General features: G+C 38.5%; 1 protein-coding gene across 1 annotated transcript; it reads right to left on the minus strand.

Moving 5' to 3' along the window:
- Positions 33618–45599, minus strand: LOC109230958 (villin-3-like). The gene is made up of 23 exons (XM_019396461.1): positions 45228–45599; positions 43247–43397; positions 42963–43062; positions 42767–42835; positions 42453–42689; positions 42196–42373; positions 41420–41552; positions 41036–41192; positions 40815–40962; positions 40635–40735; positions 40389–40547; positions 39569–39637; positions 39425–39493; positions 39190–39327; positions 37457–37585; positions 36946–37093; positions 36827–36837; positions 36599–36739; positions 36389–36514; positions 35726–35788; positions 34883–35174; positions 34240–34454; positions 33618–34157 (listed from the first exon to the last, which is right to left on the minus strand). Exons 2-23 carry the CDS (start codon positions 43300–43302, stop codon positions 34044–34046), a joined length of 2853 nt encoding a protein of 950 aa, XP_019252006.1. The 5' UTR covers positions 43303–43397; positions 45228–45599; the 3' UTR covers positions 33618–34043.

Consider the following 72089-nt stretch of genomic DNA (forward strand, 5'->3'; position numbering starts at 1 on the left):
CCCCCGAGGAGGACATCACTACATATAAATCGGGGTACTTAAGCGTGTATACCTACCCATTCACGCTGGGCCCCAAAATCCAACCCTGGGTCCCATAGACCCAATTATCCTTGATTTTTGCCAACAATACCAAGTGACGCTTGGCGAGATCTACCCTTCATTCTAGCGAATCGTTCATTTTATCAGATTCTTCTCGAGTCAGGTTGAGGGGATGCCTTTCACCCTCGACCATCTGATCAGGCTGTACAGCCCTTGCCTTTATCGAGGTGTCTTGATAAAACTGCGAACGCCGATCCTCGAAATCTCTCTTCTCCAGCATTGATGAGGACGAAGACCGAGGATGGATGAGCCGGTTTGTCCGAGTCAGGACCCCTGACCTGATTCCTGCTGAGAGGATGCCATTCCCCGAGGAATGGAACATGAAACGTAAGTACATAGTAACTTTATACCCTGCTTCCTCTTCACTCTCTCGACTTCATCTTTTTCTCAATCTAACCCCTTTCCGATGGCGCAGCTATTGCTTGGTTTCCCTCTGCCGTCCTAGACCTCGAAGGTTGGGTCCGAAAACTGGCCTCTACCTCCTCATACGCGGAGCGCTGCTGGCGCGATCTGGCCAAGGGCCGATGGGAGACAAAAAACCACGGCGAGTTCTCTTGTTACTTTACTTGTATTTCTCAATGAAATACTTACTTTTTCTTTATGCAGGCCTCGGAGATGCCGTTGCTATGCGGCCGCCCCCGCCCGGTGAAAAAGAGATCCCAAAGCCTTCCAAAGAAAAGAAAAGAAAGAGCGGGTCGCCTGCAAATCCCACAAAGCCTAAGAAAAATCACGGCTTGAAAGCATAAGGCCGATACTGTGGCCCTTTCTCCAGAAACGGCCTAACGCCTTCGGGTCCAGGAAGAAGAAGAAGATGACGACTGCCTGTTGGTAGTTCGTAAAAGAGGAAGCACCAGTGCTTCGAAGCCTGCCGAACCGGTGGTGGCAGATGCGGTTCATTCTAGAACCGAAGAAATCTCTGAGGGGAGTTCGAGCAAAGTCCCCGAGCCATCGGGCAGCAATAGAGCACCTCATCTTGGAGGTCATTTGGAGGGTGAGACCGAAGGGGCCGGTCCCGAGGTCCTTCAAAGAGAAGAGAATGCCCCAAGTGGATCACTTGGGGTAATTAATATAGATGAGTCACCGCGTGGTCCCGAGTTCTCAGAGGGGCAATTTTGGGATGCTCGAAAAATGAGAACTCCTGATCTGGGGACGAGCAACGAGGGGCACGATATCTTTTGAGAATGCCTTGCAGGGATCGAAGATGGTCCCTATCCAGATGCTTCTTTCATTTTCGATGAGGCTCATCGGCTCTTCAAACAAGTAAGCCTCTGTTCTTCAGAATTATGCCTGCGTTTTATCCTTGTTGCTCCAAGTCTAACTTTTTCCTTTTTTGTGAAGGCTGCGATGCTCCATAAAGAAGCATTTTCCAAGTCTCGAACTGAGCTTGCTCGATGTGAGGTCGAGCTTAGGAGAATCTCGAAAGAGAGGGACGGTCTTAAGACCCTATATGTCAAGAAAGAGGAGGAGATCAGTGACCTTCGAGCTGAACTGGCGGAGGCTCGTCAAGAACGGACCGAGCTTGTCGAAAAGGTAACATACCCTTCGGAGTTTTGTTATGTATTTGCCCGACTGGTCGGCTAATGTTTCAACTTTACAAGTTCAACAAAAGGGTGAGCTGGTGGAGCAGCTCCGAGAGAAGTTCAAGATGAAGGAAGCCGAGACCCTAGGGTGGAGGCAAGGCATGGATCGTCTCGCTTCGGAGAAGGATACTCTTCGCGAGCAGCTGGCTTCAATCGAATGCCAGCTTAAAAGTGTGAAGGAGGAAAGCTTGGCTCGAAGCCGCAAGATCGAGGAGCTTGAAGCTAAATCCGCTGCTGAGCTTGCCAAGGCCAAATCCGATGCAGAGGAATTTATATCTTCGTACCGAGCTGACGCTGAGGCAGCTAACACCCGGGCAAAGAAGATCTCCGGTGTTTGCCGAAGTAAGCTATCATGTGCACTTGATCATGCCAGGCGACAGTCTCGAAGAGAAACCCTCAAGGAGGTGCATGCTCGTGGCTTCGATCTCTCGGCCGATATGGAAAAAGCAAAGACTTTGGAAGAAGAGGCTGCCGCTTTGTTTTCTGATGACGAGGATTCAGCCAGTGGCTCCGAGAGTGGAGGAGATGAAGATGAAGTCCCCGAGGGGGAGGTTCCCGTGGACGAAGCTCCCGAAGGTGCAGCTGCCAAAGATGTAGCTGCCGAAGCTGTGGCCCCAGAGTAGATTTAAGTTTCTTTATTTTGTGTTTTTGTGCAAGTACCCTTGTGTAAATACCTTTTGTAATCATCCCTTGGAAATACAAAAAGGACCTCTTTGTTTCAATTTTGACTTGTGTTGGATTTCATTTTGTTCTTATTTGTGGAAGATTTCGATTGTACAACTCAAATGATTGGTCCGAGTATTGGTTTTGGACTTGGAACATAATAAACCCTTAGGTTTGATGCGAGCTCGGGATATCGAGGCTCTTGAGTCCGATTTGAGTGAGAGCAAGATCTCGAACTCTATGTATTTCGCCCCTTAGGCTCTTTTATATCGGCCCTTAGGCTCTTATAGTTTGGCCCTTATGCTCTTATAGTTTGGCCCTTTGGCCCTTAGGCTCCTATAGTTTGGACCTTAGGCTCTTTGAGTTGGGCCAATTCGGCCTCTGAAGTGGCTATAATTTTTTCCTCTTTTCGGCTAAAAGACTTAGTGAAAATTTAACTATGCCTTAGCATGTGTTTTTTGTACCCATTGGGTTTTTTGAAGGTTTGACGGATCGGAACCTTATTAGTTTGTGTAAATATGATCGAATACCTCTTGAGGTTTTTCCGAAGACTGATGTTATCGAAGCCTTTAAATTATTCGAGGGCTGATTTTATCGAAGCCCTTTAAATTTTGCTTTTGCCGAGGGTAGCCTGATTCAATCAGTTTTTTCAAAGTGTTTGAAGGCCTTTAATTTATGGCGGAAGTCGGACGTCTCCGAGCCGCAGTATTTCGGTCCGTAGCTTTTTTATATGACCGTAGTCTTTAATATGGCCGTAGCCTTCGGGTATGTCTCTTGGACTTGTTTCCCGATAACCTTTCGATCTTGTTCGAAAAGTCAATCCCCGAGTATATTGGCCTTGGCCTTTGTTTCGAGGGGATGCCTCTTTGAGGTCTTATGAGTCCGAGTTTTCGACGACTCGGATGTGCCGAATGTTGATGACAGTCCCCGAGTATCTCGGGGTTGCATTCGTGCTTTGGCTCTTGAGCCGTTTCCCGTAAGATTATAAGGGTAGAGCTCGTATAATAGTAGACTTCTTTGAGACACAAAGTGTTTTTGATATAAACAGAATGCTTCTTCAAATAATTGATACATGCGTACATGTTTTGCCGTCGGGGTTCGACTATTCTATACGGACACGGTTCATCTGACCGTTTGGCCCTTTACAAAGTTATCCTATCGAGGCTCTTTTAGGCGTGAAGTATTTTCCTCGAAAATATGACCTTCGAGGGTGATTCTCCCCAATATTCGAGGTTGATTGAAAAGAAGCCTTGAATACTGTTGAGTTCTCCATAGGTAGCACATAGTTGTTGCCTCGTTAAAAACCTTGTCGGTAAAATCCATTTGGGACAAAATTCGGTCTAACGGAAAAAGAGTGCAACGCATGCTTTAACACCTAAGGCCTTCGTGTAGAAAGGGTGTCTTCGATAGCTTTGATCGAAAATTTGCAATGAGCTAGCTTTAAACTCAAATGGAGAAAATGATAAAGTCATACCTTAGCAGTAGTATCGATTGAGTAATGATACGTTCTAATTGTTTGGCAGTTGTTCACCTTCCATCATGCTAAGTTTGTAAGATCCTTTACCGACAACTCCGAGGACTCGGTACGGTCCTTCCCAATTCGAGCCCGGTTTCCCTTCATTCGGGTCTCGAGTATTGAGAGTGACCTTCCATAAAACTAAGTCCCCGATTCTGAATTGTTGAAGGTTGGTCCTTCTATTGTAGTACCTTTCGATCCTTTGCTTCTGCAGGGGCCATCCGAACAAGTGCTGCTTCTCATTTTTCGTCTAATAGCTCGAGGCTAGTATTCATAGCCTCGTGATTTGACTCCTCCGTTACATATCGAAACCTGGAGCTGGGTTCCCGGACCTCGACAAGGATGAGGGCCTCGGAGCCATACACTAAAGAGAATGGAGCAGCCCCCGTGCTAGACTTGGATATTGTTCGATATGCCCAAAAGACCTCGGGTAGATTTTCTCTCCATTTCCCCTTTGCATCGTCCAACCTCTTCTTCAGGTTTTGAATGATAGTTTTGTTTGTTGATTCGGCCTGTCCATTTTCAGTTGGATGGTATGGTGTTGATAGGATCCTCTTTATTTTGTGTGCTTAGAGGATCTCCGTCACCTTGCTGCCGATGAACTGTTTTCCATTGTCACATACAATCTCGGCAGGTATCCCGAACCGGCATATGGTATGGTCCCAGATGAAGTCAATAACTTCTTTTTCTCTGACCTTCTCGAAGGCCTGTGCTTCCACCCATTTAGAAAAATAGTCAGTCATAAACAAAATAAATCTAGCTTTAACTGGGGCCGTTGGTAGAGGGCCGACTATGTCCATTCCCCATTTCATGAAAGGCCACGGGGATAAGACCGAATGGAGTTGTTCTCCGGGCTGGTGGATCATCGATGCAAATCGTTGGCATTTATCGCATTTTTTGACGAATTCCTTAGCATCTTTTTCCATTCTATCCCAATAATAACCTACTCTGATAATTTTATGAACCAAAGATTTGGCACCGGAGTGATTTCCACAAGTACCTTCGTGATTTCCATGCAATTGCGACATCTGCACCTGAACAAAACATCATTTGGACGGGATTTCAACTTCATTCTTCAAAATTTCGAACCCTAAGCATCCCTAGGCGATTTTTCAAAGACTCAAGCTCCTCCAAATCATAAGTAAGTGATTTCTAACTCATCTTATTCAATTTAATTCATCTTTTTACATGATTTTACTTCAAAGTCTAGGGTTTTTCATGGGAAATTGGGTGTTCTTGGGTAAAAATTAGGATTTTCGAATTTTGGGATTTGGACCTCAAATTGAGGTCGGATTTCAAAACCAATTGCATATTTGAGTTCGTGGGTGAATGGGTAATCGGGTTTTGGTTCGAACTTCGAGTTTTGACCAAGCAGGCCCGGGGTCGATTTTTGACTTTTTGGGGAAAACATTGGCAAATCTTTATTCATGCATTAGAATTGGTTTATTTAGCATTTATTAATGTTACTAAGTAAATTATGACTAGATACAAGCGGATTGGAAGTGGAACCGGGAGGCAAAGCAGTAATTGAGGCTTAATTTTGTCCGTGGAATTGAGGTAAGTGTTTGGCCTAACCTTAGCTTGAGGGAATAGGTGTTGTGGTCTTGTTTGCTATGTGTTAGTATTGAGTACGACGTATAGGTGTGGTGACGAGTATCTATACGTTGGTGTCGAGCATGCAAGTGAATCTTATATTATAATCGTTATGTCTCTTATCATGTACTGTTCATGCTTAAAATGATGTTTCTCTATGTTGAGCAAGTTTTATGATATTGTTGAGTATTTGATCATTGATGAGTATTGACTCAAGTTGAGACTTATTTCATAGAATTAACTGTTGAAACGAGATTAGTTATAGCTGATTCCCTTGTTGGGATATTATTGTTTCTATTGTTGATTCCCTTGCCGGGATGTTATTGTTTTTATTGTTGATTCCCTTTCCGGGATGTATTATTTCTATTGTTTGGGTGAGGAAGAGTGTAAATCACGAAGGGTGATGTCGTGCATGATATTTTGAGTGAGTGTTAATGCACGAAGGGTGATGCCGTGCTGATATTGTAAGTGTTTATGCACGAGGGTGATGCCGTGCCGATATTATGAGAGTTAATGCACGAAGGGTGATGCCATGCCATGATTATGAGAGTTAATGCACGAAGGGTGATGCCGTGCCGTTTCTGTTGTTTTCTTATGGTGAGGACGAGAGTAAAAGCACGAATACCGCTTTGTTCCTTCGCAGATGGTAAGGACACATACCGCTTCATCAGCTAACCAACAGCCCGAGCCCCAGTGGCAGCTCCTACGAGGGGCAGAGGCTGAGGCCGTGCTAGAGGCCGAGGCAGAGGCAGGGCTCAGCCTAGAGCTCAAGCAGCAGCACCAGTGGCGGAGCCTCAGGTTGAGTTTGAGGATGAGGTTGCGTCCCGGACAGTTCCAGCAGGGCCAGCTCAGGTCCTAGAGGGGTTCATCGCCACCCCGGTACTCTAGGATCTCTGGTCCATCTAGTCGGCCTTATGGAGAGTGTCACCCAGGCAGGCTATTCCTTGTAGCACCAGCCGTCTCTCAGGATGGAGGAGGAGCCCAGACCCCTGCTACTCACACTCCGGAGCAGATGGCTCCCCAGTTTCAGACTCTAGCAGCTCAGCCAGTTGGGGTGGTCCCGCCGGGTGTTGTGGCTCAGACCGGCGATGGAGCAGCTATGTCCACAGATGCTTTATGGAGGTTGGACAGGTTCACCAAGCTTTTCACTGCTACCTATGGCGGTACATCTTCAGAGGATCCCCATGACTATTTGGACAGTTTCCATGAGGTTCTACGGAACATGGGGATAGTGGAGACCAATGGGGTCGACTTTGCTGCTTTTCGCTTATCAGGTTCCGCCAAGAAATGGTGGAGGGATTTTGTTTGGCTAGACCAGCTGGGTCGCCTGCTTTGACTTGGGATTAGTTTTCTCGGCTATTTTTGGAGAAATTTCTCCCTATCATCCGGAGAGAGGATTATCAGAGGCAGTTTGAGCGCCTCCAGTAGGGTACTATGACTATCACCCAGTATGAGACTAGATTTGTTGATTTGGCTCATCATGCTCTTCTTATACTCCCCACCGAGAGAGAGAGAGAGTGAGGAGGTTCATTGATGGACTCGCTCAGCCTATTAGATTGCAGATGGCCAAGGAGATAGGGAGCGAGATTTCTTTTCAGGATGCGGCTAATGTGGCCAGGCGGGTTGAAATGGTTCTAGCTCAGGGGAGTGGTCAGGGGTCTGACAAAGGCCTCGTCATTCTGGTAGATTCAGTGGTGCCTCGTCCGGAGGCAGGGAATCTTTTGGTAAGGGCCATCCTCCCAGGTTGTTTCATTCAGCACTACAGGCTTCTCACGGTGCTCCAGGTGGTCGTGGCTCTCATATGCAGTATTCAGATCAGCTACCCTACAGTGCATCACCAGCTCCTATCAGTGCACCTCCGCTCCAGAGTTTTCAGGGTGGTTACTCAGGCCGCTGATAACTAGGGATTCTAGTCTATTTTATGCTCCTTTTTGCTTAAGTTTTGGATTAAAAGTGTATACAAGTAATACAGAAAGCTAACATGTTGTGCTTGTTTGTAGTGTTTGGAGAAAAAGAGACATGAAAGTCAAAACCAGCTCAAAAAGTAGTGAAACCTGCACAAGTCAAAGCTGAGTCAACTGAGCGCTGACAGCAGAAAATCAACCGTGGACGCGGAGGGTCCACCGCTGAGGCGGTTTTGATCTCGCGGTCCGCGGTGGAAAAGTTCAGAGAAGTGTGTTTTGGGGCTTGCAAGTTACCGCTGCCCGCGGTGCTTTTGTCGGCAGCGGTGTCTCTACCGCGGCAGCGGTCCTTTTATCGCGGTTCGTGGTGGCAAGGTTCAGAGAGCTGTTATTTTGGGTTTAAAAAGTCACCGCCGCCCGCGGTGAAATTGCACGGCAGCGGTGGCTTTAACGCGACCGCGGTCATTTTATCGCTCTCAGCGGAAGCTAGATTCAGAGAACCAAAAGTGAAGTTACAAGTTGAAGACTGCGGTTCGTGATTGATTCTACGCGGCCGCGGTAGTCATACTGCTGCAGCGGTCCATTTTCCGCTGTCAGTGGTACCTCCGTTGGGGCATTTTTGTCCGAAAAGTTCAACTGTGTATAAATACTTCTTTTTCAGATTTTTAGGTCATCTTATCTTTGGTAGAGCACGTGAACATCTATTTTTAACCTTTTTGAGTAATTTTATAGCTTGTTTGACAATTAATCTTAGATTCTTATCTTGTAATTAATTTTTATGGGTTATTCTTCATCTAAATCTTTGATTTCTTCAGTTATTATGAGTATCTAGACCCATTAGCTAGGGTTGTAGTTCAACCTTAGTGTGGGTACTTAATGGGTCTCCTATTTTAGGGCTTAGATGTTTATGGGTGATTGATATTTGGCCTGATTTGTGCTTTAAATGTTGAATTGGTGGTTGCAAACACTAATTTGTGCCTTTTTGACTTAGGCTCTTCTTGAGAAAGAGAGCCCAAGTTTAGGAAATTTAGGCCAACAAGGAATTAGGGTGCATTCTATCTTATTCAAGAGATTGATAGCCCCAATTAAAGGGTTAAACCTAGAGATAGTAATACCCGACTTGAGCCAACTTTTCTTGCACAATTCGAACACCCAATTGGGCTTGAGAAAGCCAATTAGGGCAAAGTCACTCAAACTACCGAGAGGTATAGAGTGAGTAGTTTCGTGCATTGGCTATATCACGATCCCAACTATAACAATTTTACCCTAAGTTCTAGATCCCGTTAGATACTCGCCTAGGAGTAAGTCACTTCCCTAGTGCCTTTCCATCAATTAAGAAAACCCTACAAAAATATCATACTTAGTCTAATTTCCTGCATAATTAGTATTAATTTAGAATAGTGAACAAACAAAGAATGATTGGAAGTGCAACTAAGAACATCGCACATAGCTAGATTAGATAGGAGTCCAATTCCAAACATTTCTTAGCTCTCTGTGGATTCGATCCCGACTTATCGGGTAAAAGCTACATCGACCGCTCTTGCCACTCTATTGTGGTGTAGGGCTGGCTCCGATCAACTTTTTGGCACCGTTGCCGGGGAGCTAAATGGTTTTGGCTATCTATCTAACTAGTTTTGTGTCTTGTTTTTCTTTCCTTCTGTTTTACTAATTTGTGTGAGTTAATCAATTCAGGTACAACATGGCAAACAATGATCCTATTTAAAATGTTCCGGGGGAGGAAGTTGATGATAATGGAGAAGATGAGGTGCCTCTAGTACCTCAAGGTCAAAGAAGAGGCCGCCAGGCTAATGACAACATTTTAGAACCTCCCCCGCCTCCTCCAAGAGTCGCTCCTCGGGTGCTTCCAAATGAGGGCTATGCAAGTGCAACTGTCCCACCCCGGATCCGGGCAGGAAATTTTCTAATTACAAATGTGATGTTGACTTTATTGGAGCAGCAAGGGTATTTCACAGGCGCTCCCCATCAAAATGAATATAAACATCTTAAAGGCATCGTGAATACCTGTTGGGGAAGCAAGCAGACGAATGTGTCAGAGGATTCTTTACGATTGAGACTGTTCCCTTTCTCACTTCGAGGGAAGGCTTTGGACTGGCTCGAACGACTTCCCAACCATTCCATCCATACATGGGATGAGTTGGCGGACAAGTTTATAGCTAAGTTTTTCTCGCCGGGTCATATGGCGACCTTGAGAGATGAGATTTTGGCCTTCAAACAGGAACCTAATGAACCACTTCATGAAATCTGGGAAAGGTATCGAACAATGGTGAAAGAATGTCCAAACAATGACATGACCGAAGCAATGATCCAGCAGACTTTCTACTATGGCATTAACACGACCAATCAGTGTGTGGTGAACCAGCTAGCAGGGGGAAATTTTATGAACACACGTTATGCTGAGGTGTGTGAGATTTTGGATGAGATGGCAGATATTTCCTCAGCTTGGCAAAGTCGAGCTAATGTGCCACAAGGTGATCCCACAGTTATTCACCTGCACAAAGAGCTCCGCGACCATGGTCAAGCAATAGCAGAGTTAACTACAACATTGAACCAGTTGGCAAAAGCTCAATTGCAGCAAGTTCAAGCGCCACGACAAGTAAATGCTATGGAAGGTGTCAATATGTTGGTCAACAAAAGGCGACAAAGAGGTCAACAAAGTCAAGGTAGCCCGGTTAATTATGAGCAAGGTAATGGTGGTTTCAACCAAGATGATGGGTATGATGAGCAAAGTGAAGAAGTGCAGTACGCGAACAATTATCAAGGATAAAGGGGCAATGCTCCTAACCAACAACAACAATGGAGATCCCAAGGCAATTGGGGGAATCAAAACCAACAAGGAAATAGCAACTGGGGGAACAACAATCAGAATTGGGGCAACCAAAACAACCAGGCCAACTGGAGTGGCAACAACAACAATTGGGGAGGAAACAACAATCAGGGTGGTTAGAATAATAGCAATCAAGGAAATCGGGGGCAAGGCTTTCAAAGGCCTCCGATGTATCAACAACCAAACAACCCACCCCCATTTCCACCCCAAGGTCCTAGCTCGTCGAACAATGAGATGGGGAGGATCGAGATGATGTTTGAACAAATGATGAAAAAGAACGCCAACTCTGATGCTCAGTTGGCATCCCACAATACTTCAATCCGAAACTTGGAGGTTCAACTTGGCCAGATTTCGCAATCTTTGAATACTTTCCCTAAGGGGGCTCTTCCTAGTGATACGGTAGTAAATCCGAAGGGTGGGAACAATACCGGGCATGCAATGGTGGTGATTACAAGAAGCGGTAGAGGTGGTGATGTGAATGCCTCCAAGAAAAAGGAAATTGTGAGTGATGAAGTTGAGGTGCAAGATGATGTTATCCCTATAGTTGATGAGCAAGTGAGTGAAGAGAACTTCAATGCGGAAGTGAGAATTGATATTCATGATAATGAGGTGGAGACTCAAAATGACGTGAACCCGTCTAGGGAACACGTAATAGACATGCCGGAAACGGTTGTGCCCAAGGCTAAGGCTCCTTTCCAAGGCCTCCTCCACCTTACCCTCAAAGACTTGCGAAGCAAAAGAATGAAAATTAGTTTAAGAAGTTTATTGAGATGATGAAAAGCTTATCGATCAATGTTCCTTTGGTAGAAGCTCTTGAGCAAATGCCGGGTTGCGCCAAGTTCATGAAAGACTTGGTGACTAAAAAGAGATCCATGGATTGTGAGACCATCAAATTGACTCACCAAGTAAGTGCAATTGTGCACTCGATGGCTCCAAAGCTTGAAGATCCCGGCGCTTTCACCATTCCATGTACCATTGGGAGTGCGAATTTTGCAAAGGCATTGTGTGATTTGGGAGCAAGTATCAATTTGATGCCTTACTCCGTGTTCAAAACTTTGGGTATTGGTCAACCGAGAGCTACTTCAATTAGATTGCAAATGGCGGATAGAACTATGAAAAGGCCGCTTGGTATTATTGATGATGTTCTTGTCCGGGTGGACAAATTTATCTTGCCTGCTAATTTTGTGATTCTCGACTGCGAAGTCGACTATGAGGTGCCTATTATTCTGGGAAGACCTTTCCTTGCAACTGGGAAGGCATTGGTTGATGTGGAAGCAGGGGAACTCACCTTCCGGGTGGGTGATAAAAAAGTGGTCTTTCGTGTGTGTAAATCAATGAGGCGGCCGAATAGTACTGAAGTTTGCTCTTTTGTGGACCTTGTCACGGAGGAGATAGTTGATGATACTAGTACCATGATCAATGTGGAGGATCCTTTAAAAGCGGTATTGTTGAACCTTGATGTGAATGAGGATGAAGGAAGGGTGGAGTGTGTCAATGCTTTGCATGGTATGGGCTTTTATTCTTATGAGCCCCGTAAGCTCTCTTTGGATCTTGAGAACAGAAAAAATCCCCCAACAAAGCCCTCAATTGAGGAACCTCCCGTTTTGGAGTTGAAGCCTTTGCCTTCACACCTCATGTATGAATTCTTGGGCCCTAGTTCAACTTTGCCTGTTATTCTTTCCTCTTGTCTTACTAGCATGCAGGTAGATGCCACATTGGCGGTGCTCCAAAGACGGAAGAAGGCAATTGGATGGACTCTAGCTGATATTCGGGGAATAAGTCCTGCCTTTTGCATGCACAAGATTATACTTGAAGATGATGCCAAGCCCTCCGTGGAACATCAACGGAGGTTGAATGAGGCTATGCAAGAGGTTGTCAAAAAGGAGGTGATCAAGTGGCTTGATGCAGGGCTTGTGTACCCCATCTCGGATAGTTCTTGGACTTCACCGGTGCAGTGTGTGTTGAAGAAGGGTGGTATGACTGTGGTTACCAATGAGAAAAACGAGTTGATTCCCACCAGGACTGTCACTGGATGGAGGGTGTGCATGGACTACTGAAAGCTGAATAAAGTGACTCGCAATGATCATTTTTCATTGCCCTTTCTTGACCAAATGCTAGATAGACTTGCTGGGCATGCCTTCTACTGTTTTCTGGATGGGTACTCAGCTTACAACCAGATATTGATTGCTCCGGAAGATTAGGAGAAAACCACCTTCACATGCCCGTACGGGACCTTTGCATTTTCCAGGATGCCCTTTGATTTGTGTAACGCACCGGCTACCTTCCAGCGGTGTATGATGGCTATATTTACCGATATGGTAGAGGATTTCTTGGAAGTGTTCATGGATGATTTCAGTGTTATGGGTGACTCCTTTGATGAGTGTTTGAAGAATCTTGACATAGTGTTGGCTCGGTGTGAAGAGACAAATCTTGTTCTCAACTGGGAAAAATGCCACTTCATGGTCGAGGAGGGCATTGTCCTCGGCCATAAGATCTCAAAGAACGGAATAGAGGTGGAAAAGNTGCCATACCAAATCCTGCCTCCGGACCATCTACTTCCATGCCTTCAGTAGTTCCATCCTCCTCAGCATACCCATTGACTGCTCACAGGTTGAGCCAAACATTCTCCAGTATCAACAAATGGATGCAGGCAGCAACTTCTAAGCTGTCTGTGCTATCGAGTTTTGTGGCAGCCCAGTCAGTTCCCGCACAGCCCCAGGTGCCAGCTTCAGTGGAGGAGTCCCTTAAGGAGCTTCTGCCTAACCAGAAGAAGCTCCTGGACAACCAAAAGCTTATCATGGATGCTCTTGCAGTTCAAGGAAAATCAATTCAGAAGCTGAGCGAACAGACAAAGAAGATGAAAAAGACTCGGGCCTCGAATAGCATAGCTTTTCGTTATTTTCCAATTTTGGTATGGATATAAAGTTAGTTTTTCATGTATATATTCATCCCTCGTATGTATATTCGTCTAAATCCCCTATTGTACATATTTAGTTTACTTTTCGCATTTTACTTCATAACTTCTTTTGCAACTTTCCTTAATAGCATAGCTTCTTATTTCATTTAGTAGCTTTTTCTTCGGTTCGTAGCTTCTTATTTTACAAGTTTTTGAGTGATATTGAGTTGAGTGAGCTTACATTAGTGGTGACTCACATGAGGGGCAAGCTTATGGTACTCAGTGCCGGACTTATGACCTTCCTTTGAGAGAGGTGAGTGTGTTTCCAAAAATCCTCATTCTGAGTGCTACAATCTAAAAGTGAGGTTTGCTTATGGGGAGTTGAGGAGTAAGAGTTTGGGTTCCACAATGACCAAAGTAGTAGAAAGAGTTTTCTTGATGAGTTGAGTCAACTCTTGATGCTTTTGTGTCGCACTAAAACCATGGTGCTTAAAAGGTTGAGTGTTGTTAATGACGCATTGGAGTTGAGGGCAATTGTTAGTCCCAATTGATGCTAGATGAGGTCACTTTAGGACAACTGAATTTTCTTTTCTTTTATCTTAAGGAGGTGGGAATTACTTTGTTTGCTTGAGGACAAGCAAAAACTTAAGTTTGGGGGAGTTGATAACTAGGGATTCTAGTCTATTTTATGCTCTTTTTTGCTTAAGTTTTGGATTAAAAGTGTATACAAGTAATCCCAAAGCGAACATGTTGTGCTTGTTTGCAGTGTTTGGTCAAAAAGAGACAAGAAAGTCAAAACCAGCTCAAAAAGGAGTGAAACCTGCACAAGTCAAAGCTGAGTCAACTGAGCGCTGACAGTAGAAAATCAACCGCGGAGGCGGAGGGTCCACCGCTGAGGCGTTCTTGATCTCGCGGTCCGCAGTGGAAAAGTTCAGAGAAGTGTGTTTTGGGGCTTGCAAGTTACTGCTGCCCGCGGTGCTTTTGTGCGGCAGCGGTCCTTCTATCGCGGTCCGCGGTGGCAAGGTTCAGAGAGCTGTTATTTTGGGTTTAAAAAGTCACCGCAGCCCGCGGTGAAATTGCGCGGCAGCGGTGGCTTTAACGCGTCCGCGGTCATTTTATCGCTCTCAGCGGAAGCCAGATTCACAGAACCAAAAGTGAAGTTACAAGTTGAAGACTGCGGTTCGCGATTGATTCTACGCGGCCGCGGTAGTCATACCGCTGCAGCGGTCCATTTTTCGCTGTCAGCGGTACCTCCGTTGGGCATTTTTGTCCGGAAAATTCAGCTGTGTATAAATACTTCTTTTTCAGATTTTTAGGTCATCTTATCTTTGGTAGAGCACGTGAACATCTATTTTTAGCCTTTTTGAGTAATTTTATAGCTTGTTTAACAATTAATCTTAGATTCTTATCTTGTAATTACTTTTTATGGGTTATTCTTTATCTAAATCTTTGACTTCTTCAGTTATTATGAGTATCTAGACCCATTAGCTAGGGTTGTGGCTCAACCCTAGTGTGGGTACTTAATGGTTCTCCTATTTTAGGACTTAGATGTTTATGGGTGATTGATATTTGGCATGATTTGTGCTTTAAATGTTGAATTGGTTGTTGAAAACACTAATTTGTGCCTTTTTGACTTAGGCTCTTCTTGAGAAAGAGAGCCCAAGTTTAGGAAATTTAGGCCAACAAGGAATTAGGGTGCATTCTATCTCATTCAAGAGATTGATAGCCCCAATTAAAGGGTTAAACCTAGAGATAGTAATACCCGACTTGAGCCAACTTTGCTTGCACAATTTGAACACCCAATTGGGCTTGAGAAAGCCAATTAGGGCAAAGTCACTCAAACTACCGAGAGGTATAGAGTGAGTTGTGTCGTGCATTGGCTATATCACGATCCCAACTATAACAATTTTGCCCTAAGTTCTAGATCCCGTTAGATACTCGCCTAGGAGTAAGTCACTTCCCTAGTGCCTTTTCATCAATTAAGAAAACCCTACAAAAATATCATACTTAGTCTAATTTCCTGCATAATTAGTATTAAATTAGAATAGTGAACAAACAAAGAATGATTGGAAGTGCAACTAAGAACATCGCACATTGCTAGATTAGATAGGAACCCAATTCCAAACCTTTCTTAGCTCTCTGTGGATTCGATCCCGACTTATCAGGTAAAAGCTACATCGACTACTCTTGCCACTCTATAGTGGTGTAGGGTTGGCTCCGATCAGCCGCTAGGGTCATTTTCAGGGTCAACAGTCCCAGCAGCCGAGGACTTGTTATACTTGTGGTGATCCGAGGCACATTGCTTGATTTTGCCCTCAAGCGTCGAGCAGTTCTCAACTCAGGGTTCTCGTGCCATAGTTCAGGCACCGGGTGTTCCACCGCCCACCCAGCCAGCTATGGGCATGGGTCAGACAGTTGGAGGTGGAGGTAGAGGTGTTAGAGGTGGAGGTTAGGCCACTAGAGGTGGAGATCAGGCCACTAGAGGTGGAGGCCAACCAGCAGGAGACCGTCCCAGGGATGTGGTTCAGAGTGGTGGGGCCCAGCCCTGATGTTATGCTTTCCCAGCCAGACCTGAGGCTGAGGCATCCGATGCCGTCATCACAGGTACGGTTTCAGTTTGCGGTAGAGATGCTTCAGTTCTATTTGATCCAGGGTCTACATATTCCTAGGTGTCATCTTATTTTGTTACGTATTTGGTTGAGCCTCGTGATTCTTTTAGTGCTCCTGTATATGTGTCCACACCGGTGGGTGATTCTATTTTTGTAGATCATGTAGACCTCGTACTCCTTGATATGGTTGATTTCGATGTTATTTTGGGGATGGATTGGTTGTCACCTTGACACGCTATTTTGGACTATCATGCCAAGCTTAGCTTTGTCGGGGTTGCCTCGATTGGAGTGGAGAGGGATCCTGGTCATTCTGTCTGTAGGGTTGTTTCTTATATGAAGGCTCGGCGTATGGTTGAAAAGGGGTGTTTGGCTTATTTGGCTTATGTTCGTGACTCTAGTGTTGAGGTTCCTTCTATGGATTCCGTGCCAGTTGTTCGGGAGTTTCCATAGGTATTTCCTGCAGACCTGTCGGGGATGCCACCCGACAGGGATATCGACTTTTGCATTGATTTGGCTCTGGGCACTCAGCCCATTTCTATTCCGCCATATCGTATGGCCCCGCCAGAGTTGAAGGAGTTAGAAGAACAGTTAAAAGACTTTTTTAATAAGGGCTTTATTAGACCTAGTGTCTCGCCCTGGGGTGCGCTGGTGTTGTTTGTCAAGAAGAAGTATGGGTCGATGAGGATGTGTATTGATTATCGGCAGTTGTACAAGGTCACCATCAAGAACAAGTATTCATTGCCGAGGATTGATGATTTGTTTGATCAGCTTCAGGGTGCCAGGTATTTTCGAAGATTGATCTGAGATCTGGCTACCATCAGTTGAGGATTAGGGCATCTGATGTCCCTAAGACATCTTTTCGCACCCGGTACGGGCATTATGAGTTTCTGGTGATGTCATTTGGGTTGACAAATGCCCCAGCAGCATTCATGGATTTGATGAACCGAGTGTTCAAGCCGTATTTGGATTCCTTCATGATTGTCTTCATTGATGATATTTTGATCTACTCCCGCAGCCGAGAGGAGCATGAGCAGCATCTTCGAGTCGTTCTTCAGACTCTGAGGGACAGTCAGTTGTATGCTAAGTTTTCAAAATGCGAGTTCTGGTTGAGTTCAGTTGCCTTCTTGGATCACGTTGTATCAGCAGAGGGTATTCAGGTGGATCCGAAGAAGATAGAGGTAGTCAAGGACTGGCCTCGACCCACATCAGCCATAAAGATTCGGAGTTTCTTGGGTTTGGCGGGTTATTACCGTCGGTTTATGGAGGGGTTTTCATCTATAGCATCCCCGATGAACAGGTTGACCCAGAAGGGTGCCCAGTTCAGGTGGTTGGATGAGTGTGAGGCGAGCTTCCAGAAGCTCAAGACAGCTTTGACTACGGCGCCGGTGTTGGTTTTGCCTACAGGTTCAGGACCATATACAGTATATTGTGACGTATCTCATATTGGACTTGGTGCGGTGTTGATACTGAATGGCAAGGTCATTGCATATGCTTCGCGGCAGTTGAAGATTCACGAGAAGAACTATCCAGTTCATGATTTGGAGCTAGCAGCCATTGTTCACGCGCTGAAGATTTGGAGGCATTATTTATATGGCGTATCGTGTGAGGTGTTCACAGATCACAAGAGCCTACAGTATTTGTTCAAGCAGAAGGAGCTCAATTTGAGGCAGAGGAGGTGGTTGGAGCTACTGAAAGACTATGATATCACCATCTTGTATCATCCGAGGAAGGCCAATGTAGTGGCCAATGCTTTGAGTAGGAAGTCAGCCATTATGGGCAGCATTGCGTATATTCCAGTCGGTGAGAGGCCGCTTGCTTTGGATGTTCAGGCGTTAGCCAATTTGTTCGTGTGGTTGGATGTTTCTGAGCCCAGCCGTGTTTTAGCTTGTACGGTCGCTCGGTCTTCATTATTTGAGTGTATCAGGGATCGGCAGTATGATGATCCTCATTTGCTAGCCCTTAGGGACACAGTGCGGCATGGTGGTGCTTGATCGAAGCCAACCCTACACCACTATAGAGTGGCAAGAGCGGTCGATGCAGCTTTTACCCGAAAGGTCGGGATCGAATCCACAGAGAGCTAAGAAAGGTTTGGAATTGGGTTCCTATCTAATCTAGCAATGTGCGATGTTCTTGATTGCACTTCCAATCATTCTTTGTTTGTTCACTATTCTATTTTAATACTAATGATGCAGGAAAATAAGCTAAGTATAATATTTTTGAATAGGGTTTTCTTATTTGGTAGAAAGGCACTAGGGATGTGACTTACTCCTAGGTAAGTATCTAACGGGATCTAAAACTTAGGGCAAATTTGTTATAATCGAGATCATGATATAGACATTGCACGTAACTACTCACTCTATACCTCTCAGTAGTTTGAGTGACTTTGCCCTAATTGGCTTTCTCAAGCCCAATTGGGTGTTCAAACAGTGCAAACAAAATTGGCTCAAGTCGGGTATTACTATCTCTAGGTTTAACCCTTTAATTGGGGCTAACAATCTCTTGAATGAGATTGAATGCACCCCAATTCCTTGTTGGCCTGAATCTCCTAAATTTGGACTATCTTTCTCAAGAAGAGCCTAAGTCAAAAAGGCACAAATTAGTGTTTGCAACCACCAATTTAACATTTATGGCCTAAATCAGACCAAATATCATTCACCCATAAACATTTAAGCCCTAAAATAGAAGACCCATTAAATACCCACACTAGGGTTGAGCCACAACCCTAGCTAATGGGTCTAGCTGCTCATAATCAAAGAGGAAATCAAAGATTTAGATGAAATATAACCCATAAAAAGTAAATACAAGATTAAAATCTAAGATTAATTGTTAAAGATATTCTAAAATTACTCAAAAATTCTAAAAACGACTGTTCACGTGCTCTACCAAATAACATATGACCTAAAAATCTAAAAAAGAAGTATTTATACACAGCTAAATTTTCCGGACAAAATTGCCCTTATGGAGGTTCCGCTGATAGCAGAAATGGACCGCTGCAGCGCGAAGACTACCGCGACTGCGCAAAATCAACCGCGGACCGTGGTCTTCAACTTTTAGCTCCACTTCTGGCTCTGTGATTCTGACTACTGCTGAGGGCGGTAAATCGACCGATGTCGCGCTAAAGTTACCGCTGCCGCGCTAAATCACCGCGTGCAGCGGTGACTTGTTAAGCCCAAAACACACTCTCTGAACTTTTCCACCACTGAGAGAGAAATCAAGACCGCCTCAACGATGGACTCTCCGTGTCCGCGTTTGTTTCTTCGCTGTCAGCGCTCTTTTGACTTAGCTTTGAACTTGTGCAAGTTTCACTCCTTTTTTGAGCTGGTTATGACTTCCTTTTCTCTTTTTGACCAAACACTGCAATCAAACACAATAAGTTAGCTTTCAGGAATACTTGTACACATTTTTAATCCAAAACCTAAGCAAAAAGGAGCATAAAATAGGCTAGAACCCTAGTTATCAGTGCCAAGCAGGTTACAGTTGGAGAATGATGGAGTTTTGAGGATGCAGGGTCGAGTTTGTGTGCCTAACATGGATGGACTTCATGAGTTGATTCTAGAGGAGGCCCATAGTTCTCGGTATTCTATTCATCCTGGCGCCGCTAAGATGTATCAGGATTTGCGGTAGCATTACTGGTAGAGAAGAATGAAGAAGGATATTAAGGTAAAGTACGAGCATCAGAGACCTGGTGGTTTGCTTCAGAAGATTGAGATTCCTGAGTGGAAGTGGGAGCGTATCACTATGGACTTCGTTGATGAACTCCCACGGACTCAGAGAAAGTTCGATGTGGTATGGGTTATTGTTGATAGGCTGACTAAGTCAGCGCATTTCATTCTTGTGGCAGTTTCCTATTTTTCAGAGAGGTTAGCTGAGATCTATATCCGGAAGATTGTTCATCTTCATGGTGTGCCCGTGTCTATCATTTCTGACCGAGGTACGCAGTTTACCTCACATTTCTGGAGGGCAGTTCAACGTGAGTGGGTACACGGGTCGAGTTGAGCACAGCATTTCATCGTCAGACGGACAGATAGTCCGAGCGTACTATTCAAATTTTGGAGGACATGCTCCGCGCCTATGTTATTGACTTTGGAGGTTCGTGGGATCAATTCTTGCCATTAGCGGAGTTTGCCTACAACAACAGTTATCAGTCGAGCATCCAGATGGCTCCCTATGAGGCATTATATGGTAGACGGTGTTGGTCGCCAGTTGGGTGGTTTGAGCCGGGGGAGGCTCGATTGTTGGGTACGGATTTAGTAAAGGACGCTTTGGACAAGGTTAAGATCATTCAAGATAGGCTTTGTACAGCTCAGTCCAGGCAAAAGAGTTACGCCGACCGTAAGGTTTGAGATGTGGCATTCATGGTCGGAGAGCGAGTGTTGCTTCGGGTGTCGCCCATGAAGGGTGTGATGAGATTTGGGAAGAGGGGCAAGCTAAGACCTAGGTTCATCGGGCCTTTTGAGATCCTTAATCGAGTGGGAGAGGTGGCTTACAGACTTATGTTGCCGCCAAGCTTATCAGCTGTGCATCCAGTGTTTCATGTGTCCATGTTTCGGAAGTATCACGGCGATCCATCCCACGTGTTAGACTTCAGCACTGTCCAGTTGGACAAGGACTTGACCTATGAGGAGGAGCCGGTAGCTATTCTAGACCGGCAGGTTCGTCAGTTGAGATCGAAGAATTTCCCTTCGGTTCGTGTGCAGTTGAGAGGTCAGCCTGTTGAGGCAGCGACCTGGGAGTCCTAGTCCGATATGCGAAGCCGATATCCCAATCTTTTCACTGACTCGGGTACTTTTTTATGTTCGTTCGAGGACGAACGGTTGTTTTAGAGGTGGAGAATGTGATGACCCAAAGGGTCATCTTCTGTTTTAGAACCCGAATCCGGGTTCCGAGGCAACCTCATTTTCTTTCTCCTCGATTTGCGTGCGTAGTCCGGGCGCGTACCGGAAAGCTTTCATGTGAAATTTAAGAAAAATATTGAATTTGGCCTTTAAAATTGGTTAAAGTTGACTTCGGTCAACATTTTTGGTAAACGGACCCAGTCCCCTGATTTGACGGTCCTGTAGGGTCCGTAGTAAAATATAGGACTTGGGCATATGCCCGGAATCAAAATCCAAGGTCCCTAGCCCGAGAAAAGAATTATTAAAGAAAATTATTTGCTCGAAAATATAAGGAATTTTGGAAATGAAATGGTGTGTGATCTTGATGGTATCGGGCCCGTATTTTGGTTCCGGAGCCCGGTACAGGTTTAATATAATATTTAAGTCGAATCTGTGAAATTTGGTAAGAATCAGAGTTGATTTGATATAAATCAGACCTTTGGTTGAAAAGTTAGAGATTTGAACTATTTTATGAATTTCATGAGTTTTGGTGTCAAATTCGTTGTTTAAGATGTTATTTTGGTGATTTGATCGCACGAGCAAGTCCGTATGATATTTTTAGACTTGTGTGCATGTTTGGTTTGGAGCCCCGAGGGCTCGGGTGAGTTTTGGATAGGCCGCGGAATGTTTTGGGACTTAGATAAAATTGGCCGCTGCATCTGGTATTATTGCAGGCTCTGATCTTGCAATTGCGAGGTCAGGCTTCGCAATTGCGAGCCTAACAGGCTTGGCAATTGCGAGGGCTTTATCGCAATTGCGAAGAAGCCCAGGCCTGCCTTGTTCGCATTTGCGAACCTCCCTTCGCAATTGCGAAGCCATCAGGGAGGGGCCAGTCATCGCAATTGCAACCAAATGCTCGCAATTGCGAGAGGAGCAGACATGCAGCAGGTTCGCAATTGCGAAGCCTGTCTTGCATTTGCGAGCTTTGCAATTCCGAAGCTCCAGTCGCAATTGCGACATCTGCACCTGAACAAAACATCATTTGGACGGGATTTCAACTTCATTCTTCAAAATTTCTAACTCATCTTCTTCAATCTAATTCATCTTTTTACATGATTTTTACTTCAAAGTCTAGGGTTTTTCATGGGAAATTGGGTGTTCTTGGGTAGAAATTAGGATTTTCGAATTTTGGGATTTGGACCTCAAATTGAGGTCGGATTTCAAAACCAATTGCATATTTGAGTTCGTGGGTGAATGGGTAATCGGGTTTTGGTTCGAACTTCGAGTTTTGACCAAGCAGGCCCAGGGTCGGTTTTTGACTTTTTGGGGAAAACATTGGCAAATCTTTATTCATGCATTAGAATTGGTTTATTTAGCATTTATTGATGTTATTAAGTAAATTATGACTAGATACAAGCGGATTGGAAGTGGAACCGGGAGGTAAAGCGGTAATTGAGGCTTAATTTTGTCCGTGGAATTGAGGTAAGTGTTTGGCCTAACCTTAGCTTGAGGGAATAGGTGTTGTGGTCTTGTTTGCTACGTGTTAGTGTTGAGTAAGACGTATAGGTGTGGTGACGAGTATCTATACGTTGGTGTCGAGCATGTAAGTGAATATATTATGACCGTATGTCTCTTATCATGTACTGTTCATGCTTAAAATGATGTTTCTCTATGTTGAGCAAGTTTTATGATATTGTTGAGTATTTGATCATTGATGAGTATTGACTCAAACTGAGACTTATTTCATAGAATTAACTATTGAAACGAGATTGGTTATAGATGATTCCCTTGTCGGGATATTATTGTTTCTATTGTTGATTCCCTTGCCGGGATGTTATTATTTCTATTGTTGATTCCCTTGCCGGGATGTATTGTTTCTATTGTTTGGGTGAGGAAGAGTATAAAGCATGAAGGGTGATGTCGTGCATGATATTGTGAGTGAGTGTTAATGCACGAAGGGTGATGCCGTGCCGATATTGTGAGTATTAATGCACAAGGGTGATGTCGTGCCGATATTATGAGAGTTAATGCACGAAAGGGTGATGTCGTGCCATGATTATGAGATTTAATGCACGAAGGGTGATGCCGTGCCGTTTTTGTTGTTTTCTTATGGTGAGGACGAGAGTAAAAGCACGAAGGGTGATGCCGTGCACGTGTTATTGTTTCATTATTACTGTTGATACAAATATGGTGTTCATTATGCTTCCCTATTGAATTACTGTTAGAATTTGATATTCCCCGCAATATGTACCCCTTCCCATCTTTATCTGTTATTTCCTGTTATTATTGTTCTATTCGTATATGACTTAACTAAACAGGTTTATACGGTTGTCGTGTCCTAGCCTCGTCACCACTTCGCCGAGGTTAGGCTCGACACTTACCGGTACATGGGGTCGGTTGTACTGATGTTGCACTCTGCACTTTTTGTGCAGATTTCAGTGCCGGACCTTGTGAGTAGCTTGAGGTAGCTGCCTTCAGTCCAGGGAGACCAAGGTAGATCTGCTGGCGTCCGCAGAGCCTGAAGTCCCCCTTTCCCCGCTTTAGTTTTCTGCTGTCTCTTCTATTTCAAGAACAGTTGTACTTTTTTCATGACTTGTATTTGTAGTAAATCTTAGTCGTTCGTGGATTGTGACACCAGATCTATGGGGTAGTTATGTACTTGAGTTATGGCATTGTTACTTCATTTCCGCACTTCTTAATTATTTTATTTTAATTAATATCTGTCCATGTATGGTTAATTATAATGGTAGTAAAATTTTAATTGTCGGCTTGCCTAGCTTTCACGAGTAGGCACCATCACGATTCCCGAGGTTGGGAAATCCGGGTCATGACACCCACGTCAAACTTGTTGAATTTATTTCGGCATGACCCTCTTCAACCACAGACCTCGATAACTGGACGACAGTCCCCGGGACGATGTCATCCTCCTTAACCGAGATTAGCAAGTGCATCAGCCTCGCTATTTTGTTCTCGGGGCACATGATCCAGAGTCCACTCCTTGAAGCGGTGCATAGTTACCTGTAGCTTATCCAAGTATCGTTGCATCCTATCCTCTCGAACTTCGAAACTTTTGTTTACTTGGTTTACCACCAATAGAGAATCGCACTTGGCTTCGATGACTTCTGCTCCCAAGCTCTTAGCTAGCTAGAGACCTGCAATCATGGCCTCATACTCGGCCTCATTGTTAGTCAATATAGAAGTTTTGATAGATTGTCTAATGGTATCACCCGTGGGTGGCTTCAAGACAATGCTAAGGCCGGACCCTTTAACATTCGAGGCACCGTCCGTGAAAAGGGTCCATACCCGGATGATGTACCCGAACTTAGCAGGAGTTCTTTCTCCACTTCGGGTACGAGGTTCGGCATAAAATCAGCCAACGAAGTCAGCTAAGATTTGAGACTTGATGGCGGTACGGGGTAGATATTCGATATCGTACCCGTTAAGTTTGATGGCCCATTTGGCAGCCGGCCCGACAGTTTGGGTTTATGCAAAACATTTCGAATGGGGTAAGTGGTCAGTCAATACACATATGGGATGACATTAAAAATATGGTTTTAGCTTTCTAGATGCGCTTATCAATGCAAGTGCTAATTTTTCTAAGTGAGGATATCTAGTTTCAGCATCTCCTAGAGTTCGGCTTACATAATAAACAGGGAATTGCGTACCTTGCACTTCTCGAACTAGTACTCCACTTACCACTATCTCGGACACTACTAGATATAGGTAAAGTTTTTCATCTACCTTCGGGGTGTGAAGCAAAGGCGGGCTCGATAAGTATCGCTTTAATTCTTCCAAGGCTCGTTGGCATTCCGGGGTCCATGCGAAATCCTTTTTCTTTTTTAGCAAGGAAAAGAAACTGTGACTTCGATCTGACGACCTCGAAATGAATCGACCCAAAGCAGCTATTCGTCCTGTTATCCTTTGCAAGGCCTTCACGCTATCCATGATCCTGATATCCTCGATGGCCTTGATCTTATCGGGGTTAATTTCGATATCCCGATTCGACACCGTGAAGCCGAGGAACTTACCCGAGCCGACTCCGAAGGCACATTTCTTCGGGTTAAGCTTCATGTTGTATTTCCTTAAGATTTCGAATGTTTCCTGCAAATGAGTTAAATGGTCCTCTGCGCAGGGACTTAACCAACATATCATCAATGTAAACTTCCATTGTCTTACCTATTTATTCTTCGAACATTTTGTTAACTAGGCGTTGATATGTAGCTCCGGCATTTATTAGCCCAAAGGCCATTACCTTGTAACAATAAGTTCCAAATTTAGTAATAAACGAAGTCTTTTCCTGGTCCTTTGGGTTCATCTGAATTCGATTGAACCCGGAGTAGGCGTCGAGAAAAGTTAGGATCTCGTAGCCGGCCGTGGCATCGATCATTGATCGATGTTGGGCAGTGGGAAAGAGTCTTTTGGGCATGCCTTATTCAAATCTTTGTAATCTACGCACATTCTAAGTTTATTTCCCTTTTAAGGAAATACAACTACGTTGGCTAACAATTCGGGGTATTTTACCTCCCGAATAGACCCTATTTTAAGAAGCTTGGTTACCTCGTCCTTTATGAATGCATGCTTCACCTCGGACTGGGGTTTCCTTTTTTGCTTCACCGATTTGAACGTGGGGTCGAGGCTAAGCCGGTGAGTAGTTATCTCCGGTGGGATCCCTGTCATATCTAAATAGGACCAAGCAAAGAAATCCATATTATCAACAAGAAATTGAATGAGTTTTTTCCTGAGTTCGGGGATTAATCCCGTTCCCAGGTATACCTTTCTCACGGGCATGTATTCGATCAGTATGACCTGCTCCAGTTCCTCGACAGTTGACTTGGTTGCATCGGACTCTTCAGGAACGACGAAGGTTCGAGGAGTAAGGAAATCCTCTTCTTCGTCCTCGATTACTTGTTGCTCCGATTCCGTCGAGGCTGGGGACGATGATTGTTATTTAGCCGCATGCTTACCTTTGGTGCCCGATTTCTCCGAGGTCGAAGGCTCTGATATCGGCACCACCTCCTCAACTGCAAACATCTCCTTTGCAGCATGTTGCTCCCCGTAAACCGTTTTCACTCCATCCTCCGTTGGGAACTTCATCATCTGATGAAGAGTTGAAGGTACTGCCCTCATGTTGTGTATCCATGGTCTCCCGAGGAGCGCGTTATACCTCATGTCACCTTCAATGACATGGAATTTAGTATCTTGTATGTCCCGGCTACGTTTACTGGCAAGATAATTTCTCCCTTTGTTGTTTCGCTTGTTGAAGCCATTTAGGACCCGGGACGCAGGTACAATCTAATCCTATAGGTCGAGCTTCTCTACGACCCTCGCTCTGATTATATTTGCTGAGCTACCTGGATCCACTAGAACACGTTTAACTTGAATTTTATTTAAAAGGATAGAAATTACCAGGGCGTCGTTGTGTGGCTGAGATATGCCTTCTGCTTCCTCATCGTAGAACGATAAGGCGTCCTCGGGCACATAGCTCCGAGTCCGTTTTTCTCCGGTGATTGATACCTTGGTGCGTTTGAACACAGGTCCTTGTGGGATGTCGACACCGCCAACGATCATGTGGATTACATGTTGTGGTTCTTCCTGCTCATTTTTTCTTGCATCTCTTTCCCTGAAATGGTTTTTAGCTCGATCACTCAGGAATTCTCGAAGATGACCCTCGTTGAACAGCCGAGCTACCTCCTCCCTTAGCTGCCTGCAGTCTTCGGTTCTATGGCCATGTGTGCCATGATACTTACACATTAAATTTGGATTCCTCTGAGAAGGATCGGTTTGGATGCACGCCCGATTTCCCAGGCTCGAGGGATCGCCTTAGGTCCGAGTTCAAGTAAGCTCGAGTTCGAGTGGACAGACTAGACTCGAGCTCGAGGACGGAATGCAATGCTCGAAGATAGGAGTGCGAGGAATACCAAAGTCAAGTATGCTCGACCCCTGAATTGTACCGTTATGGATTTGTAACAGAATGAGCTAGATTCCTACCACTCCCCCAAGATCATGGCGCAAATCCCAGAATAGGATTGTACGATTCCGTACTAGGCGGTTAGACAGCTGTATTAAGAATGTTCCTTACTGTAAATAGAAATATACCTTATTTAGGGTTCCCCTATTATATAAAGGGGACCCCAATCATTTGTAACATCATCTCATCATTAGCACGAATATACTATCCTACTTTTCTCTCTTACTGTTCGTGAGAATTGTCCTTTACATTTATTGTTCTTACTTTATTGTTCTTAGTTCATCTCGAGGTCACTAAGCTCGAGGTCACCACTGCTGAGTAACATTGGTTTGATTTACTTATTTCTTTCATTTCTACTTCATATTTCTTGATTATTAATTGGTATTGAATTAAATCACATATCCTTAAAACCACAAATCAAATTTAATTGTTACTCAATTTTCGAGATAAACAAAGTTCACAAGCATTTGGAGTTTTTTTTGTAGAAACTTTAATATAATATATATCATAATATCCACACGGGTAGCATATATTATGAGTTAGGTAGAGTTGTATTTCTTATTCTTGTTGTGTATGCCATGCACAACAAATAAGTTCTCATTTTTATTCTCACATACCTTTCTTTTTGTCGTAGCCGGAAGTAGCTTTTTGGCTGCGAGTTTATCTAAAATTAATATTTTAAAACGAATATGAATACATATACAAAAATCAACTAGAATTTTAATAAATATTTTATCTCAATTCATAATTTTAAAAAGACAATGAATTTCGAACAAAGAATCTTAAAAATCAAATTCATTAAGTTTAAATTTTGGATTTATCTCTGCTATTACGTGTATGTTTGCAACGTCTTGTGAAGCTTATAGGCCATGTCTTTTTCTCGGCTTCCTATCCTGGTACTCGTATTGGGACCTCGATTAATTCAAACACACGCCACGTAAGACCCATCAGAGGGAAAAGCGCTCTCTATAATTAAGCTACAATAATTTTTTTCATACTTAGAATTCTAACCCGAAACATCTAATAAAGAGTAAAGAGATCATATCTATCTCACCTCAACCATCAATCATAAACATGTCACTAAACCTACCTACCACTAGTTCCTTAAGGGTTCTTTTTTTCTACAGAAAAGGGTCATATATGCTAGTGAACTATGCGAATTAGGACAGATATGCTCATCGTTAATAGTTTGGCATAGATACGCCCAATCCGTCCAATACTTACTCATCCATGTCCTTAGTTTAACGGAACCACTATTTTGTATTTCTTAATAATAACCGGACCCAACCAAAATCTGCTGACCTAATCTGTTATGACCCGACCCACCCTTATTTCAAAGATATATTTTGATATATTATTTTTGTTTGATTGAGAAATTGTGTGATAATGATATTTATTTATTTATTTGAGTAATTTGGTAATCGATTTGTTTTTGTTATACATCATTTTGGAAAGTAATCCTACTAAAAGTAGTAATTGATATTTATTTATTATTTTAATAATATAATATTCGAATTAGTTTGTGCTTTCTTCAATCATTTTACCATCTATTTTTATTTTTCTCATATTCTATTTGTATTTTTCACCAATACAAATACAAATAACTCCATGTTCACTATAACTTAACTTGATGGATCCGTTTTTTTTTTTTAGATAAGTGATCATTATATGATTGATTATTAGTTTATTGGATTATTTTCTGCATTACAAATTCATTATGAAATAATTAATAAATTGTTAAAACAGTGGTGTTTCTTTTTCATTTTTATTAATTAATTATTTCATAACAAATATTATTTCATAACAAGCACCCTTGAGTAAAATAAAAATAGATGGTAAAATGACTGAAGAAAGCACAAACTAATTCAAATATTATATTATAAAAATAATAAATAAATATCAATTACTACTTTTAGTAGGATTACTTACCGAAATGATATATAACAAAAAAAATCGATTATCAAATTACTCAAATAAATAAATATCATTATCACACAATTTAAAAAAAATAATATATCAAAAAATATCTTTGAAATAAGGGTGGGTCGGTCCTAACGGATCGAGTCACCAGATTTTGGTTGGGTCCGGTTATCTATATTATATTAAAAAGAGAGTAGTATGCATTGTGGTTAAGCCAAGTGGCAAGCTAAAATGAAGTCACTTGGCAATTTTAGGACAACATTTATAATTAAAAATTATAAATGAAAACATAATTAATGGAAGTAGTTTAATGAATCTTATACATAATCTAAATAGATCTTAGACAATCTAATCTATATATGTATATTTACATTGATATTTATATGTATATTTGTATCTATATATTGATCCATCCATAGATATTCTTCTATATTAGCTAGAAATATGGAGGTAAAAAATTTATTCAAAAAACTATAATAGAAAAAAATAAAAAATATAGAGATACGTAAATTGAGATAACCTATTACTATTTATATTTTGGAGTTAGTTAAAATATAAAACAAAACTAAAATTTACTTAAGATATTAAAGATTTATTGAGTTTAAAAATTTAATAAATTCAAGCAGCAAAATAAGATCTTATATAAAGTATATAAATTATTTATAAGGTAAGAAAAAAAATTAAAGAATCAGTAAAATATATTTTAATAACAAGAATAAGCAAGTCATGTTAATATTGATAAATCGCGCAAACAAATATTTTATACGTAAATATTACTACAATATTTAGATATAATGTGTTCAAACAATTAAGAAAATATTTTTGTATGATTAGTATTTGAATTGAGTGCAGATAGTTTAAGTTTGAAAGCATAACATAAAATTTTGAAAATTCGGTCCAATTTAGAAAATATAATGATAAAAAATATTTGAATTTATGATGAGAAAATTATTTAATTTTTATCTATATTATATTAGAATGAGTGTGATAGAAATATACATTAAATATTAACAAGCTAATAAAAATCCACATGACAATGTAATAATATTAGGAATTGAATAATATAATACCAAAAATAAAGACTAAATAGAGAAAAAATAAAAATTCAGATTTTTTTATCATAGAGAAAAAGGGTAAAACTAATTTAAATTTGAGATAAGAAAGTATTTTATATTGTGATAAGAAAATCATAATATGGGTAAGTCCACGTAACTCAAGTCTAATATACAAAATAAAAAACTAAAAATATTGAATAATAAAAATAAATTAGAGCTTATGTGAGGATATTTATAAATCATAGTTTAGTAAATAAAATAAAGTAAATATACAATATTTACTTATATTTTTAAAATTTAAATAATTTAAAATTATCAAGCAATATTTTTAAATCAAAATATATATTTATTTTGTGATTAAAAAATTATATATTTATCTGTATTATATTAAAGAATAGTAGTTGATAATGATATTAAATAAAGTTAAAAGTTAATGAAAAGCCATATAAAATGTAATAACTATATATCAGATTAAAAATAGCAAAGTTACGTTAAATTATTAAAAATTTACAATTCGAAATGAAATCTTAAAACTATGATGAGAATGCTCAAACTATGGATAATACCACAAAATTGAAGTCTTATTTATGAAAAATAAAATATAAAAAATAAAAAATAAAAAATAAATTTCTATGTAGGTAATTGTACTAATAAAAATTAAAAATTAAATTTGTATCTTAAAACTATAAAAGAAAGAAAATTTATATAAAAAAATAATATGAGAGTGAAAATATTGCTACAACATTCAGATATATTGTGTTTAAAATAATTAAGAAATATTTTTATGATTAAAATAAAATTTTAAAATACCAAAATAAAATTTTGATATAGGTAATTTTACTAATAAAAATTAAAAATTAAATTTGCATCTTAAGCTAAAAGCGAAAGAAATTTTTACTGCATATAATACAAAAATAATTATAAGAGAACTCAATACATTTGGAACATAATAATCAAATAGCTTAATTCAAAGTTGCAATTTAAAATAAAATATGATATTATTTTGGTTATAGGCGAAACATTAATATAAAAACTAATTAATATTATAGTAGGGAAGAGAAAGTATAAAAAAAAATTAGAGGTAGTGTGAGGATAGTTATACTTTAGATTAATTTAAAAATAAATAATTAAATTATATTTTAAAATATTACTTATAAATTTAAATGATTAAAAACTTCCGAATAAGAGGTTACAAGCATAAAAATATAGCAAATTTCAAGAATAAAATATTTATATTTATTAAAGACTATTAAAAGATAATAAGCAAGACATTAATTTAATTATTAAGCTAATAAAAAGATTATATGATAGTATAATAATAACAAATAATAAATTATACAATAACTATAAGAAAAGAACAAAAAAACGAATTTGCATAAAAATGATGTGATAATTAAGACATATTTGACTTTGAGATAAAAACAAAGTGATAGTAAGAATTTTGTTAAAATAATATTATCTAATGTGCTCAAACAAGACAGATCACACATGACATGTTTAGTATTCTTTAATATTGACAGCGAAACGTAATGCAAGTACTAAAATTAAGGGTTATGCTACTACAAATATATATATATATATATATATATATATATAGTCCACTATGAGATTTGAACAATAATTTCATATCCTGCTTCATAATTAATATCTAATGTTATATAATTTTTTATCTCAGAGATTTATATTTTAAGCTTATTCGCACATGATTCAAACAACCTACATCACAATTTGACATGATTTTTGTCCGCGCATCGCGCGGGTACTAATACTAGTTAATTATTTAAGAAGACAAAATAGTGGTTCCGTTAAACTAAGGGCATGAATGAGCAAGTATTGGACGGATTGGGCATATCTGTACCAAACTATTAACGACAGGTATATCTGTCCTAATTCGCATAGTTCACTGGCATATATGACCATTTTTCGTTTTCCTTATCTATTTAGTACTCTATTTGTTTTCCTTTTTGTTTACGATTTAGGATCTAGAGTTTTCTAGATATCTCCTCTTTTAGAGTATTGTCAATAATTGTGTAAATTATTTGAATATCAATCATACAAAGCTAGAAAATTTAATATCCGGCCCACCTTGATTCAAATAATTGAAGAATTTCTGATGTTTTATATTGAAATTAGCTGAGATTGCAATCATAAATATAAAAAAGAAAAATCCTAACTTTGCCGTCCCACATGAAACCATTTTTGGCCCTAATGACGTGCCCAATTATTTATTTTAGTAAATCTTTATGAATGAAAGAAAGAATTTATACAATAGGGGAGATAGCATTTGAATAATCCAAAAATAGTACTCCCTCCGTTTCAGTTTAGATGAGGTAGTTTAACTCAGTACAAAATTTAAAGTTTAGATGAGGTAGTATAAAAATTCTTTTGGAACAGACTAATTAGAAAAGTGTGTCATCTAAATTGACGGAGGGAGTAGTCCTTATGTTTTAATTTAGATGACACATTTTCCTTATCGAGAATCAATTTGACAAAATCTTGAAGCTAAATTGGATTAGTTCAAATCAGTATTTTAAAAGTAAAATTTTAGATATTCAAAAATTATACAAAAAGTACTATAAGTTGGAATTTTTTTTCATATAAATATGATTAAAGAAATTTATTTTAATATGTTGGTCATAATTCAAATAGTTTGACTCTCAATAAGAAAAATATATCATCTAAATTAAAACGGAGAGAGTACCTGTTGTGGATAAATGATCAGATATCAATATAATGATGTTTTGGATAAGTGATCATATATCAGTATAATTAATTAAAAGGATGTTATATAAGAGAAGAACAGAACAATTGTTAGGTAAGGAGTTCTTTTCTATTACTAACATGTACTACTACTGGTCTTTTTGTGGAGATCCTTGTTCCTCTTTTAGTCTCATTTTTCTTCTTTTTTTTTTCATTTGAATTTTGCCCATATTCTATCTAACATGGTCTACTTCATTCATTGTCTTAAGATTTTGGATTGGATGCTCAGATTTTTTTTCACATAGTATCTACGTTAAACTTTGGTAAGCCCGCTTTCGCTACCGCTAACCGCTTTCTCTCTTCATGTTTGACCTTTTATCTCTCAACTTAACCCGTGGAGTTACTCTACAAGTTTTCATCGAGACACCTAACTTGGCCAAAATAACTATTTTAAACGCCGTTGACCATCGACCAAGCTTATGTGGGCATTAATACGACTCAATTGGACAAAAAAACATGAATTACACGCATTTAAGGCGTAGGAGATCAGTATGTCAAAACGGGTGAAATTCAAAAATAGCCAGATTCACAAGTAATTAAAAAATAGCCACAATTTCAAAAGTAATCAAAATTTAGCCACTTTTCATATAAAGATAAATTTGAACAAAAAAATTGTTCAAAATCTGAAAAATATCCCAGCATAATATACTAGAATTCGAATTTTTTACATGTGGACTTCCAGCATATTATACTGAAATTCCAGCATAATATACCAGACCTCCAACATAATACGCTAAAAATTCATATACAGGTGCTCCAATCTCCAGTATATTATTCTAAAACTTTTCGTGTTGCAACAAAATAGTGACTATTTTTCAATGACTTTGCAAACGTTAACTATTTTTCAATTACCGATCCGAAAACTAGCTAGCCCATGCTATTTTTACTGTCAAACAGTGCAACAAGTATCTATTAAGCTATCCGGCCTTTCTTTTTCTCCATTTTATCCAATCTCACGACGCTATTCCTCTTCATCAAGCTCAGTCATAAATTTTTCCACATTAAGACTGATTTCTTATGTTATTGTTTTATGCTTCTAAAATATATGATGGTTTATACAAAGTTGTTTTATAAAGATTGATCGAAATCGAAAAAGAAAAGAAAATAATACTGGTCAAGATCTCGATCAACTATAAAGCTAAGCTTAGATCAAAGTACAATCAATACCATTACCACCCAAAAACTCACATACATGTGACAGAAATCTCAATAGCCAATGTGTGAACCAAGCCTTAAAAAGAATAACATAACAATAGCCGAGTTGCATGCGTAGAATAGTCGAGTTGCATGCAAGCTAGCCTTGATACCACCGGTATTAAAACGAAGAATAACATAACCAAAGCAAGTACCCAATAGAATAGTCGAGCTGCATGCAAGTTGGCCTGAATACCACCGGTATTAAAAAACAAAGAATAACATAACCAAATAGGTCTCTTGATGGCAAACCCAAATGTTATATTGCTTTTGTATCGGTTACAACATATAAAGTATACACCCTTTAATTAACAAATACATGACTCGAAAGAGACAAGACTTCCATGAACACAAACTCAGATACACTGATCAAATCAAAGAATCAATCTGGCTGCTGACTTTCAACCAAAAACCAAACTTCAAGCAGGCATCACATAATCGTAAAAATAAAACTATCACGAGCTATGGTCATTGAGAGAAGACGACGGAAAAAAAAATGCTACATACACAATCCAGGCAATATGTACCTATAAAAGTAGGTTGCTCTGGCGAAAAACATGTCAAACGAATGTTGAGAATTGCAAGATGGAGATGGTAGCATGGAACGCCATTTGATTTCCAATGCAGATTCTAGAAGAGATCGACTTTTCTTTTGTGCATATCTTGCTTCCATTTAGGCAACTTATAGAATGCTTCTTTTTTCATACCAAGTACAGACTCAAATTCCTCATCCGAAAGATAAGCCTGAATGAAGACCATAAGAAATAAGAGAAGGAATCGAGTGTATCCCAAATATAGAAATGTCAACAGTATTTGAGCAACAAACCTCTCTTCGCTTAAAATCAATCCCAGTGACAGGGTTGTCAGATTTGGCCTTCAGCTGTTCATAGCTAAATATAGCCTGACCGCTTTCATTTCCACCCTCATCCTGCTCTGCTTCTGGCTTCGGTTCTGACCCATCAGACTCTGCGGGCTCGACAATCTCCTTAGCTTCTGAAGCTTTTTCAGAATCTTGGACCTCAGCAGTAGAAAGATCACTTTCTGCTTTGGCGGAAAATAAGCATCGAGGTATGTTAAACTACTCCAAGAATTGAACTTAAAGGTAATGCTATGTAGAACGATTAACTGTCAAATTTCATTTTTCATGCAGCCAATACTTCCCTCAATAACATTAAATTCCAGGTTATGCACATTAACTTGCTATCGTAACACTTCAAGAACAACAAACAGACATAATACATGCATAAATAGAATCATCAGCATAATTTATGCATGCACGCATACAGAGATAATTTCAGGCACAAGAACTTAAAAATGTTTGATTTAAAAGCACAAGATTTAAGAAAAAAAAAGATTTTGAAGTCGCACAAGATCTCGTGATACAATAATAGAAGAGATCCGCAAGACACAAAAATGGAGAATGCACCGAAAGCTAATAGCACAAGGAAGAGCAAAGAAGATTTTTATACCAGCAGGGCCAGAGTCTGCTGATCGGACAGGAGAGCTTCTGTTTGACCGGACAGGTGAGCTTCTGTTTGAACGGACAGGAGAACCACCCTCAGATGACTGCTTTTTTTCGGCTGTAAGAACACCAGATAATGCAGCAATCGCAGCTGCTCTTTGTGAAGCCGAACTTGTTCCAGCAGGCCTTGTTGCAGAACTAGATTTTGGAGGAGATGGGGAACTGAAAGCAGAGTTCAAAGCAGCTAAGGCTGAAGCCCTTTGGGTTGGCCCACCTGACCCATTTGACCTTTGCTGATTCTGAAATATACAGCAGGCCGTTAAGCACATTGGAAAAATTTTGAACATTGGAGATTTATCACTTCACTGTTTGGTTGATAATGACAGAAATCAACCCTTAATTCTTCACAATCAATAACCATGAGGACACTGATTATTATACTTCTGTACATTCTTTCAGAAAACCTTCCTTTAAATCTGAAACATCTTAATACCTGAACATCATTTTATTTGAAATTATGGTTCCTCCTCCCGTTCCACCTTCTGTTGTTATATCACTTTCTTCTTGTTTTTCTTTTCTAATATGATCTTTAAGTAAACCCAGACAGAGATATGAAACTTGGGGCCAGGGAACGCCAACCGAAAAGATTATCTTCATTACACTTCTAGTATGGCCATCTTAGATAGGAAAAAGTACAGCATTGCACATGCTAGATTGGTCTCCGAAAGGAATTATCAACTACGCGATTCATGGATTTCAGATGTCTTGAGATGACAGAAACGGAAAAACATTTGCAAGTACAAAATAAATTGAGCATATATACATTTTTGCTTCGATGAATAGTAATTACCTCTGAAGCATGACCAACCCCAAAGAGTAGCATAACCTTCTTCTGGAATGAGTTTCCATGGGCCTGATTAAATAGGTAGGTAGTTTAGTGCAAAATAAAGATCATATTATTCCTTAGAGGTGTGAAAAAACACATAACTGATAAGACTAATATTTTACAACTACAGATATTGCGGAGTACCAGAATTGCAGTTAAAATATCCATGTAGAAATTATTCACTTAACTTTGTCTTCAGCAGTGAGAAAGAAGAAGCTTCAACATGTTTGTTTAACCCCTATTACAAAGCTATTGACAGAAAATCCCTTTTTAAGACAGACCAGTTAATGTCTTGTACAAGACTGTTTATAGTAAGTGCATGATTTTGGTTTATTGAAGCTGAATGGTTTTCAGCGTAAGAAGAAGCTGTTTATCAAAATGGTTATCGAGTTCAGCCGATAATAACAGTACTGTAAAACTTATCAGTGTTTGACATAGTTAATCTGTAGCAATTTGTATTAGCTCTTGAACCATCTCTCCGGTTCCTCCTCTCCAAAATTATGAAGAAAAATAAATAAAGGATGACCAATGCTTCTATGACATCAACATAGTGTCTATGAGTTCCATATTAATATTCATGCCAGAAAGTCTCACAACGACAACCAGACGAGAAGTTTAGTCACGTACACTAGCTTTCGCAGGATCCCATGAGAAAAATGTTGTAAAGAAGCAAGGCTCATTTCCTTCTGTTACTTTATAGAGTGGAACATTTGGTGATAATCCTTCCAAAGATGCAGCCATCTCTACGTATTTCTGTAATCATATTAATGGATTAAAATGTAAATTAGAAGACATCCTTACATAACAGTAAATGCCTATGATAGCCTTGCGAATTACCTGTCCAATGTCAAAAGCACTCTGCTTTTCTTTGGAGTCAGCTGACTGACCAATCCAAACAAACACTTCAGCATGTGTATCGAGTAGTAAGACGTCCTCGGTCAATAAATCATCTTGAGAGAAGTTGTAGATTTCTTCAACCTAACAAGTGAGTATAGAACAAATTAAAAAAGGTAAAGGAGCTGAACAGAAATTGAGAGATTTAGAATTTATACTATAGAGTATTACCTCAAATTTTCCTGGATATCAACGTGATAACATGGAAATCATTAATAAAATCGTTAGCAGATGAAAGCAATCCTTATTGCAAATGAAAAATCAAATAAATTATAGGATAATGGATGCACCTTTATTAAACGAATAAGCAAACAAGTGGGGATCCCGGGAGACTTCTGGAGCCACTTTCTTGCTGGTATAACTTTGTTTTCCTCCAAGAGCAAACCAGAAAGCTGAGCTCTCTGTTCCCTCTTTAGTGTGTTTCACTGTCGCTCCTGGCTGAAGTTGCACAGAAAATTGACTCAATTAGTCCCGTGTAGCACACAATAGGACGAAACAGGATAAAATGTGTCATTTTTTTTCCAATTGGAGTAGATTGTCACCTTCCATGCTAGCTCGAATCATGAGAATTGCCGGATAACAACTTCAAGCAACTTTTAGCATGAAAAAACTCACTCACTCGCTGTAGTTATGTATATATTTTACTTTCATTATTAATTCTTTATCTAGGGGAACTTTCATAAATTCATTGGGATCTGCTTGAGAATAGAAATTTAATTTCCCCTCCAAGTTTTTGGATATTTCAAAGTGAAACCATGAGCACTTTCTCAAAGAGTACTTAAAAGATTGGGCCCTTCTCACCTTCAAGAATTCTGCAACCTTAGCTGCTAATTGCTGCTGCTCATAAGTACTCTGGTTACCGTGCCAACTGAATAATGAAGAGCCAGATTGCAGAAGAAAACACCCATTAGAGTTCAGCGATGCTGGCACCTGACAGAGTTTAGACACGAAAAGGAAACAATAAGTAATCCTGGTAGAAAAATTTATTTTCATAAGTTCACAAAATTTTCAGTAATTTGTATACGATGAGAATTGCAACTTTAACTAATCACAGATTAGTGCCATCGATTAAACCAGTCCATTTTCCTGAATTAGAATTAAAGAGGTCTTGTCACTAAAACCAATTTGTTGGAGTAAACTTCAATGATATGATAACTGCAAAAAGTACACAGATATACATATAACAAAGAAAGAGGAAATAGTAAATATAATCGCAGCAAACAAGTACAGTTTTGAGCCTTTGAGTTTTTTCAACAGTAGTATTTCAGGTATCAGTTGGAAATTACTCGAGCTTAATTAGGCCTATTACCTTCCTAGATCCGCCCCTCAATGCCAGAGCAAATCAAAACAAGAAGCAACTAGCTCATACCCACTAGAACACGAGTAAGAAAGTAAGTATTAACAGCAAAAATTAAACTACTAGAACTATGAGCACCAAAACAGAGAAGATTATAACTGGGATTGTAAGGTACGTAGAAGACAGATAAAATGAGAGAAAAGGTTACTCGAGATGGTTTGGCCATATCTAACGTAGACCTCCACCGCACCAGCCAGTAGGTGTAACACTATGATAATCTAAAGTGATAAACAGAGCTGGGTTAGATCTACAATCACATGGAAAGAGACGACCAGAAGACCTACCAACCTCTCAAAATTAATGTAGCTTAACTAAGAGAAGAACACAACGGAAGCAAAAGATCTATACAGTCAATATAAACATTTGGGACTACAGCTTAGTAGTTGTTACAGCACTTATATCCGGTCTGATGTTTGTAGAGAGTCCTTTATTCTGGTTTGGAGACTCATATGTAGAAGTAAGTATCTACCTCTGGCATTACTGGTTCCTTTTACTGATCAAGAAAAGAACTTTTATGTCCATGTCGAATAAATGTGCAATCCAGCGAACCTCTAGTTCTACAAAACCCTTAGTTTGCCCTTAAAGGCATTATTTGGTATTGAAATAAAGAAGCCCGAACGCAACAGAGTGGGCACTGAGGTCCATACCAGGTCTCAACTGGTTTGGTATTGAAACGTAGTTGATTAAAAACATGCTGAGCTTTATCCGGGTATCTAAGCAGACATAAGAAATCTTAATAATTTCTCATAAGAATATATTATAAAACTATTTCCAGAAAAGGAGCATACTAGCACTCAGCTATCCTTCTCCTAAACTTGATTGCTGCAGTATAATGCATGCAAAGGACACATTTGGCAAAAGCAAAAGATATCACCGTATAAGGTAGTAGAAAGCCCAGACTGAGACAGCAGATAGAGTAGAGGTAGAAGTTTCACTAGAAGGGGCGTTAGCACTCGAAGAAAGATTCTATCAACCTGGAGAGTAGCGACTCATCTATCTAAAAACAGGTTGACAATGTGGTTTGCGACAATTAAAAGGATGGTATGAAGTAACACCAACAAGAACGCAGATAGGAGAACATATACCATAGGAATAAAGGATATTTTCTGCTTAGAAGTCTAAAAAAATTATCAGCAGCTTTAGTAGCGAAAAAAAGGTTGAAGGTCCGTAAGCTTACAGCATCAACTTGAACCGCTTTGTTATTATGCACAGAAGTTGCAGATAACCGAATAAGTGCAACTGAATCAGCGGCATAGGTTTCATCATTCAAGCCTTTATCAGCAATATAACTTTTGTAGCCAGAGCTCAAACCACCCTGAGGAAAACAGAAATTCATCAGGGTTATTGAATATGTAATGCAAAATCAAGTTCTGCAGCAACAGCAGCCTGTATTACGCTGTATGAAGAGGTACCTTAAGAACCAGCATGGGCTGGAAGATTGCAACAAATTGTGGAGGTTCTTTCCCTTGAAACACTCGACCCTGGACAAAGTTAAATGTCAAATTAAAACCTCACCGACTTTTTGAGAAAGATAACCAATATGTGACGAGTAATACCAGCACAGGTCTTCCTTTAAGCGAATTGCACATTGTATTGGCCAATCGAGCAGCCATGCTTTGGTCCTCCTGTATCAAAGCACATGAATTCATCACGTACGGAAATTGGATAACAAGCATTCAGACTCATATCTCCAACAAAGCAGAAAGACGAAACACAAGCTAAGAAAGGGTACTAGATGAAAGCACATGGCTGGTTTTTTTAGACCCTTCAGATTTAATTTGACCCCTTCCCTGGTGGAGAACATCAGAACCTCCAAACATTTCAAACTAAACCAAATAGTATTATTGCCCTATAGTACTTAATCCATGAATTGACATCCTATAACACACTACACACCTCACTTTAAATCACTTCATCTACTATAAAGATCACATCTACCCTATGTTGCTCGGACTTTTCAAAGTTGCTGCCAGGTGCGTGTTGGATCCTCCAAAAGTGGTGCACTTTTGGAGGACCCGACACGGGCAAGGCTGATTTTTTGGAGAGTCCGAGCAACATAGCATCTACCTCACTCTAATGTAATAAATCATGTTTTATCGGTAAGACTTTCTTTATACTGGCATTATTGAAGAATAGTTCACAAGAAAGTACAAACATATGAGAATCATTTAAACAATTGAAGTTCTTAGATGTAAACCATTACAATGTATGGTTTCATTTCCTTTTTTCACCATTTTCACAATGTAGCTCACAAGCAAGTTAAGACAATGAAAACTACAATTCTCAGAGGCATGGTATATCAAGTTAATTATTCAAACAAAATTTATGGGGAAAAAGATGCATGCACCCTTGATTAGCAGTGACAACCCGCATTACCTCAACACTATCCTTTCCAATCCACCAGCATAGATAATAATCTTCTCTCCTATCATGAGAGTGGTAGTTGTAGAGAACTATATAGCAATCTCCACTGTAGAATTTACCAATATCTTCTTTTGGGACGGGTGTCTTTGCACTACCATTGATGCGCCAAACCTAATAAATCTCATGTTTTCAGTTAAAGAAGCTGGTAAATCAGCACAAACATTGCTGACGAAATGGAAAGAAGGGTGCTGATCGAACCTCTACTTTTCCACCCCCTTCAAGCAATGGAGGTACTTCCTCAATCACAGGAGCACTTTTGCTGGCACCTTTGACACCAACACCTTGTTGCTTCAGCAAAGCTGTAAAGACGCGACAACTTCTTAAAACTAATGACGACAAACAACATTACAATTTTTCACAAGTTAAGAGTAAATATACCTGCTACTTTTCCTCTCCCCTCTTCAGGCGCAGGTGCGGATCCTGATGGCCAAGAGTCAAAGTTGGACTTGAAAGAATGGGGCTCATAACCTTGAATAACCCGGGTTACACGTGTTGCCTTGGGTCTATTTTGAGAGACAAGATATTCCTGGGGATATTATGAGCCATTTAGAAACAAGAAATCATATCAAACAAGAAACATGTGGATTAAGCAATTCTACCTCTGCTGTTTGAATGGCAGCTTTCCTCTCCTCCAGTTGAGTTACACGACCAACCCAAACAAATACCTCAGCACCGCAATCCAAAAGATAGCATTTGTTGTTTTCCAAGCTGGACTTTGAAAGTTCACCATCCATAGGACTAACTTGACCATTGATACTGCAAAATGAGAGACAATCAACTTCAGCACCACATCAACAAAATGTTGATATACAAAATCCAGTGATGAGAAAGTAGCAACATAAGGGCGTTGCAATTGACATAGAAATGGGAAAAAAGAAGAAGAAAGGGAATCAAAGTTGTTAACATGAATTACTTAAAAAGTAACAATTGAGTCACCAACCTCAACCTAATAACAAAAATAAGACAAAAGAAGGCCACAATACCTGTAAAGTTTAGGAGGTGTCTTCTCGGGGACAATATCATCTTCAGTAACAACCTTTTTGCTAATTGGAGCAAATCCACCAAACAAAACCCAGAATGAACCAGAATCAGACTCAGCTTGCAAATTTCCATCATCTGAGATGTACAGTGGAAAAGTTATGGAGTAGTCAAGCCCACAGGTATGTCACATAAAATGTAGGAAAGTAAAGAAAGAGCGGTATGCTGCACTGGATGCCGTACATGGAAACATAAACACTGACACTGTCCAACCATATGGTATTGACATCACAATAAAGATTATTCCCCCATTAGTGTACTAAGTCGAAATGTTTGTTCCCTATCTTGGTTGATAATATGCATAAAAGCATGGCAGCATTCAATGGCGAACTCTACTTTTTGAAATTTTCCACCTGAAGTTTAAGCGTGATGTTTCTTTTATCGTTTGAGAAAACTTTCAAACATTACATGAACAATATCACTTACTCCATCTATCCTGATATGAGTGTCCTACTTCGATTTTGATGGTCAAATAAATAAAAGTTTAGAATGATATTAGACAGTTACTTTTCATATGAAAAGTACGCTGAAATGCTACCAACTGCTTAATGTATTAGTTGCAAGGGGTAGAAACTAAATTAACCAGAAATCCAGAATTAAGGGCAGATAACCTTTTTAACAATCAGAGTCAAACAAGGACATCTAAATTAGGATAAAGGGAGTGTAGGAATATATACGAATTGACCCGCTTCTCTTTCTATTTTTCATGGCTTGTACGTACCAACTATTGCAACATCACATGTCCCCTCGTGATATTTTTCCTTCAAAAACTGAATAATTTCCAATGCTTTGGCCCTTTCCTGGATATTGGAGTTGGCACCATTGAACTGATATATCTTGTCTTTAGTGTCCAGAATGAACACATCATCATGATTTAGAGAGGACCGGGAGAACGGGACCTGACAACAATTTCAACTCAGTTATAATCAAAATTCAACCACAATTTGACGATCTCAGACATAAGTCGTTAAGATGTACCTGCTTCATCCTCACAACTCGTTTACCCTTGCAAATATACAGCCTTGTTTCAAATTCTTCCTCCTCTGGTTTCTTGAATCCAGATGCAATACCACCTTCCAGAGGTATAATACATGGTTTAAAGTATGACAAAAATTTGTCAGATTCGTGACCTTGGATTTCCCGATACTGTACTGCTCGCCCTCCAAGAACCGCATCAAGTTCCACTGTTTTGATAGCTGCAGTTCCAGCTTCATCCTAACAAAGCATTCAATTATAGAAAATGGAAAATAACATAAGATGATCTGTAGCGAAGAATGAAACTGAGTTCATACCTGACTAGTATCCTTTCCAAGCCAGAAGTGTATATCATACAAGTAAGCACCTCCCTTTCCTGAAGTTGTCTGAAATTTAAAATGGAAGTATTCCAGGTTATGATTATATAAATGTCACTAACCATCAATGAATTCAACACGCATAAAACATTTCCGTAAATTTAAAGAAACCAAAAACTTATATATCAATATGTACCTGCAAGATGATGTATGAATCACCCGAGTAAAATTTACCATAATCAGATTTCGGCAAAGGAACTGGTTGGAAATCCTCAATTCTCCAAATTTCGGTCCCTCTAAACAGAGTTAAGGTGACTTCAAAATTTTCTTGCAGACCAAGTTACATTATGAACAGAAAAAAATTACAAGCACTCACAAACAGTCAGAAAGTAACTAAACACCTTCCAGCTTCCTGTACATAATCCATCAAATAGAATGAACTCAAGAAATACCAATGATACGAAACTCAGATAAGGATACACTCTTTGACCTGCACCCTGAAATGCAGGATCCAAAGCTTTTGCAGAGCTAGACATTGTGCAAAATCCTTCTTGTTACACTTCTTTCAACAAAGGAAACTGGAATGCCGAAGGTCCTAACCTCAGCTATCTCAATATTCTGAGCAAACCAACTGTACAATGGAAATGAGAACATCAGTAATTATGGAATACAGTCCATATCGATAAATGCAACAAAACTAGGAAATTCATTAACATCTACAGTAGCACAACATAATGAAATCTTCGTAAGAACATATATACGGGAACAAATCAATCTTCACAATAGAGAGTTCTTCACATCTGAAGCCATGATATAGCTTCTTCAACTTCACACAACTTTTACTTATTTAGAAGCTAGAAACTATCCTACCTGTAAATCCTGTCACTACAGTATCACCACTGAGTACTCTTACATATTTTCATAAGCATCTAATCTGGAGATGGTTGAAGTGAAATTTTTTAATCAGCTTACGCTAGACAAGCTCCCTTTCTCCAGAAAACATAAAGACTTACATTAAGCATATAATTGCAGTTTCAAGAAGCAAATATCAGTCACTTAATCCAATCTTAACAAGATAAAACTACAACCAATATATTTTCTTTCAAAAGCAGGCAGAAGAGTAGTTGGACATGTTATCATAGATAGCTCGATTAAGTAAGCAGCCATGAGCCGACAAGATTGGAAAAGGGTTTCAACTGATATTTTCTCCGAGTGCACCAATCAAATTCCAACAGATTGAGAAAGCAGTGAAAGCTATAGAACAAATATCCTCAATTCACATTTCTTCCTCTATGCTCATCAAACACTCTATGCTCAAAATAAGTCAAAGTATCAAGAAAGCAGAGATGCATCGTTACGTCAGACATCTCTGGTTCTTAAATGAACTGCATTGTATCTCAAACTAAGCAACAACAACTACGCCTCAATCCTGAACTCAGGTAGGGTCAGCTAGATGAATCCTCAATAGCCATTCCGCTCCGTTCAGAAACTCAACAATCTATCCTTTAATACAAATACACAAAGGGTAAAATCCCACTGTCCCGTAGTACTCTACGCGAACGCAATACTACCTACGTGTTCGCTAAGTGCTGCAACAGCAGCAGATCAGCTGCTACAAAATGGACCAGGGTTCTTTACTTGTCAAAAATAATAGGAGTTACTCTAACACTAACCATTCTCTGCATTTTCGACTACAACAACAACCAACCCAGTGGATTCCGACAAGTGGGGTCTAGGGAGGGTAGGATGTACGCAGCCTTACCCCTACCCTGGGAGGGCAGAAAGGTTGTTTTTGATAGACCCTCAGCTCTCTGCATTTTCGACTAACATATAAATCTCTAAACTAAATAAAACTCATGGTAAACATCGGAATTAACATTCCTCATAGATAATGTACACCTTATAAAACTAATGATCTATTGTAAGATCACCTAATAATCAAACATACTCATCCAAATACTAACCCACAAGACAACTTTTACCAAGAAAAAAAATCATAAGATGCATTTGACAAATTTAATCAAAGAGCTCAACTTTAACCCAAAAAATTCAAATTCTCAAGTACCTATTTGACAAATTTAAACAAAGAGCTCAACTTCAATCAAAAAATCAGAATCCATTGTGATAAATTTAAAGAAAGTGCTCAGTTTTAATAGAAAAATCAGAATCCATTGTGATAAATTTAAACAAAGAGCTCAATTTTAATCAAACAATCAGAACCCATTTGAAACATTTAAACAAAGAGTTCATCCAAAATCACCCACAGATCAAACAAATATCTGCCTACCAACTAATCAAATTTGAAATATAACTGAAAACTAAATAAAAAACAGATCTTTACAATAAAATCAACAAATAAACATATAAATTCAATTCACAAAATGAAGATCTGAGGTAAATATGATCAAAAAATCAAAACCCCAAATGATCAAAACCTCAAAAATGATTGTAGAAATCGCACCTTTTTTTCCTAGAGAGAGATCTATGAAGCCACAATTCTCCCTCCAAACAAAAAGGGTATGTAAAGCTGGCCAAATATGAAAGAAAGAGAAAAAGGGGTATATTGCAAAGCTGGCCAAATATGAAAAAGGAAGTGAATAATTGTAAGTAATGGGGTTTCAAGATTGTATATTTGGCCCCTCCTTTTTTTTTCTTTGTTTCTCTTTTTGCTTTTGAGATTTGAGATTGGCTGGAAAATTTTTGTAATAATTTTTTCTTTTTGCAGACAAGAAGAAGAAGAAGAGAAAATGTATATAATTGTGGAAATAGAGAGAGAGAGAGAGAGAGAGAAAGGTTAATGATGATGAAGAGAGAGTTTCTGCTAAGACAGGTGAAAGGGAGGCACCGGCCATGCTGGCTTTTTCTTCAGTTTTTCGTTGTATTTTTTGGATTTTTCTTGTTTTTTTTTTTCTTTTCTTGATTTTTTTCTAAGTATTTTCCATTGAGGCTTTTTTTTTTTTGGGAAATTTACCTAGTTATACTATAATAGAAACTTATTTACCATTTTTTTATAGGTTTCTTAAAAATTATATTCTCTATCTGTATTTACTACTTACTAGTGTGTATGAACGTGCATTGCACGTTAATAATGGCACGTGATGGTTAAACACTTAAATCATATAAAAGCCAAAAAATATTATTAAATTAGNCGTGCAATCAACTATTCAATAGCAGACTCCCTCACTTGGCTCGAAGCCATAGATCAATACACACACCATAATTCATAACGCATATACTTTATTGCTGCCATAATACCATAGTGAGATTTACTCAACCCTTCATAAGCTCGTGGAACACAGACCATCTGGTACTTCATATCTTCTGCAAATCTCGCATTTACTCTCGCAACAATTAGACCCACTCTCTTAAGCGACCCAAATTAAATTCACACATATATTTCACTTGTAAATGGGATCTTCTAACCGACAACATAAAGATCACACAACTCCAGAACACTTCGCAGGAGATAACCCACCTGCTTCACCTTAAACTAACATTTATATATATACCTTCCACCATCATAACCATTACGCAGTCACTTAGTCCTCCTGAGTCTAAACTCATACCGTAACATGAAATTTACTTCACTCCCAACTAGGAAACATGAAAAGATTCTTCACACACCCATAACTCGGGGCTATACATCCAATCACAATGGAAATCAAACACCTAATAGATCATCTATCCTCCAGTAGACCCTTCTCGACGCTTCCAAATCATATGATCACATCTCGCAGTCACATCACCCTCATCACGTACTAACCAGTCATTACTTCCCTTAATAGGGGACAACAGCTCATATAGATCTAGAAACGCGTGCTCACGCAAGAAACCGCTCAGGGCTTAAGCTATAGGTAACAATCCGGCCTCAAGTCTTTCTAGACTGGCCCAACATCAACACACAGAGATCACATCTCGCCCCTCGATCGGGGAATCACAAGCCATCAATGCAAATCTGATACTGAGCGCTCATGTGCGCATACGAACGCGTGGAAGGAATTTCAAGAGTTACTTTTCAAGCTGAATAAAGGACGCACGATAAGAATTTCAAGAATGTGAAGCTTTTCCTAAAGGTTTTGCAGCCTCTCGAGGATAAATACAGACGTCTCCGTACCGATCCGCGAGACTCTACTAAACCTGCTCATGACTCGTGAGACCTATGTAACCTAGGCTCTGATACCAACTTGTCACGACCCTAAACCCAGACCCCGTCGTGATGGCGCCTCTCGTGAAGACAAGGCCAGCCAACTAACCAAAATCCTTTCACTAACAATTATTAAATATAAATGAATAGAAAAACCCAACCAAACCACGTCCGAATGACCTGAAATTTTGCACACACATCCCAAATGACATAACGGAACTACTGCAACTTCCGGAATTTCATTCCGGCCTAAATATTCAAATCTCGCCTATCAACCGAAAATCGCCAAAATATCAACTTCGCAAATTCAAGCATAAAGCTACGCCAAACCTCCAAAACTCATCCCGATCACACTCCTAAGTCATAAATCACCTCCCGAAGCTAACCGAGTCATAAAAATTTCGATCCGAGATCATATACAAACAAGTCACATCTTGGTCAAACCTTTCAAATTTCTAGCTTCAAACTGAGAACTGTTCTTCCAAATTCATTCCAATTACCCTGAAAACCAAATCAACAATTTACATAAGTCATAATACATCACACGGGGGCAAGCCATGTCCGAGAACAAGCGATCAAAGTGCAAAAACTCAAAACGATCGATCGGGTCGTTACAATTGATATGATATTTGCAAGTAATGCATGACATAGAAATATTATTTCGATTCCGCCGGAGGCATTTAGAAAGAATAATCCCGTTATAGCAGAGTCGACTTGTTATAATATAATATTCTAAGTTGATTTAGATCTTTATATTAGTTCATCTCTTGTTTTGAATATTTAATCATAATTATAATTTTATCCATCATAAATTTTATTTTCAAAGAGTAAAAAAATGACATGACATTTCGCTTTTAGATCTTTATGTATATAGAATCATTAGTGGTATTGACTCTTACCAACCATTTTTTTCTCTTTCTCACACATTTATAGTCTTAAATATTTTGTTAGTTGTTGTTTAATAATTGGGTATTTTTCAATATTACACCAAAATTAATTAAAAAATACTATTTGTGTAAAAAATAGTAAATATAATATCGTGGGGGTATTTTTTATTTTTCTCAATTTCAACTATTTATGCAGTCTATTTAGTATTACTTTTATTTTTCCTTGGTATTGGGCATTATGGAGTGGTAATGTATTGCCAATGCGGAGAATTCTTATGGAATTGATTTTATTAAACCTTGCTACATATTTTTAATAAGAATTTAATAGATAAAATTTTATTAATTTTAAAATCTTAAATATTAAAATTAGCATAGAAGGTATTGTAATCCAAAAAAATAAGTTATTGCAGTTATGTCTTTTCCCTAGTTTAATTTTTTAGGGCTATTTTGGTATATTAATATTGTATTTATGCCTTTATAATAATATAGGCTCTCTTTTTTTTAAATGAATTTGGACAATATAATACATTCTCAAATTAAATTAGTAATAGGACATAAGGATACGTTTTCAAATTAAATTAATAATAGAAATTTTTAAAAAGTATATCCTAAAAGTAATAGGATTACATGACTAAATAATTACACTTTTCCTAGCAGTGATTACTTTTTAAACGCTAATGGTGATACTAATTGTAGAAATTTTTTGCCATAGTAAATTATAATAATAGAAAAGTATAATTTAATAGCTAACTTTTAAATAAATTACTTATCAATTTAAAATTAAGAATGGCAAATAGTTTGGTATGAAAGAAAATATAGAGGCAAACCTGACGTTGTATGATTAAAATATTAGGATAAAGAATACAAAAGTTATCGTGTAGTTTTATCATCGGAAAAAGTAGGATATAGATTATTCTTACGTTTATGCTTTTACATGATTTTGTGTTTTAGTTCATATTTTTAGATTGTCGATGGTTTTCTCTTTTCGTTTTAATTATTTTATATGAAATAAATTTTTAATTAACTTTAATTGGACAGCTTAAGAAAGTAATTATACTAATAGGATTCCTAAAGGTAATTATGTAGGATTCCTAACGTGTAGTATTATATCCTAAAACTAATAGGATTATAAGACTAATATCTAGAATTCCGGTTATGTCCTTTTGTTATGAGTTATTATACTTAATATTATAAGGTTATTTTTGTAAACTGACATTGTATTCATGCTTTTATAATAACTAGACTCTATACTCGTGCGTTGCACGAATGTTTCAAGTCAAGTATCATATAATTTGACAACAGATAGTTAAACCTTAGTCTCATATGTATTCTAATAGTAACACTTGTTAGAGTAATAAAATGGATACCAATTAATGTATGTATATAATAAATTAGCATTATTAGCAAACTAATATTTGAATTCAAAATGTATTCATTATGATGCAATCTGTAATTATTTAAATATTTTAACCTATTTGTTTTTAATTTTTAAGAAGTATGACTGATTTGTCCTCTCTCATACTCACGTTATATATCTGATTATTTCGGCACCGCTGAGCTTTATCACCATCGTCGGTGCATCCACGCTTTTAGGGGCTATATTTTGCCACTCCCATATATCCATTTTAAAGTTTTCCGGTGATGTCACCTCTCCTTTCAAAAATTAATTTTCCACTCTAATTCGTTCAGTTTCTTCCATAAGAATTCAAACAAAAAGAAATCCCCGACTTATTTCAATCATCATAGGACCCTTTATTATTTTCACGTGGTCTTGCATTATTTTTTTATGCTTATTGCTTTTACACCTTTATTTTTAAAGCTCTCAGTTTCCCATTAGAAATTTGGTAAAATAGCCCAATTTCCCTCAAGAGCCACAAAAAAAAAAAAAAACATAAAGAAGATTTCGTAAGCATACATAAAAATTCAGAAAGATCAAAGAGGAAATTAATAAATACATAATGCGAAACAACTACATATTATATTAACATCTATTGATCGATCATCAATTTTTTATATCCTCTTTTATGAATTGATTAATTCTATGATAATGTAGGAGAATTTGATTTCGTCCTATGAGCTCAAACATAGTTGACGATATGAAATTTCCAAAGCTTAAATGCTATTGAAATAGATACATAGAATAATCTTTGAGTGAAGAAAAATTAAATCTAGCCATAGGAAGGGTTTATTTAAAGTAACATATATGGGTTATACAAAGTCTCCTTGTTCTTGTGAAATATGTTTTTCCAAGTGCTTGTTTCCATGTATATATGATACGTAAGTCGAACACATACATGAATCTTAAAGTTGAAGTCCTTTACAAATTCGGCATATGATTGTGGCATTAACAAAGTTTGAGTTGATTTAAAGTGCTAAAGATTACTATTTTATCCAATGTGAAAATTTTCTTTTGAAGATAGAATTTAATTTTGGGAGGATATAAAAGTCCATCAATATTTCAAGGATATTTTTGTCGTTCAACAATTAGCGTAAATTATTCGTGCTTTTATAATAATATAGATAGATATACAAAACCTTAATAAAGAGAGTATCCCTTAAAATTAGGATGTAACTGAAATAGCCCCTTTCCCCATCCCACGTTACTCCCCCCCCCCCCCAACCCTCATATATATACAAAGCCCCTAAATCACGTTGCATCCCATTTTCATAAGGATTTCAAAAAATTTCTTAATCTTCGTACAAATCAATCCAAATCTCTCCCTCTTCACACAATTCCATGAATATTATTTCCAAAATTGTAGCAACAAAGTATTCTCCATTGACAACCATTAAAAAACTTTGAATTCAATATTTGGATTTTACGAATTTGTGATTTGTTTAGATTGTGTGTTCTTGCAAACGATTGAGAATATACCTTGGAGTTTATATCTCAATTTTGAGGGAGATTGGTTAAGTTTAGATTTATTTTTAGGTAAAATTTCAGATTGAAACTCGAAAAAGAAGAAGTTTCAAAACTGTATCATGATTGTATGATAATTGTATCACAATTGTATCAATATTCGGGTTTTATGAATATTGTGAATTGTTTTGAATTGGGTGTTCTTGCAAACAATTGAGAATATACTTTTGAATTTATATATCAATTTTGAGGGAGATTGGTTAACTTTAGAGTTGGTTTTAGGTAAAACTATATCGAAACTCAAAGAAGAAAAGTAGTTTTCGAATTATATTACGATTGTATGATAATTGTATCATAATTGTACCAGATTTATTTCATAATTATATTACAATTGTATCAAAGTTGTATGTGTTACATCAATACCTAAAACAACACCTGATACAATGCCAATACAACTATAATATAATACTGTATCAGACTTTAAGTTTAGAGTAAAACTTGAAGAAGATGAAGATCAGAATTATATCATAATTTTTCAGAATTGTATCACGATTGTATCATAATTATATTTGTATCATAATTGTTGTAGAAATTGTATGCCAAATGTATGATAATTGTATATTAATTGTATATGGCTATGAGCAATTGTAAGTTTGTGTCCTATTTCACATTTGGATTTATACGAGCCATTATCCTATTAATAATAGTTTTGCTAGAGTTTAAGGATTTTTGAATTGTTCAAGATACTTGGTTAGCAAATGAATATTTTTTATATCGTGATATTTCCGTGTGTATAGATTTGTAACTGCACAAAAAAGTTTTTTTGTTGCTATTCTGGAAAGCAGTCCCGTGTTATTGGAATTGTTAGATTAGGGATCACTTTCTTAATATTTTAAGAATAATAGGAACATAAAATTTTTCTTTATGACGTTATATCCAGTATTGGATGGTTCCATCCAAAATCATTCAACAATGAAGAAAAATTGCCGGCTTTTTGTTGAAGACGTACAACTATCAAAGAGAGAGAAAAAGAGATCTATCTACTAAAGAAATTAGGATGCAAGGAATGAGGAGAAGAGAGAAAAAGGAAAGGATATAATTAAATCTTTTAATTAAAGGCAATATTAATGGGGTGAGAGCCTTTTAAGGAAGGATTATATATAATTTGTTAAATAAAATTTAGATACTTTTTGAAAACTACAAAACCTAGAGAAAGTAGGTAAATTAGTTCCCATTATAGTATATATAGAAAAATTCCCTTTTTTTTTGTTAATTGTGTAAACAAAATATGAAAAATTTACTACTTATTACCTTCGTCCAATTTTTAGTGCTACTTTTTCCACAATGAAGTGATATTTTTTCATATTTTAAATTTTTATTTTAACATTAATATATATTTTCGTAGTCGCAAAAATATCATGGCAAATTTAAGATAATAAATTATAATATTATATTTCTTTCTATTTTTAGTTTCATGTGAGCCAAAAGAAACAGCATATGGCTACATCGAGAAATATATTCAACGTTTTTAAGCGTAATGGAATTATAAATTTTCTGCTCACTGTCATTTGTTAAACTCAAAAATTTAAGTAAGACTAAAAATAATAAAATCTTCATATTGTTAGACATGATCTGTAGGGAATTTTTCAAGTGAGGTAAATAATAAATTAGTCAATAGTTTGCAAATGTGAAGTAGATCAAGATGTATTATTAATAATGTATATCCACACTATAATCTAATCTATAATATTATTGATCTTCACAATAACCCCCGGTCTTACTACAGAATAGGCTGCCTATGCCTATATGCGGGATATTTCGTGCACCGGACTGCCCAATCATATTATCTGAATCAGTTTTGACTACACCTCGACCGTGTCATCAAATTCTCTCCAAAACAAAAAAAAAAAAGGGGAAACTACCAGCTATGTCCATTTATAAGTAGCTTATACAAAATTTGGCCAATTAATTAAATATTACTAATATTAACCAAATATTACCAATATTAGCCAATTAGCTATTTGTAGCAAAAAACAATACAAAACTTTTGTTTTCTTTTGAGTGAGTGTTATTAGAATAGATTGGGTACATCTTAAGGAGTTTGAGTCTTAGTTTTGAGATGATTTGGTGAAGTTTTGAGGTGGTTTGAATTGAAAATTTGAAGTAGAAGATGAACATGAAAGAAAATGATTTGTATATCACACTGTGTATCACATATCTATCATATTTGTATCAAATTTGTATCACATGTATATCCATGTATATCTCTGTGTGTGTGATACATATTTGATACATGTGTTGCATAAGATTTTTCTTAACTCAATTTTAAATATGACTTTTGATACTAAATCAGCCCAAATCACCTCCGATCTTCCTCAAATTTTGTATATTGACTCATCTATATGTTTTCAATAAATTTCAACCGTACACATTGAAAAAAGTCCTTTTTTGCTTGGATTTCTGGAATCTTGTATATATATTTCTTTGTGTATTTTATCACGTTGTTTGGTACCTCGTTCATGAAGTTTCATTTCCTTTCTGTATCTAATGTTGCTGATCACGCACATTTTACTGTAAAAGTAAAAGAGTGCAAGATAACTTTAGTCTTCTTTTTGGGACTGCAAAGCCAGTAATAGAGCAGCTGAAATCTGACATCTGAAAATTCTCAAGAATATTGTTTTGGATTTTTGTTTCCGAAAATGGGAAGGGGAAAAGAGGCACAAAAACAACATTGTTGGTCTATGTCTTTTTCTCTTTTTTTCTAAATGAAATAGGAACTCTTTCAATGTCACAAAACATACTTTTTCTTCACTCCTAAAATAAATAGGTCCTCCACACACTACTTCATGTGAGTTTTAAACTGTCAATTTAATGTTGCTACTCTTTTTCTTCTTTTCCTTTTTCATAGTTGGATTTGAAACTTAATGCATAATATTAATAGTTAATTAGTGTACATGTCAATGTATTTTGTTTGAACAAAATACATTGTCAATATTATACTTGTCCCTCATTATTTTGTAGGAATATTATCACTTTTAGTACGTGCCAAAAACTATTTATATATGGTAGCCGAAAAATTATATAAATTTTGTATAGTTTTTGTATGTAATATACATAATGTATATATGTACAAAAATAATATACAAATTTTATACATTTTTTAAGCTGTTCTTTTACAGCGGCTATACTGTGTCATTTTTCCTATTTTGTAAGGGTTTCTTATGGTCCTTATAATGTTTTGAGTCATTCTAATAATTATTTAACATTTGAATTGGATGTTTAAATTCTTTCATGGTATTAAAACTAAACTTTGATGATCCCCGATTGCATAATTACTTTTTCTTTTTATATTTATCGCTCTAGGGCTTCTCTATTTCGACTCGACTCATGAAGCTGCATTAGATTTCTTATCTCTAATTAGCCCATCGAGCCATTGATACTGCTTCAAACTCATTCATTAGTTTGTTAAGCCTAATGTTTCTCTCCACTGCTCACTCTTGTTACGCATCTCCTCTTTCTAGATATATAAAATATATTTATAAAAAAAAAAAAAACTCTAGTCGACGTGTAAACCAAAAATCGGGTTTCACATGCGAAAGGATACTGTTAGAGATTATACTTGTTCCTCATATATTATAAAAGGATTTACAAAGGAGTTTATAATGTCTCGAGTCATTCCATTCATTGCCTTGAATATTAGATTAAATGCTCAATTTTTTTTTTTCACAAAATTAAATAGTAGTTGTATTCCTATCATTATCAAATGTATGTATTACACTTTTTGATTGATTGTTTGGAAGACACCCTAGAGTGGGCCAAATGTTGAACAAAGGTGGTCTCCAATAACGGATATCCAACAGACTTTTCGTCATTCGGCCATCTACATGGATTAAAAAAGAAAAAAAAGAAAATCTTAAACTGGGTATTGAAAGTCTAGAAGAAAATTTAAGTATTATGTTCCAACTTCCACATAAAAAAAATAGCGCGACGCATAAAGTATCTCGCATTCACGTAGAGTTCAAGGAAATACCGTACCCCAGGAGTATGATATATGCAACCTACCTTAATGCAAGCATTAGTAGTTATTTCTACGGCTCGAATTCATGACCTATAAATTCCATTTTACCGCGTATCGAAGGTTCGACTTCAACAAAAAAGGCAGTCTGGCGCACATGGCATCTCGCATTCGCATAGGGTCCAGGAAAAAGCTGCACTCTAGGGGTGTGGTATAGATAGTCTACTCTAATTCAAGCATTAATGGCTGTTTACGCGACTCGAACTCATGACCTATATATTATATTTTACCACTACCCCAAGATTCCCCTTCAATATTACAGTTTCTACATGGTTAATACATAAAATTATAAGATGGTAGTAAATTTTTTTTTCCTGGGGTCATATAAAATGAAAGATAATTAGAACTCGTTGGGAACCTTAAAAGTTGCAGGGGTACATGACCAACAAAACTAAAGTAATTTCTTTTTTGTATTTTTCAATTAAAGTAAATTAACTTGAAAGTTAAATTTTGATTCATTAAAAGTAGAGCTTATATAGAATTTTCAAATGAAAGATTTCTCTTTATAACAAATGATTCAGTTTGACTCCATCCCTGCAGAAAGCATTCATCTCATTTCTCAATCATTCCAATTGGTCAAACTAAATTTTGCCCATAAGCCTTCCCACTCAGCACAAAGGCATCACAAAGTTATATTGAGCCCGTTCGAATTGGCTTAAAAAAAGTGATTTTTCAACAAAAATAATTTTTTAACAAAAAACAATAAGCTAAGGTTGTCCAACTATTGCTTTTGGCTTGTTTTAAATAATTTTTATCTTATTTTAAGTACTTTATAGCTTTGCCAAACATTGAAAAAAATTAAAAATAGCTTAAAAGCTGATTTGACCAGCTTAATAGCCAATCTAAACACCCTCGTATTTTATTTTACACTTATATTTTTAGTTTTGATAGGATTTGATATCCGAAGGGGAGCTTTGGAGCAACAGTAGTTGTCTTTGTGTGATCTAGATGTCACGAGTTAATTCGAGTTGTAAAAGCAGTCGAATAGGCTGTCTATGAGATACCGTCCTTCCCCGGACTCCGCATGAATGCGATATGATTTATGTACTGACCATGATTTGATTTCTCTTTGGGTGAATATTTGACAAATATTTTAAGATATTCATGATTAATGCAAGAAAATAACTTGCCTCAATGTGACTCTCCTCCTAAAATTGAGCATAGTGCAACAACAATAACATTTCACTATAATTTCGCATGTGAGGTATGCGGAGGGTAGTGTGTATGTAGACCTTACCCTTACCGTGGGGTAGAGACAAAATTGAGAATAGTATACGTATCTATTTTAGTAAATTTCATTTAACCCCCTTTAACTTTTAAGAGTTAGAGAAATAATACTCCATTCCCCTTTTGAATGGGACCAATAACTCTCTTGAATATAAATATTTTCTGATGAACTTAGAATTTCAATACAAGAAAAGAGCATCGGTGTCTTTTTCTTCTTTTTTTTTTTTCTTTTCTAGAACTTTTGTTTTAAACAGAATTCAACATATTATCTATTAAGTAAAAATTAGCTGCATCTAAATAGAATGAATGACAGAATGAGTGGATAAGATAATTAGAAATATTAAAAAACGAGAAGACTATTATTTCAGTAAATTTAAAGGATTTATTTGTATTAGGGAAAGTATTAATAATTTTTTAGACGCAACTAATATATGTGAGCATTTAAAACTTGTAACAAAGTATAGACAAACGCCTAAACTCCTAAGAATACTTTTTTTTTAGTATCGTCATTCTATCTGACCCGATAAATCTAAATTCGTATCGCATAGGGCCAATAGCGAGGAAGGCTTCCTATCAGAGAATTTTTTCATTCTCCTAGCTCGAACGCAATCAACTCATCCATCTAATTGCATTTCTTGGTGATCTTTCCTTTTTCTTTTTAGTTCTTTTTTACCAAACCTAAAACCGCATATTTTATTTTCTCATAAATAAAAGTAATTCTTGCACAAATAGCCGGCTAAATTTATTGTTTGATTTTCCTAGCCGGTATACATAGATTATATATTGATTATACATAATTATACACATATTATATATGAATTATACATATATTACGCATCCGCCGTCTATTTTTAATTTACGCAATTGAGTGGACAGTTATTTGGGTTAATTCTTCTAAGTGAAAATAGTAAAACATGGGAAAAAACGAAAAATTATACATTCGGGGATATTTTAGAAGAAATATTAAAACAATGATGTAACGTCCAGTCAGAAAGTCTTGAGAATTCTTAACTTCCACGAATAATTATACTCTTGGGCTGCTTAATCACCCTTATTTGGCATCTACCACGGAATATACTCTTTTTGCTAATATTTCATCAGAACAATTTTCCCAATTATTTAATATTATTTAAGGATCGTTTTGTTGGGAAATAAGGTATTCCATAAGTAATTATCTCAGGATTAATTATCTTGAGATTAGTTATCCCCGTTAGGACCGAAAAAAGTTAGATGTCATGCGCTAGTAACGCAAATCTTGAACGATGATAAATCAGACAACAAAAGAGAAATATAACAAAAGAGACACAAACATTTAACGTGGTTCGGTCAATTAACCTACGTCCACGGCGGAGATGAGCAATCCACTATATAAAAGAGAGTACAAAATATCGAGAGAACAACCTCACGAAGAGGCAAACACAAGTGACACACTAACACTCGTCCCGTAAAAGCTCTCTCCCTAAACATGACTTTCAAACCCCATATGGCTACATTGTGGATGCTACTAAATGAGAAGGACAAATCTTCAATTTATAGAACTCCAAATCTTTTCCTACAAGAAAAGGGACAAGCCAAATATTGAAGAACTATATTTTCCTTCTAGAAAAAGAAAAATCCAATTATGATAAGAAAATCTGGACAAACACCTAACAATCCTACCCTCCCATAGGGTTTAAAAAATACAACAATTTCGAAATAACTAATCTCTAGTTATACCACAATTTTATCCTAACCAAACATGAGATAAACTTATCTCAAATTTAATCCGAATAATTATCCCTTATTCCTCGTACCAAACGAGACCTTAAAAGTTAATAAGAGCACGCAATGTAAATTATCATTAAATTACTGGGAAAATTGTTATGGTTTCAAGAAACGTGGCAATGAGAGTTGAAATTTCTAATAAAGGTCTCAAGTTTTAACTTTAAAAATAGATTATTTTTGGTAGAAACTAATTAGGAGCGCTTTATCATTTTAGTGGACCTAGTCGACTCAAATTTAAATTAATCGGATCAATAAATTTCAAATATTAATGCCCGAAAAACTATATATTATCTCAAAGATTAGAAAAGAAAAGACTAACATCTTTCATCACAAGTCAATTAAAAATATACAATTATCTTACTAGCTATATTTTAAATTTCAATTAGAAATTTTAGATAATCATCACTAAGCTTTCATATGATTAACCATTTCAATAATATAAACTCCAAATGAAATGGACGGCTCGGCCGGTTGCGGACCGCAATTGACTGAAAATGACATTTCAAAAATTAAAAATCAATTTATTAAAGGGAATATAAAACTTAACCTCCAAGTGTAACTTATTAATAAACGATTGGATTAAAATTGCTATTGCTAAAAAAAAATTGCTAACAAGAAAGAGCCTGTTTTACTTTTAGCCCGTGCCAGAATCTATTTACATTTGGTAGTCAAAAAATATATAAAATTTATATAATTTTTGTATATAACATACATAATGTACATATATACAAAACAACAACAACAACCCAGTATAATCCACAAGTGAGATTTGTGGAAGGCAGTGTCTACAAAAAATATACAAAAAATTATATATATTTGACTATTATATTAAAAGGTGCTATACATTGTTATTTTTCCAACAAAAATACTCACATATTCTTCTAGGTATTCTAGTGTTGATTATGACATTTCAAGGAGTATTAAGCAATGACAATTGTGAGTTTTAACACCACTTTGTGACAAAATTTATCTTATTTAGGATGAATCCAGCGTCACTACTTTACATCCGCCCTGCTAACAGTTCAATGGGTTTCAGCATTTGGTTGAAAATTGCTTGAACAAATTAATGCAAAAAAATTATTTTCACTTTGAAATTTGTTTGTTGTAAAGTTTTTTGTTCAATTTCTTTGAAAACTCAAAAAATACTTATTTTAATAAATTTAGTCTTTTTTTTTAAAGCTGGTGCAAAGACATGACATATTGGCGCAATAGGGGAACAAAATATGGACTTTAGAGGAATTCAGTATTGGAATAGCAGCCAGGAAGGCTTTACAGAGCATGCTTATTGTCCCAAAAAGGCACTAATAAAGATAATAAAGCAACTGAGGACCCCACCTCTTTTTTGCCGCGACGTAGAATTTTTTATAAGCGATGTTAATATTTGATGAAATATAATAAAATAATAAATTTAGTGCAATCTCACAAGTAGGGTACGAGAAGGATAGTGTATACATATACCTTATGTCTGCCTATAAGAAGACAGAGAGGTCGCTTCCGATAGACTCTCAGCTCAGGAAAAATAATAAAGATAATAAAGTAATTAAGGATCCCCAACCCCTTTTGCCGCGACATAGAATTTTTAATAAGCGATGTTAATATTTGAAGAAATACAACAACAATAATGATAAATTTAGTGTAATCCCATAAATGGGATCTGAAAAGATTAGAGTGTATGCGGACCTTATCCCTCTGTTAAGAAGGTAAAGAAGTTGTTTTCGGTGGACCTTCAGCTCAGAAAAATAAAAGAAAGAGCTAATATTTGAAGAAATAAAAATAATAATTATAAGAATAATGATATCATTTTTATATTTATACTTGATAGTTTTATTTTATTTATTATTTATATACATATTTCGTAAAAATATATGATGAAGCAGTGTCACGGAACGCTGTTTGGCCTCTCTTTTTGTCCTACGATGTCCTACAGGCCACCGGCACACTAGGCTGACAAGTACAATAGAGAGCCATCAATTTCAATAAAAGAGTACAACACTCCAGCCTTGATTGGTTTCAATCAATCACAACCATATTCATTGAAGCAATACACAAAAAGGATATTTTGGATAAGAATTTAATCAACTTGGGTTAATGTGTATAAATTTTGACAATATAACGTTACAGAATCTGAGCAGAGTCCGAAACTGAAATGCTGTCTTTTTGGCATAAAATACGTTTTTACAGTTAAAAAAAATTTACATTTCTACATAAAACGCAATATAATACTGCGTTTTACCTTAACGAAAAGTTAGCCGTTAAAGTGTCACGACCCCGGTTCGCCCTCCGTGAACCATCGTGATGGCACCTAGTCTCTACGACTAGGTAAGCCTAATCGCAGAAAAGAAACAAAGAATTTGCGGAAGTAAAACAATTTAAAACAGAAATAAGAAATAACCAGTGTATAAATGTGCCGCTTGGCATACACCATATTTAACTCTCAAAACCAACACATAAAATCCAAGACCCGGTAACCCATGAATCACAAGCTAAGAAGTACTACACAGCTCTAACTCCAGAATGTCTAACAAGAACTGGAAAAAAAAAAATACAGAAGGGCTAGCACTAAACAGCAAGAATAGAAAGAGACTCCTCGGTCTGCGAACGCGGCAGATATACCTTGAAGTCTCTACAGAGGTGCCTCGCCTCAAGGATGATAAGACTGAGCGAAAGTACCTGGAGCTGCACATGAAAAACATGCGCAGAAGGGGCATGAGTACACCACAGCGGTACTCAGTAAGTGTCAAGCCTAACCTCGGTTGGGTAGTGACGAGGAAGGTCAGGGCCCTGCTGAGATTAAATAAATATTAAAGTGACAGGATAAGATAAGCAGTGCAATTGAGAATCTACAGCAAGAGTCTTTACAGGATAATAAAAGTACAATAACGGAAACAGAGGTAAAGGCAAACCACAAGGAACTACCACTCATAGCAAGGATGATAACCGTGGATCTCTTGGTATCCCGAGGATCTTTTGGTATCCTCAAAATATACTATGGATCTCTTGGTATCCCGAGGATCTCTTGGTATCCTCAATATATGCTAGGGATCTCTTGGTATCCCGAGGATATCTTGGTATCCTCAAAATATACTAGGGATCTCTTGGTATCCCGAGGATCTCTTGGTATCCTCAATATATGCTAGGGATCTCTTGGTATCCCGAGGATCTCTTGGTATCCTCAATACATGCTGGGGATCTCTTGGTATCCCGAGGGTCTCTTGGTATCCTCAATATATGCTGGGGATCTCTTGGTATCCCGAGGATCTCTTGGTATCCTCAATATAATATGTTAGTTCAAATATTCAACTTATTGGTGTTAATAAAGAAGACCAATCTTAAAATTAAAAAAAACCTATAAAATCAAGACATCCTTTATTATCCTTATTGAAAATTTGCTTCTTAAAACGGTCGCTGTCTTAAAAAATGAATCGAAGAAAATAACTAAAGTTGTTTTGTCTTAGAAAAATTTAAAATGTAAAGCGTGGTATAATACTATGTAAAGCGTAGTATTATAATGCGTTTTGTGTGTTGTCTTGTCCGTCTAAAAAAGCTGATTTAAACTGCGCAAAAGCTGTTTTGTTTCAGAAAAATTTACTATGTAAAGCGTAGTATTGTAACACGTTTTGTGTATTGTCTTGTCGGTCTGAAAAAGCTGAACCGACTGCGCAAAAGCTGTTTTGTTTCAGAAAAATTTACTATGTAAAGCGTAGTATTATAATGCGTTTTGTGTGTTGTCTTGACGGTCTGAAAAAGCTGATTTAAACTGCGCAAAAGTTGTTTCGTTTCAGAAAAATTTACTATGTAAAGCGTAGTATTATAATGCATTTTGTGTGTTGTCTTGTCGGTCTGAAAAAGCTGATTTAAACTGCGCAAAAGCTGTTTCGTTTCAGAAAAATTTACTATGTAAAGCGTAGTATTATAATGCATTTTGTGTGTTGTCTTGTCGGTCTGAAAAAGCTGAACCGACCCCTACAAAAGCTGTTTCGTTTCAGAAAAATTTACTATGTAAAGTGCAGTATTATACTGCGTTTTGTGTATTGTGTTGCCTATAAATAACGGGCGCATTTTACTTATTTTCTGCGCTTAACAATAACCAATAGCAAATATTTCCATAAAATCAAGTTTTTTCTTTACTATTTTACCAATGTCTCATCAACCTCTTTATGTCCCAAGGTGCGAGTGCAGCAAAAAATGCATGTGTTTCGACTGTTGGGAAGAAGCTGGACGCCGCTACTGGGCTTGTATGAACAAGTTTTATAGGCAACCCGACGAACCTACATGCAATTTTGAGGTATGGATTGATGAACCCTGTGAGCAGGAATACTACAAAGAAAAGTTGTTGCATCTTCATAGTGTGTGTTTGAAGCAGTGGGAAAGAGAGGAACAATCAAAACGAGTAGTTGCGAAGTTGAAGGAGAAACTCAAGGAGGTGGAAGAAGAAAAAAATAAGGTGCTAGACCAATTCAAGTGGTTGGAGCAGAGAATACTAGGCGGTCGTGACTAAACAAAGGCAGGGGTCGTGTTGAGCGTAGTACTGTATCTTTATGTTTCCCGTGTCATGTGTTTTCATTTATGTTATGTTAGGTTTGCTATGTTTGTGTTTGTGTTGTACTGTTAAAATAAAATTGTTGTTCAAATTGTTTTAAAATAAAATTGTTGTTAAAACACAATTCTTGCCACTATTTACATAATATAGTATGTACACAAAATGGCATACAAACATAAATAAATCAATGAGTCCCGCAGCCTGTGTGCTTCAGTGCAGCCGCTGGCCTGAGTCGCATCCCCTGTCGCCCGGGTACACTATCAGTATCATCATCATCAAGTCGTCTCTTTATGTGAGGATGCGCAGCAGCATCAATAGTAAAACTGGCAGGATCGATAGAAGGGGCCGTCGGGTCGTCAGCAACCTACAAAATAATTACTAAGCTTAGCATATGAAAATGTATTCTAGTAATGGGACGAAGCCTTAATAAGAAAATTAAAAATTAATTTATGGCAAATCTTTAAGGAAAAGAAAACAACTTGAAATTTACAGCAATACAAACATACCTGCGCCTGTGGAAGATCCGCATCAACCGCCGGGGATGAGGCATAACTCAACCTGCGCCCGCCATCCACGGCTCGGGTCGGCCGATCCTCAGTTGCGGTAGATGGACCTGAAAAGAACTGGTCTACATCTCCGTCGAATATACCCGTGATCGATAATGGATATGACGGGGTGACCTGTGATGCTGGCAGATCCAGCGGAAGGCTGTACGACGGCATGCTGCTGGAAGGCTTGTCTAGCTGAGGCAAATAACCCGACTGATCATCTCCAAGATCCTCATCTCCACCCTCAACAGCTGGGTCGACAGGTGCCTCAACGTCCCCTTGCTGGGGACCACCTCCTCGCCGTCCACCGCGACCCCGTGGGGCACCCCTGCCTCGTGGGACAGCCCTGCCTCGTGGGGCAGCCTGGCTCGTGCCTAACCCCTGCCTCGTGGGACAGGCCTACCCCGATGGTGCTCCTCTGGCGCCGCATACTCAGCTCGTGAGCTAACCTCGCGCCCTCTCTGGCTCGTTGCAGGGTCCGGAGGGCCAGCTCTTCCACCCGCCGGCCATACTCAACGACTGCAGCATTGTCGCCATGCTGCTGCATCTCCTGTCCCAACTGGTAGAACATGTGATTCCCAATAGCCTGCACAACATTTAAAATATTAATTAAATAACGCTATATCACAATTATAAGACTTATCCCACAAAAACATACCAGTGCCTCCTGCCTCCCGGCGTATGGTCTGTACCGACCGCCAAGTACATGAACGGGGTTCTGGATCATCAGTCGGGTGTGACGTCGGTACCATGACGTATAGAGCTCAATAGTCGCCTCCTGGATCTGTGAAGGTGGTGCCGGAATCAAGTCCTCTCGCTGGTCCCAAATATGGACCTGCGCCTCTAGCCATCCTACAAATTTGTCGTCCACCCTAGAACGATCATCCCGCTGATAATGTGTAGCCACCCATGCAGGCTCCCTCAGTATAGTCTGGGGACGACCAAACTGGCGAAGTACACGCTCTGTGGCATGATGCTCCACCACATCGAGGCACATCATCGGGAGGGAAGTGCTCCAAAGCAGTCGGTCGACCGAGCAATAATCGGGCAGATCAGCTAGCAACTCGTCGCTGTATGGCGTCTAGATGAACTATCAAATAATAACATAAAAGTGAGTATGCGCAACACAAGTGAATTTATAACAAGTAAGTTTAGGTACATATTTACCTGTTCGGCCACCAGCATATCTAACACATCCCTGACAAAGGGGAGATTATGATGAGCATCACTGCCTCGGTAGTTCCCACGTCGGAGAACCCACCTCGTAGCTAGAGGAAGAAACGGAGGTGCTACACCGGGCTCTAGTGGTGGTAGAGGTGGCTGCAACGGCAGGATCCGCTCCCAGGCCCAAACCTAAGATAAAAGGTTGACGTAAAATTTAAGAGTCATTTTGACTATATAGAATTCGAAGTAATGAACAGAGTATTCGAAAATGTTGTCACCTGTAGAAGCGGCAGAAAACCACATATGTCCACCTGGGCGCCCATGCTAGCCCGGCACATAGTCCTGTACAGGTATGCTAGAACAACAGCACCCCAGCTGTACTGGGGTAACTCATCTAGCTGCAGATGATGCAGAAAGCGCAGACTCACTAGATTTCCCGAAGTGTTCGGGAATAAGACACCCCCAAAAAGAAGGAACAATGCCAACCTCGTGTACCGGTCAATACGGAGATCCTCTGTTTCGCCCGTAATGTCGGGGTGCAATACCTCCATATGCTGTCTGATAGCTATCACAGCAATGCGACTGCCCCCTCTAACTGCAGCCTCACCCTGTGGTCTGAAACCAGTATACTGCCCCAGCAAATCCAAATACTGGGCACGCGTCATAGCTCTCATATGCTGGGGCAGTGCAACGGCCAGTCCATCAACACGCAGCCCATACAAAACCTGAACATCCTGAAGCGTGATGGTGCCTCTCCAGTGGGCTGGTGAAAAGTGTGCGTCTCCGGTCGCCACCGCTTTTTCAACGCCATGATGAGAGACCAATTGAGCTGCATCCGCCCAATCTCAAAAATCCTAAGGAAGCCCGTAGCACGCAGGCGATGGACTAGCGGGCATGGAAAGCTCTCTCCCTCAAAAAGTCCCACATGTCGTCCGGTCTCCTGGCGCGGAGAGTCTGATCCAATAGATGTATAGGCGGACCTATGGTCGCCCTGTAACACTAATATCTGATCTACGGCTGGTCCAGGATGCACAGGCGGCAAGTCCATGTCGTCTACTGTAATTTAAACAATATTAATTGTGTGTTTGTGTTATAATAAATTAAATAATTAATTTTTAATTGGATAGAGTAATTGTCTATGGGTTCCAGACTCGATATTTGAGGCCCAGTAGCACCAAGCTATCCTTAATTATTATGTGTGTCAATTTTTATATTTTTAAATTTTTTAATTTGACAGAGTAATTAGCTATGGGTTCCAGGCTCGATATTTGAGGCCCAGTAGCACCAAGTTATCCTTAATTATTAAGTGTGTCAATTTCAATATTTTTTTAAATTTGGTCAGTTTAATAAATTAAATAATTAATTATTTAATTTGACAAAGTAATTAGCTATGGGTTACAGGCTCGATATTTGAGGCCCAGTAGCACCAAGCTATCCTTAATTCTTTTGTGTGTCAATTTTAATATATTTAAAATTTTGTTAGTTTATAAATTAAATAATTAATTTTTCATTGGACAGGGTATACAACTATGAGTTCCACGCTCGATATTTAATTTGACAACATATATTAATTTGTTAGTTCTGTAAGTTTATTTTATAAATTAAATAATTAATTTTGTAAAATGCTCTATATTTTATAAGTAGATACTTAAACTATAGAGACTCTACGCTAAAAGGCTCTATATTTTACTACGCTATAAGGCTCTATATTTTACTACGCTAAAAGGCTCTATATTTTACTATGCTAAAAGGCTCTATATTTTACTACGCTATAAGGCTCTATATTTTGCTACGCTAAAAAGCTCTATATTTTACTACGCTAAAATGCCACTATTCTTTAAGCAAATAAATAATCTAAACTAAATAAAAATAACAAACATATGAACATAACATTCATGAAATTACATATAAAACAGTAAAAGATATTTGTGAACAATTTCATTAACAATAAAAATTATTTATCAAGTTTAACTATTTTTTGTCCCAAGGCTAATAATTCAATCCGGGTAAAAATAACATACAAATTTAATCGCAAACAAAACACAAATCAACATGAAAACACATTCAAGAAAACAAGTATGCATATGTTCTACGAGATTCGACATAAACTAAATCGAAATACCTCGATTTATGTTTTTTGAAATATCGGAAATTCAAAATTTTGACCCCGAAAGAAGGAATCCAAGGCTTGGGTTGTATGCGGGACCTACGCTCTTCACTTTTTGTGTGACGGGTGGGGCCCAAGAATTTTTTTTAATCGGGGGGGGGGGGGGGGGGTACCAGCAGTGGTGGGGGAGGGTTTTCTTTTAAAATGGAAGATCTGTCGTGGGGAAGAAGAAAGAGGGGTTATATTTTATTTAAGGAAAACGCAGTATAATACTACGTTTTTCTTAAACGTAGTACTATACTGCGTTTTCCTCTACAAAAAATTATTTTTTTAATAAAACGCAGTATAATACTACGTTTTACTTTAACGGCTAACTTTCCGTTAAAGTAAAATGCAGTATTATACTGTGTTTTATGTAGAAATATAACTTTTCTTTTAACTGTAAAAACGTATTTTAAGTACAAAAATACGTCATTTCAGTTTCGGACTCTCGTGTTGATCTATTATTACAATTCGATGGGTAAGAGATTTTGGTATTTGTTTGTGTTAGTTTTAAGATTTTACTTTCGTAACGAAATCCTTAGAGCAACGGTAAAGTTGTCTTTATATGATTTGTATGTCACGGATTCGAGCCGTGAAATTAGCCATTGATGCTTGCATCAAGGTAGGCTGTCCACATCACATTACTCCTATTTCCCGAAGGTAATGCTAGGGCCTTTTCAGTACTGACGACTCTTGATGCCAAGAATGAGGCCAACTAGACGAGACAGATCACTGTTCATAGGTTGGTTATAAGCCCAGAGATCAAACGAGATTCTTCTCCGAGGTGCGGTCACTTCCTCAGACCCTACATGAACGTTGAATACATCATGCACCGGGCCACCCTTTACTTCCCGAAGGCTCTTAGCTAGCATTTGGCCATAGATTCCCAAATTTATTTTAAAAAATCTGATTTGGGTGAAGTTTGGTTGAAGATGAAAATCTGTTTGGACATAATTTTTCAAAACATATTTCACTTTTTTAAAAAAAAAAACATGAAATGTGACTTATACCCATAAGTTCTAAAAACTATCAAAAATACCCAACAATACCAAACGAATGAACTTGCTAATCTTGTATATGCAGAACCTTCGTTGATGTCATTCATTATCATTATACAAACCATAGTCCTGAACATAGATAAGTTTGGACAAAAATATTATTTTTATGATGAACTACATAATACATTATCCTAAAACTATAACCTGATTTTGCTAATAAAACAGTTAGTAGCCACTATAATTCGTCAAATTGCAATAATAATATTACAAGATCCATCAGTCGAAAAGAAAATAATAGTTTTTAGCTGGTGGTTAGTTGGGTCATAATAGATGGTGGGCTTTTTTATAAAATATAAAAGTTTGGGATAGTTTTTGAAATTGTTTAATAAATCATAAAGTGATATTTTGGGCCAAAAATAGGTCAAGAGCTGGTTTTGGGATTTGAAAATTTTATTTTTAAAATATGCCAAAATATGGATAAAATCTATAAACAAACATGTTTTGCTATTTTTTTTTTAAAAAAAACTTGGCAAAATCTATGGCCAAACGGGTTGTTACGACTCGGCTGGTCGTTTCATGAGTTACCGCTCCGTTTCCCCTATTTCTGCTTCTTTATGCTTTGTTCATCTGTGTTATATGGTATCGGGTTGGCCGGTTCGAATTCGGAATGATTTTGGAAAGGTTTGAGACACTTAGTCTCTTAAGTTGGTCTTTTAGTTGGAAAGTCAACCGGAAGTTGACTCTTGAGCAAATGATCTCGGAATTAGGTTTTTATGATTAGGATAGCTTTGGGAGGTGATTTGGGACTTAGGAGCGTAATCGGAATGTGTTTTGGAGGTCCGGAGTAGATGTAGGCTTGAATTGGCGAAAATGGATTTTTGGCATTTTTCGGTTGATAGTGGAAATTTTGATATCGGGGTCAAAATGGAATTTCGGGAGTCGCAGTAGGTCCGTTGTTTCATATGGGATGTGTGTGCAAAATTTCAGGTCATTCGGATGAGGTTTGATAGACTTTTTGATCAAAAGTGGAATCCGGAAGTTTTTGGAGTTCTTACTCTTGAATTCGTGGTTGATTTGATGTTTCGATGTTGTTTTAAGTGTTTCGAAGATTGGTATAAGTTTGGATGGTGGTATATGACTTGCTCGTACTTTTGGTTGAGGTCCCGGGGGCCTCGGGGTGATTTCGGATGGTTGACGGGAAGTTGGAGTTGGAAATTTGCAGATGAAGTTGCTGAAGCTCCTGCATAACCGCACTTGCGGCTTGGGGAGCGCAGGTGCGGGCCCGCAGAAGCGCAAGGAGGGTCGCATATGCGAAAATGGGCGAGACGAGCCGGAACCGCAGATGCGGATATTGGAGCGCACCTGCGATAGCGCAGGTGCGGGATTTTAATCGCAGGTGCGGTCCTTGAGCGGTTAAGTGGATTCCGCAGATGCGCACCTGGGACCGCAGGTGCGAGATTTCGACCTCAGAAGCGGTTTAGCTGGGGCAGAACATATAAATTTAGCCCTTCACGATTTTTGAGTGGTTTTTCACCATTTTCATACGGGTTTGAGCTTGGGAGAGAAAATTGAAAAGGGAATTCAAGAGGGTTTCGTGGAGGTAAGGTTTTTGGACCCTAAACTTGTTTATATGATGGGTTTTAACTGTTTAAGCTTGAAATCTAAGGAAAATCAGTAGCAAAATTGGGGGTTTAGGGCTTGGGAATTGGAGACCTAAATTTAGGGATTTGATGGGTCATTTGTGGTTGGAATCTAGTATATTTGGTATGTATGAACTCGTGGGAGGATAAAGATTCTATTGATATAAATTTTATCGGATTCCGAGACGTGGGCCTGGAGGTCTGGTTTGGTCAATTTCGGGATTTTTGGTATAAATTGATTATTTTCGCTTGGGCTTCATTCCCTTAGCATATATTGATGACGTGATTCTGATTTTGGTTAGATTCGGGACATTTGGAGGCCGAATCGAGAGGAAAAAGCGTCGCGGACTAGAGTTTGGCTTGGCTTGAGGTAAGTAACGCTTCCAATCTTGGTTCTGAGGGTTCGAAGCCCCGAACTATGTGTTCTATGATTTATTATGAAGGTGACGCAATGCCAAGTGACGGGCGTGTGGGCGTGCATCGTGAGGAATGCGGCCCAGATCATTTCGGAGCACCGCTTAGTGACTCTTTCTTGTTGATATCTGTGTTATAATTATGTGATTAAGTTAATGAGCAGCGAATCATGCTAATTATCATGTTAAGGCTTCACACCAACGCCGTTGAGACCTAAGAGCTCGTTTCTTGCCGTCATGTCATTTGCTTTATTGGTATTCTGTGCTCAGTCCTATTCATGCATATTATATCATGCCTCAGTCTCGATTATTGTTATTTATCATATCATATTATTGTCCGGGCTAGTAACATGACATTTTGAGCCCGTATGTGTGTGAGACTGGAGAGTTACGACTAAGTGAGGCCGAGAGCCTGATATTGAGTGGCAGTATGAGATCGGGCTGCACGCCGCAGCGAGGTATTGAACATGCCTTCGTTGGCTTTGTTATAGCACTTTGGCTAAAGAGAGAAGCCCCTCCGGAGTCCTTACACCCCAAGTGAGCGCAATTGATGATATTTGAGGGATGGATCTTCCCTGGACATGGATCTTGTCCCAAGTATTATATCGGGAGATGGATCTTCTCCATGAGGCTGGATTGGCCTTTGTCCTCGGTACTGGGTGACTGCGGTCAGTGATATATATTGGGAAGGATCTTCCCTAGGCCGGATGGCCATATACAGTACCGAGTGGTTGAGTACTTATGAGTGAAGGTTCATGGAACATTGATCATGCGGGTTGTGCATTGGTACATAGAGAATTTCTGAGTTTTGTATTCCTTACTGTTCAGTTTACATTTATTTAACTGTTAAGTTTTACTTGAACTGTAAGCATGCCTATTCTTCTGTGCCGTTACATGTTATTACCTGTCGAGGTTGTTTCGTCACTACCTGTCAGTCCATAGGTTGGACTTGTTACTTACTGAGTTGGTGTACTCACGTTACCCCCTGCACCTTGTGTGCAGTTCCAGGTATTTCGAGTCACGGTAACGGCTGCTGATCATATCGTTGTGGACTGTTTTTTGGAGATTGCGAGGTAGCTACTTGGCGACCGCAGTTCCGCCTTCTCCTTCCTTATCTTCCTCTTAGCATAATTGTTAGATATTCTCAGACTATGTAGTCTTGTTTATTTCGAATAGTTGTAGTACTTTTGCTCATGATTAGTGACATCCGAGGTCGGGCTTGTATTTCTTTCCGCATGTTTTAGACTTCTACTTTTATCTTATTGGATTTCTACTACAAATATAATTTTTCTTAAGTTTTAATTGGTAATTGGAGTACTTTGGAAATAAGTGGCTGGCCTAGTTTCACGATAGGCGCCATCACGACCGGGTCGGTTTTTGGGTCGTGACATGCTGGTATCAGAGCCTAGATTACATAGGTCTCACGAGTCATGAGCAGGTTTAGTAGAGTCTTGCGGATCGGTAAGGAGACGTCTGTACTTGTCCTCGAGAGGCTGCAGAACCTTTAGGAAAAACTTTACATTCTTGAATTCTTGTCGTGCGAATCTATTGACTGTGGTAACTAAACTTCTGTTATTCTATTCTCTCAAAGATATGTGCTGCCGGTTAGGACGGGGGACCACAAGTACCACTAGTTGGGGCCACTAAAGGCCGAGGACGCGATCGAGGTCGTGGCAGGGGTAGGGGTGTAGCCTGTACAACAGCTAGTCAGCACCTGCAGATCCACCAGCCGCCCCAGTTCAGGATCAGGCTCCAGTGGAGGATGCTCCAGCAGTACCGGCTCAGGCACCGGCTGTGCCTATTGTTATTCCGGGTCTCCGGGAGACCTTGGCTTAGATTCTGACAGTGTGCACTAGTCTCGCTCAGGCAGTCGCAGTCTCTACTACAGCAGCTACTTCCCAGGCCAGGGGAGGCACTCAGACTCCTGCTGCTCGCACACCTGAGCAGGTTGTGCAGGGACTTCAGACACCGGAGGCACCACCAGCCTAGCCGGTAGCCCCTGCTCAGGATTATGTGGTTCCAATTATGCTTGATGACGAGCAGCATCGATTGGAGAGATTTGGTAGACTTCAGCCTCTGACTTTCAGTGGAGAGGGCGAGGATGCGCAGGGTTTCTTAGACAAGTGTCAGAGGATTCTACGTACAACGAGGATTCTGGAGACTAGTGGGGTTACATTTACCACTTTTTAGTTTTCTGGAGCTGCCTTCACTTGGTAGGAGGCGTATGAGAGGCATAGGCCTGTTGGTGCACCGCCCCTTACCTGGCATCAATTCTCCATTCTCTTCCTAGAGAAGTTTGTACCGCATTCCCGCAGAGAGGAGCTGCGCAGGCAGTTCGAGCAGCTGCGTTAGGGGGACATGTCTATGTCACAGTATGAGATGAGATTCTTCGAGTTGGCCCGTCATGCTATCTGGCTAGTTCCCACGGATAGGGAGAGGATCAGGAGGTTCGTTGATGGCCTCAACTATCAGCTACGGATTTTTCTGACCAGAGAGAGAGTATCTGGCGCTTCATTTAAGGAATTGCTAGAGAGATCGAGTCATTTCGCCGCTAGGAGAGAGATGAGAGGGAGGCTCGGGGATCTGGTAGCTTTGATGGTACTTCTTCGAGAGGTCACATTCAGCACGGCAGAGGCCGTCCATTTAGGCATGCTGAGCCAGCCCGTTCAGGTCATCGTGGTGGGTCATCTGGACATGGTTCTCACAGTTCACATCAGGGTCACTCGTCTCTCAGTGCCTTTCCAGCTCAGAGTACGACTCAAGCACCATCAGTTCAGGGCTCATCTATGCTTGGTTCTTCTAGTGGGCATCCCGTGCGCGGGGCTCCCTTTAGTCCCCGCCGCTATTTGCCGGGAGAGGTTGCTTCGAGTGTGGAGATTTGGGCCATATTAAGAGGTTTTGTCTTCGTCTTACG

Source organism: Nicotiana attenuata, chromosome 8 (assembly GCF_001879085.1).
Source record: "Nicotiana attenuata strain UT chromosome 8, NIATTr2, whole genome shotgun sequence".
Lineage (NCBI taxonomy): Eukaryota > Viridiplantae > Streptophyta > Magnoliopsida > Solanales > Solanaceae > Nicotiana > Nicotiana attenuata.

Coding starts and splice junctions, on each gene's coding strand:
- LOC109230958 (XM_019396461.1), bottom strand. CDS start 43,302: ATGTCTAGCTCTGCAAAAGCTTTGGATCCTGCATTTCAGGGTGCAGGT. Junction 39,328..39,424: donor AGCCCATGCTGGTTCTTAAG/GTACCTCTTCAT, acceptor TGTTTTCCTCAG/GGTGGTTTGAGCTCTGGCTA. Junction 37,586..39,189: donor AAGCGGTTCAAGTTGATGCT/GTAAGCTTACGG, acceptor AAACTCTGTCAG/GTGCCAGCATCGCTGAACTC.